The 72,089-nt window shown below is 34.3% G+C and overlaps 3 protein-coding genes across 14 annotated transcripts in view; 2 read left to right on the forward strand and 1 right to left on the reverse strand.

The window, feature by feature from the left end:
* Positions 1-1,044, reverse strand: part of LOC18433729 (zinc finger CCCH domain-containing protein 62) — an 11,306-nt gene extending 10,262 nt beyond the window's left edge. Inside the window, exon 1 of one of the 4 annotated variants that reach the window (XR_016046133.1) lies at positions 750-885. Coding sequence is in view for 1 of the 4 variants with exons in the window: in XM_088854154.1 (XP_088710280.1) it covers positions 750-793 (44 nt within the window). In the remaining 3 variants the exon portion in view is untranslated. The other 3 variants (XM_088854154.1, XM_020666812.2, XM_011624815.3) reach the window with 3 other exon arrangements.
* Positions 1,045-10,788: 9,744 nt separating this feature from the next.
* On the forward strand, positions 10,789-15,747 carry LOC18433727 (WAT1-related protein At5g07050). Its single transcript, XM_020666633.2, has 7 exons — positions 10,789-11,332; positions 11,481-11,543; positions 11,644-11,760; positions 12,738-12,999; positions 14,086-14,241; positions 14,335-14,486; positions 15,541-15,747. The coding sequence occupies exons 1-7, from the start codon at positions 11,160-11,162 to the stop codon at positions 15,725-15,727; spliced, it is 1,110 nt and encodes a 369-aa protein (XP_020522292.2). The 5' UTR covers positions 10,789-11,159; the 3' UTR covers positions 15,728-15,747.
* A 13,880-nt stretch (positions 15,748-29,627) lies between these two features.
* FAB1 (fatty acid biosynthesis 1) lies at positions 29,628-57,014 on the forward strand. Of its 9 annotated transcripts, none has more exons than XM_088854159.1 (15): positions 29,628-29,663; positions 33,483-33,560; positions 40,740-41,723; positions 45,216-45,421; positions 45,552-45,755; positions 46,008-46,118; positions 46,467-46,562; positions 46,658-46,703; positions 47,874-47,953; positions 48,460-48,528; positions 48,665-48,749; positions 49,175-49,329; positions 49,463-49,543; positions 56,259-56,318; positions 56,714-57,014. In XM_088854159.1, exons 3-15 carry the CDS (start codon positions 41,360-41,362, stop codon positions 56,828-56,830), a joined length of 1,674 nt encoding a protein of 557 aa, XP_088710285.1. In that variant the 5' UTR covers positions 29,628-29,663; positions 33,483-33,560; positions 40,740-41,359; the 3' UTR covers positions 56,831-57,014. The 9 variants fall into 9 exon arrangements, with proteins under 9 accessions (XP_088710285.1, XP_088710287.1, XP_088710289.1 ...); XM_088854161.1 differs by having other exon boundaries at positions 40,832-41,723; XM_088854163.1 differs by having other exon boundaries at positions 41,281-41,723.
* The last annotated feature ends 15,075 nt before the right edge of the window (positions 57,015-72,089 follow it).

Consider the following 72,089-nt stretch of genomic DNA (forward strand, 5'->3'; position numbering starts at 1 on the left):
TCAACTTCTTGGGGGATCTTTCTACCCCCTCTTGCCATCTCTACAAGTAAAAGAGCCAATGACCCACCATCAAGAGCAGGTAAAGAAGCAAATTTATTACTATAAGATTAAGATTAAGAATGACTTGAAATTGATAGAAGCCATCTGTGTTTGAGATTGCAACTCTGCTCCTACAACAATAATGGCTATAGGCCCTGAAACCTTGCTCGCATAATGTGAAAATTTGAAAAAATTATGTTTCAAATTATTCAACACATTCATAGAAATACCCTAAAACTCCTTGCTAGCATAGACCGTAACCGCAGTGAGATTCATGGGTTTCAGCTTCGAAACTCTAAAATTAGCTGACAATTGAACCCCAATCCTTTTGATTCCATCTGAGTTAAAATCTAGGGTGACCCCAATTTCCAAAATCTCATCTTTTCTATCTACCTTTATCGCGACGCTCCTACCAGGGCTTTTGTTTTTCATATCAACAACTTCAAAAACAGAGAAAGTGGATTTGGACAAAGAATTACCATTTACATTGAGAATTATATCTCAAGAGCATAATCCTTCAACAAATTCTGATATAACTAGTACCTTATCGATAATTGGTATATTTTTTAACAAATTCTCATCACCAACTGGGATATTACTCTCGGGATCATTGTCTCGAAAACCCACAAAACCACCTAAAGGAAAGGCCCTGATAGAGAACCCCACATTCTTGGAATTGAATTTCCCTAACCCACAGCAAATATACTCACATGGATTCCTTGCAGATATGCAGCCAAGAAATGGCCACTGTCATGGACTATGATAATGGCTGCCAAAACTGCAATTGCTTCAAGAACAAGTTGGGGTTCCTCTAAGCTTCCAAGAGAGAGGCATGCAATGGCGGAAGGCCTCAAATCTCTGTTGCACAACAAGAAGGAATGGGATTTGTGAAGAGGAATTTGGGCTTTTGAGGCCATTCTGGAACTGATTTTGTAGAAGAAAGCTTCACGAATGAGAAGCCAAAACTTGGCTTTGAGAAAGAGGAGAGAGAGACACATTATGCTCTCTCTTAAGAGAGACAGAGAGAAGTTAATAGAGAAAGAGGGACCCAAGGTTTGAGTCTTTGAGAGAAAAATGTGTCATTTTTTTATTTGTTTGGATCAATAATATGTGGGTAATTGGGGTTATTTGAGTACAGAAGGTTAGAAGATATAAAAGATTGGAACCCTATACAATAATGAAGGTTCTAAACCTTAGGTCTTTTGATAAATGGGTTCCAAAAATAAAGGGTATGGAGAAATTTTTCCTATTTTTAATTTATTATAGATAACTACATTGTTTGTGCTGCTACAAACTCGTGAATACCCTTAAAGTCATTTTCAAACCAATTTTGTTTGAAAGTAGATACAAAATTGTAGCACATATGTTTCCACAAGCCTCATATCACTCTATTAAGTAGGTTTGATAAATATAGTTATTTATGTCTCAATGAAGAACACATCAAACTGCTAAACGTAACCTCTCTTCAATAAAAAAAATTTATTCCTCTCTTCCTATAGATATTTCTCTCTTAAATTTTTTTATTAAAAACTAGACTCAAAATAGAAGTCTAGAAAGTTGGTGTGGGCCTTCAAACATTTTGTTAAGAATTAAAATAAAATCATGACTTCCGAGAATTAAAACAATTTTCGTTGCATAAAACAGCACTTGCGCACCCTTCAATAAAATGATCATATCTTTCAAACTATAAATAGTTTCTTCATTAATTTTTATTTGAAAGTATACTCAATTTGATGAGTTACAATCCAATTTTAGCTAAAAATAAAATCAAATGATTGGTGAAAAAATTCATAGAACTCAATGGATAGTTCCTAGGTTTTGTAGGGTCGAAATTTATACCCTTCATTAATGAGTCCATAACTCTCAATTCCCCCAGGATCTTCCACTAAAATTTTGAAAGTAGATCCTACTCTAAAAAACACATAATATCATTGAAGTGTGCAATTTAAAAATAACTATTATCTTCTTCATGTCACTGCTCCATAATATCACAGAATACACATTCTGCAGAGTGCTTTTTTTTGTGTTTGAATATTCCAATAATTATTAATCAAATGTGTATTACTTGACCACAAAGGTCATTAGCTTTCTTATATCTCATTCTTAAGCTAGATCTAGACTCAAATAAAGAGAAAAGATCACTAATGGTAACAAGTATCAACAGCTCTACTACAAATGAAAGAAGGACACGTGTAATCTAGCCGGAGTATATAATATTTTTTTCCTTTAATTTTCAATTATTAATTTTTTTCTTCATAGTCTAGATTACTTGCAAGTAGTCTTTTTACAATATAATAACTTCAAATAAAATAAAAATAAATAAAATACAGTAGGATCTCAAGAATTTGAAGTCATTCAAATCCTTTCTATCAATAACAAAGAAAATAGAACATATATAATAAATAAATATGGAAAAAACAAAACAAGGTGCTAAAGATTATCTCAACCGAGCTTAGTACACCTCACGCCGAGTCTCCTCCTTTCGATGGTACTCGGGATCTTTGATCGATTTCTTAATTCCTCCTTATAGCAAAACCCAAACAATGCACATGGATCCCAATCTAGAAACACCCACCTAAATCCTCAATTCTTAGACCTAATTCAAGCCCTTTGGCTTGATCATTATGAGAGATTAAATCAAGAAAGGTGGAAGAAAACACTAGCTAGAGATGATTCATTTGCTGCCCATAAAATCATAAAACCAAAACCTAGCATGATTTTGGACCCATGAGAGAGATTTAAGCTTAACCTAACTTAGCTTGGGCATGCCCCCTTTAGGATAGTTTGAGAGAGAGAGAGAGAGGCAGACTACCCCTTAGGTTTCTTGGAGAGAGAGAGAGAGAGTAACCTATGTGAGGCATGCTTTTTAGAGAGGCTAGAGAGAGAATAACCTATGTGAGGCATGCTCCTTAGAGAGGCTAGAGAGAGAGAATATATTTTAGAGAGAAAAGAGAGAGTAAGTAAGAAGTGTAGAGACAAGGGAAGAGAATGATTCCTCTTATAGATTTTTTATGCATTAGGGTTTGTCGTAAAATCGTATGAGCAAATCTTGACCGTCAATCAAATGAGGCTTTTAGTGTGAGAGATGTGAGCCACCCATTCCCTAAATCCATCATCAAGATGTTAAGTAATGTACTAGAACCTTATCATCCCCTTCTTAAACATATTCCAATCAAATAAGTTAAATAAAGAAAATATTTTCTTACTTTCTCTAATGGTAATATTCATTCCTTATTTTTCAATTAAACCTTCTTGATTCTCAAGATTTTCTAAAACCACATATTTCATATTGCAAGTAGGTTTTTCTCCACAAAAGGAAAGTCAACTAACACGAGATGCATCTCACAATTTTTAGCAAGAAAAGACATTCCCATATGGGTGGGCCTTGCTACCCTTTGGTGGCCACTCATGGGCCCCGCCCAATTATCCTATGTGATTTAAATGAGCCTCCAATAGTTATGCAGGGTCTCACATATTTTAGAAACAATAAAAATTTAAATTTTTAGATTTTTCAAACCTCTTAGTTTATTTAAAACTTTATAAATAATTTTCTCTTGATTTATAAATTCAAATGATAAAATTAAAATATCAGAAGATTTATAAAAATTCAAATACACATTCTAAAAATTAAAAAGCATAAAATTAATTAAATTAAATTAATTTTGATGGGAATTAGATCCGAATAGGTCTAGGATTGCGTAGGAGCACTCCACCGTCAACTGTGGACCACGATCCACACTAGTTTTCTCAAACTAACCCAGCAATTCTCATGACCCACAGTCTACTGCAGAAGCTCATGATTGGACCGCCAAAGTCAATCAATGTACTAAGGGATGTAATCACTGTCTGTGGATTTCAGGTTTTCCCTTAGAGACAAACCATGATCCGTCAAACCATGATGCAACCATGACTCTATGGTACATAGAGATAATCTCTCGCACATGTTCATGCTTCACCCTCAATGATGAATGACTATCTATTTATGTACATACTGTGTGATGATATAACGATCAGGTTTTAGTCCGGTCTCTATAGACTATTCATCACACACAAGGGTCACACAGTCCCTCGACTCTCATTCGAGCATACTTCGACCTCATCAAGGGCTAACCCATTAGACCCTTCTCGATTTCATATCTATAGGGATTTTTCCAACTCGGCTAGCCTAGCACGTCGAGCTTCGTCCGAGTATCTGCAAATTGCATTTGCCTAGTATTATCCACAAGAAAACCACACTAGCAATGAGTTTATGTTTCACTACATACAATGCTCATACAAGCTCTCATAAGGCCTTTAAAGGCCACATAAACCTAGCAAATTTCTAGTTGTTAAGGCCGTGGATGTAGCCCTACGGGGTGAACCATGTAAATCGTGTGTTGTTATGATGCCTATTTTTTATGTGAGCTTTATATGTTGCACTCCATTTATAGTTATATTCATCTGCTTCTCATTTAATCAATCATATACACGATCTTGAATGCGATCCCGATATTTAGGATTTTCGTTTCCAAAAGCTAGGGGTTTCCGAGAACCCTACAGTTTGTAGGTACTTTTAGTTTCTAATCATCATACTGTTTTCCAAACAAAGTGATAAATGCTGGAAGTTACACGAGGAGCTTTTCCCATGTATAGATGACATATCGTTTTCCAAACAACTTGATAAATGCCGGAAGTTACACGAGGAGGTTTTCCAATGTATAGATGATGGAGATGAACATTCCTTTCTGCTTAACACTATATTTGGTAAACCCAAATTTCTGTTTGCTTTTGTTAGATAATTGTTCTCTATTAGGTGGCTAATTGACCACGATACATGTACACGGTCAAAATATATTGAAAAATATCAAGTTTTTAAAACTCGTTGAACTGTGTCGAAATCGTCGCCTAATTTTGATTGATAAATAGCGGAGCTTTCGCTATGTAGTTTTTACGAGCTTTCGTTATTTAGTTCTTACAAAATATCGAGAACCGGCCTAGACCTTCCGGTTCTGTGACGGAATCGCTAGAGCTTTCGCTATTTAGTTCTTACAAAATATCGAGAACTGGCCTAGACCTTCCGGTTCTGTGACGGAATCGCTAGTTCTGTCAAAAAATCTGTAACGGAATCGCTAGTTCTATCAAAAAATTGGCCCCTACTATTCGATTATAAGGAAATTTGGTTGTAGAACTGGATCCCACGTTTTTGTCAAGTTAAAAAGGACCAAACTTTGGGGTTGGCATCACTGCTCTTTGAGTGATGATAGCATGACTAATGTTATTTAGAGAGGCAGTGCGGGCCTCAAATCTTTGATGTGGGATAAATGGTCCTTCTCCTTCTCTCTATAACCCATTTCTTTTGGGTAAATATCTTTCATATGGAACAAATTGGCCTTCTCCTTCTCCCTACGACTCATTTTTTTTTGGAGTAAATATATTTTGGAGCGAATAAACTTAAGTGAATTACACAAGTTTATGAGATATTTAAAATAATAATAATAATAATAACAATATCTCGTGGAGTATCTTTAGTTAGATTCACCCACTTCAAAATCCATTTTCAAGTTGATTTTTCTATTATTCTTTATTGCAAGCATAAAGTTATTTATTTATTTTTTTAATTTCATTGAAACATGACTACAAATTCATGTTTCCAAATTCTATATTTTTGTTGATGATAATTATTATACCTTAGATCGTTTTATTTGCCAACATATATTTTTGCTTGCTAAATCTCATGTTGTGGGCATTTTAGAGAGATATTTGAAGATGAGAGCAAAGAAGAATATGGTTGAAATACCTGGTAATGGCGTGCTTCCTTGTCTTTGCCAAAAATGAAAAAGTTTTGTTGCTATTTGGGGAAGATTTTTTTTTTTTTTTTTTTGTAATTGCAGCTATATGGCAACACTTTGGAAATGATTTAATTAATTGAGAGTTGATTTTTAATTTTTTTTTATGTGGATGGGGTACTTTTCCTTGATAATAAATGCAAAACATTTCCTAGTTTGTCAACTGGTAACTAAGGGATGAGCTGATCATTTTACTCCCAAAAAAAACATTGAGAGGTGTGGGCTTCCAGCCCCATGGAGAGGTAAGATGAGGTTGAGAATCTCGATCACCATTTTGGACCGGAGCATTGTATTCAAATTTGTTGCCTGAAAATTTTTATTTTAGTTTTATATATAAAACTTAGATCTAAATGATTTGGAGGATTTGTTTGGCTCATTGGGGCTCATTCATAAAAAATATAAAAAAAAATAATTCGATTAAAGTAAAATACCAAAATACCTTTCAAAGTTTCATGGGCATTTTGGGCATTTTAGTTTTTTGAGATATATGTTAACTTGTAGTCGTCTTTAGCTATTAAACGACAAACCAGGTGGCTTGAAATCTAATGGAGGGTGATGGTGACCTTGCTACCAATAATATGGGTATGTGATGCTCTGGTTGGACCTGAATACTATTCGGGTAGAGGACCGGGTCCAACCGAACCTAATCCGTACCCGACACGTTGCCACCCCTACCTTTGACTCAAATCACATGCATTCAACATATGAAACTTTGGAATAATCTTGTATTGTGATAAATATTCATTTTATTTCCTTTTCTATAAGGGAAAGGTTTCTATGCTTCTCATACAACATAGAAGTTCTATCCTCCGCCTACCATCCAGCCATCCAATTTTGATCTAGAGAGTCACCCACCGTTTGATCTTAGATCCGACATTTCAAAGTATTTTAGTTTTAGTTTTTTTTATACAAATTGTATTAATATGAAATTTGGTACGTGCTATCTGCTCATTGGGGTACACCTATAAAAAATATTAAAAATAATTTTTCGATAAAATATAATTACCAAAATAGCGCTTGAATCTTTCAAGGGTATTTTAGTCATTCTATTTTATTGAAAATATTTTTTTATATATATTTTTCGGTACTACGAGTTTAATAGAGGAATGGACATCCAAAATTTAGTGTCAAAATAGTTTATAAAAAAAAAAAAATAGCGTAGAGACGTGACATTGTGATTGGGGCAATCTTAGCCCTCCATTCAGAATGGACAGTTGGATAAAAGGGAGGATAGAACTTCTATACTATAGGGAAAGCATAGAAAGCTTGCCCTTTTTATAATACAAAATCCTTTTAAGCATTTCTCAACGCATAACTTCTAGCTATTTGAGATTTGGTTAGCAAACTATGAGGCTTGGTGAGTACAAGTCGTGCATTGTTGGAGAAAGTATATTGTGGCATTGGAGTAGACTTAAGAGGTATACAAATCAGAATTATTTTTATCAATATATTAGCTTATATATCACTACTCTAAAAAAAACTTAAGGAACCTTAATATTGTTCAAGCACTATAAAAAGATATTGATCCCATGCTAAATCTCTACACCATATCTCTTACACTTAAAATCTCTCTCTTCTCTCTCCCATAGAAAAAGGAAGGGGCACACCCCATTTATTGAGTTTTCTCTCTCATCTCATGGCTTCTCTATTTTGATCTATCATCTCTCTTTGGGGTTTAGACAATATCATTGTGGTAGAAAAGGGAAGCATCTCTCTCAAACTGGGTTGTTAAGGGGATTCACCTAAGGGTTTGAGATTTGTGATTAAGCGGTTCATATTCCATTGGTGTGGCTTGTTCAAAACTTGCTTTTCCAGTTGAGATTGAAGGTTAGCTATTAGATCTTACGACATTGAAAAGTGGTCACTCGGTGTGGGGTGTAAAATGCACATTTGAGGTAATATCCGGCACCCTGTTTTGTTTCTTGTTTATTTATTTATTATGTCTTTTATTCCCAAGCATAGGTTGTGTCTTTTCTTTATTATTGAAAGAAGGTTTTTGAATGACTTCAAGTTCTTGATATCTTATTGTATTTTTTTATTATTATTTTTTTCAAGTTAATATGTTGTAAATGGACTGCTTGTGAGTGATCTAGGCCGTAAAAAGAAGAAAAAAAATTTAAAAAAAAAATTTAATTATATACTCCTGCTAAATCACGCGAGTCCTTGTTTCATATACAAGGAAAGAGGTTTTTATGCTTAGAAAAAAAAAGAAAAATGCTATGATAGATTTTTTTTACTTTTTTTATGTGTTGATTTTTATCATGTAAATGATGAAATAAATACTAGCTTGAAGAAAAAATTGGAATAAGCGACAATTTTTTATTTTTGTTTTTATACTTTCTTTTTCTTATCAGGTAAATATCAAAGTCAAATAGTTGAACTCTGGTGCTTGAACTTTCTTCCCTTCTCCCTGACAGTTTTTTTAGTTTTTCTGGTTGATATTTTTTTTAATTGAAAAATTACTAAAATCCCCCAGGTTGGGTTAAAAAATCTCTCTTACCCATTACCCCTAAAAGACTTTTTTTTTTTTGGTTCCGTCATCCCTTAAGGTACCTTTCAGTTTTATTTATGGAAAAAGTTTATAGGTTGCAACTTTATAATGTAGAGCTACGGATGCATCTCAAAAATCCATCGGAAAATATAGTTTTAATGTTGAAAAACCTTTTGATTGATCATCTCGACATAGAGATGTATGACCAAGAAAAATACAAAGATTTTAAGTCACAGAAATAGTGCATTTGACAATATATTATCTACACCGTCCATTTTCAAGATTTTCATATGTTTATAGATCTAGTTGATTTTAACCATTTTTTAAATTTAAAATTTTATAATTAAATATAAAAATAGATTTGGAGATAATCTTAAAAACATTTTACATCAAAATTATATACCATGATAAAATTTGAAGACGTACCTTACCTTTACAGCTACGGATACATCCGTATGCAAACTGCACCCTTTATTTATTATGAAAATACCCTTAGAAAGTTAAAATAAACATTCATATGTTTTCTCTTTGCACTTTTCTCTCACTCTTACCGTACCTTCCATTCATATTCATCTGTCTTTCTCTCCTTTAAAAACACAAATAGGTTTTTGGTTTCTCTTTCTAAATCGCTTTCTCTAAAAATATGAATAGGTTTATTGGTTACTCTTAACAACTCTCTCTCTCTCTTTCTTTCAACGCATGAATCGATTTGTTGGTTTCTCTCTAAAAATATAGGTTATTGTTTTCTCTCCCTTTTTTTTTCTATTTTTCTTTTTAAATAGGTCCCAAACCCATTATGTCTTTAGAAAGAGAAACAAACCAATCTATTCATATTTTTAGAGAGATATATGAATGTGAATAGAATGTAGGTTTAGAGAGAGAAAAAATGAGAAAAAGAGAGAAATAAGGACATTTTTTTATAAATAAACTTGAAAAACATATGGGGATTATAGAGAAAAAAAAATGTCGATGTAATGAGTGAGAGAAACTTTTCAACATGGGCATTATGAGGAGAACTACAACCCGGGGCTTTAACAATTTCCCTTTTCTATTTCTTTGGGTTTTGATTTGATGTTTAGGACACCATAGCAAACGTGATTAATGAATTCCAATTACTCGTGTCTTTATTATTTATGTTTTTTTTTTTTTTTTTCTCTTTTGATGTTTATGGACACAATGTTAAAGGTGATTGATGAAGATTCCACAATATCACTCCTTAGTTTTTAATTTCATATTGATCTAATATTTGTCAAAAAAAGGTAAGGCTAAAATTTTCTAAATGACCAAATAATCCTTTTTTTTTAGTAGTTCACGTAAAAGGCTATATCGATTGCAACTATCCAGTACTGACCGAACGGTTGAGAGAGCTTATGTATTTGAATTTTATCTTTTTAACATGCGACGGAATGGGCTGAAATTTAGGGCTTCCATTCTTCCGGTCGTAACTCTAGAAATCAATGTTGTCGTATTCATTTTTGTAGTTTTTTTCGGTTTGGTGAGATGTTGTCAGATTCGCTTCGTAGTCTTCTTCGGTTTCGGTTTGGTGAGATGTTGTCAAATTTGCTTCGTAGTTTTTTTCGGTTTCGGTTTAGTGAGATGTTGTCAGATTCGCTTCGTAGTCTTCTTTGGTATGGTGAGAAAAATGAAGTAATTCGGTGCTTCGGAAGATTCAGGGGAAGACTTCAGGATTTTTTTAAATTTTATGTAGATAAATTATATAATTATACATAAAATATATACAAATAATAGAAAAAAAAAAACCTTTTATATAGAAATTTCTTTGCTGACCGAAACAGAACCAAAGAAGACCCAAATCATATCCGAAGCGGCCCGAATTTGGCCGAAACAACTTGAATTTGACCGAACCGGCAACACCCGACTTCGCTTCTCTTCGATTTATGGCCAAAATCCGAAGTCTTCGGCTGAAACGAAGTGATACGATCCTTAATACATCCAAACAAATAGGGCTTGAAGTATTTTATCTTCAACAGTTTACGGGTACGGGTTGGGTCCAAACGAACCCGAACCCAAATAATATTCGGGTCCAAATTTTGGTCCCAAATCCGACCCGCCAGACCGACCCGCCAGGTCCAAATGTTGAACCCATACCCAGACCTATGTTGGGTATACCCAGCGGGTCCCGGGCCGGATCCGGGTCCAGTGCCACCCTTAGTCAAAGGAATACAAAAGGTGTGACGTGTTTATATGCCATATACCTTCCAAGCGTAAACTACATGCACTACATTTTGCAAACCCAACCAAATACAAGCATATTCCAAAGTTTCATATGTTGAAGGCATGTGATTTCAAAAGCATACAACACGTGTGACTTGTTGATTTGCCATATACCTTCAAAGCGTAAAACTACAGGCACTGTATTTTTCGAACCCAACCAAAATCTTAAATATATGTTTTTACTGAAATTTCGGCTTTAAAGTAAAAGGTCTGAGTCAAAGGTCTCTCAGTTTTCTTCTGTTTTGTATGGTGGGGGAGATACAGAAGATACTCTTTAATGTCCCAAGGCAATCTTGGGCTTCCTTTTCATCTAATGCTTTTTCTTGACACTTTTGTTTATGCTCGAGTAAAATGAACTATCTAAATTTCCTTATAAATTTCTACTTTTATTATGTATTTTCATCTCCATTTCCCTCCGTTTAACCAAAAGGTGCACTACCCTTTGAAACAGGGTCCACTACATTTTTTAAGAAGCATCTTGTTAAAATTGCATAAGGGGTAGTAGCCTTAGACAACCCAGTTTCTTAGATTGGTTTTACACCTTAGGGTTGGAGTGGAGATAGAGAGAGATGGCAATCTATGGCCCTGCTGTCTCGCAGGTCATCGTGCGCGTTTCCTTTGCTGGTATGTTCCTCATCACCAAGGCCGCACTCGCTCGAGGGATGAATGCTTACGCTTTTGTTACTTATCGTGCTGCAATGGCCACGATGACTCTTGCCCCAATTGCCTATTTTTATGAGAAGTACCCCAAACTCTCTCTCTTTTGCTCTCTGTGTGTGTCTACGCATGTGTGTACAGTTATCATTCTCTCTCTCTGTGTGTCTGTGTGCGCTCGTGTGTGCGATTAGCATTCTCTCTATTATGAAGGTTAAGTAACATGTTTATTGCAGGGAAAAACGTCCTCCACTAGGATTAAAACAAACATTGCAGATCTTCTTGCTTGGACTATTAGGGTGAGAGCTTTGCTCTCTGTCTTATTATTTTGCTAAATGTTATATGTGGGTATTACTTATTTAAAATGTTGGATTGATTCTACTTTGAAATTGATTGCAGAAACACTATCACGCCAATAAGTTACATCAGTGGACTTGATTACACTTCCTCTACATTTTATGCCACACTCTCCAATCTCATCCCTGTGATTATCTCTGTCCTTGCCATTATTTTCAGGTAAAACTAACTAGTTTCTCCCGCGCTCTTAAAACCCGATCATCTCGACCTTGAGATACATAGACTTAAAAAGAAATGGATTTCAAGTCCTGAAAATCGTACATCATGTAATGCATTATTTAGACCATCAATTTTCAAGACTTTTAAATATTCATGGATCTAATTGATCGAGACAGTGTTTGAAGCTTTGGATTTTATAATAAGATCTTACAATAAATTTTCAGTCCATCAAAAAGATTTTTAATATTAAAACAATATCTTTCGATACTATTTGAAGGTGCGCCTTGTTTTGATTGTTTAGGGCTTCAGCCTTATACAAACTGCACCCTCAGTAGAAAGTGTGCCACAAACTTATGCATGCCTGCTTGGTAAGTCACTACTTGCTTGGCACCTTAAGGAACAAAATCCCACTTATGAGCAAAATGCGGCCACTATGCCCCAGTTTTCGCATTTGGCGAAAACTAGGAATATTTTCCTTCCTTGATCTAGTCCAACAAGTTGTATGTTGTTTCAAAGCCTATAGGTTCAATCCTTTGGTTCCCTCTTTTGCTAAAAATATGAACATGAGGATGTCAAATAGAGAGAACATTACATTCTTCGTTTGGAATTATGTTCATTACGTAATGGAAAATTGTTTCAGCGGGCTGGACCGTATTTCTACATATGCAGTCCAGAAAGTGTAAAGCATTCATCTTAAAGATGGATGCAAGTAGGTGTTCTTTCTAAAAACAATGGAAACTAACGGTCCAAATGTTTTTTAGTAGAATTATTATTTCTAGTTTTAAAACTTATTGATTTTTTCATATTCATAATCTCCATGTTAGAGATTACATATCCTTAAAAATTAAGTCTTAAAATCCATCTGAAAAACTGATTTATTAAGAGGCCGGCACTTCTATATATGCAAGCTTGGCCGCATAGAAACCGGATCCTTATGTAATTCAATAATTCCGCTCTCATTCTCTCTCTCTCTCTAGAATGGAGAAGCTGCAATTAAAGAAGAGGACGGGGCAAGCAAAGGTTGTAGGCATTTTTCTCTGTGTAGGAGGTGCCATGGTGATCACATTATACAAGGGTTATGCCCTTCACACCTCCACATACTTGAAAACACCAAAAGCCATTCTCAAGCTTTTGGGTACACCCCATTCATCATCTGTTCCCTCACAAACTAATTGGATTTTGGGTTCAATTCTGTGTACAGTAAGCATTACAAGTTGGTCGGCATGGATAATGTATCAGGTGATGCATACTGCTATCATCTCATTTTCTTTATTTTGTGCATGGGTATTTTATTTTATTTTATTTTTTTGGGTGGGGGTTAATTAAGTGGGGAATACAGGCCCCTACAACTGAGGTATGGGGTACGACCCCAGCCCCATTCCCATATTTATGTGCATGTTTTAGTAATAGATAATTTCACATTCATTTCTTTGTCTACGTATTCTATGCAATTTTTTTTGTGCCACTCAACTTTTCTTGTGGCTAGGGTTAAGAATTTACTCAATTTGGATCCGAAACTCAAATTTGGATCCTATCTGAATTCGGGTATGCATCAAAGATTGGATTTGGATCCAAAATCTAGATCCAAATACTAATTTGGGTTGGATTTAGGTATAGATGGATCCGATCTGGATCTAACCCGATTTTTTTTATTTCTATGTCCATGTATTGTATGCAATTTCTTTTGTGCTACTTGAATTTTCTTTTGGGTAGGGCCACGTGGGTTAGGGCTAAGAATTTACCCAATCTGGATCCGAAATCCAAATTTTGGATCCTCTACAGATTCGGGTATGGATATAAGATATGGATCTGGATCCAAAATCTAGATCCAAATAGTAATTTGGGTCGGATCTAGTTATAGATGCATCCAATCCAGATCTAGCCCGATTGTTAAATTCATATATATATATATATATATATATATATATATATATATATATATATATATATATATATATATATATATATATATATATATATATATATATATATATATATATATATATATATATATATATATATATATATATATTAATTTATACATTTATGAAATTATATATATAATTATTTTAATTTTTATAATTATATTTTAATTTTATAATACATAAAATTGGAACTGATCCAGATCCGAATTTTCTAGATCTGATTGGATCTGGATCCGATATAGACTTTTTAGATCTCAATCAAATCTTGGTGGATCCGAACCCGATCCAAAAAACACTGATTGTGGCATTTCATTATTATGCGTCCTTTTTTTTAGCAGCTCTCTTTAGCTTGTATGAATGTATATTTATTCTTTTAATTTCTCTTCATTGATTATTACAGGCAGCTGCTTTCAAAGATTATCCTGCAAACATATCGCTCACCGCATTGATGTGCTTCATGGGTACAATCCAATGCTCTGTAATTACATTATTCATGGACAACCCCAAAGATTGGAGATTGGGATGGAACTTGAGCCTCTTTGCCTACGCCTACTCTGTAATAATCAATCTACTTCCCACTTCTTCCTCCTACAAATGGTTGCCTTTAATGTCACTAAATTTCTCCAGATTTTTTGTTACATGCGCGCAGGGAGTAGCATGCACTGCAATAGGAAACTTGGTTCAAACTTGGTGCATCAGAGAGAAAGGCCCCGTTTTTGCAGCGGCATTCAATCCTGTTAGCACGGTGGTAGTGGCCATTCTAGAGCCCCTACTCCTTCACGTAGACACTCATGTGGGAAGGTGGGTTTCACTTGGATTGTTCTGGTGTTGTCTTCCGGTGTTAGAAATCCCAAATGGTATATGTCATTTTCGGTATCTACAAAGATATCATTATCTCTTTTGTACATGGAGGTTACAATTATTTGTGTTTTTTAAATTTCAAAATGGGTGGTTGTAAGAGTGTCATTAAATAGTCATAAAGTTCTAAAAAAAATAAAAAGTTTTCAAACTTCGTGACTCACCCCAAGCCATCCAATTTGACGTCTAATGAGTGAGAATGATTGTAACCTCCTTGTACAAAAGATAAATGATCTCTTTGTAGACCATCACATGTTTCATTACTCTACCCCATCCAGATCACGCAATTCGGATGCAAATCAAGATTTTCTTTAAAACCCTGGTTGTAACTAAGAACCCCTAAAATAGAACTCCTTTGTGGACTAGCTTAATTCCATATTGATACCTTCAATTACCATTTATCATTATAAAGAAAGTACATGAATTCATCAATTAACAAATTCGCCTTTAGGTTTAAAGCAATGTTATCAATTGCAAAGAAAGTACATAAAAGTCCTTTAGTTCGACAAGGATCGAGCCGATTTTGACTTGACCAAAATAGTAACCAATCCCGTTACCGGTTTGATTACGATAGCACTTGTTAAAATAAATAATCCACCAAATAGTATGTGATGTTAATGCATATAAGTTAACTAAGAAAGCTCAAGTTGTATCTCATTTATTTTCCATTAGATAAGTATAATGAACATAGAAATACATTTATAACTAAACTGTACCTTCCATAGCATAAGTGCATAGTTTGTTTGGGCAAATTTTTTCTTAAAAATTAAATTTCTAAATTCATTTTCATCAAACATATTAATGAGTTTCTTTACACTAAAACCAAAACTTTGAATTATTGAAATTCTTGTTTTACTCCATTAAAAGTAAATATCATTTCCTAAAAAAACAAAATAATCTAAATTAGAAACCCCAAGATCACCTATACAACAACTCATGCTTGGTTATACTTTTGATAGCATTATCTAAGCTGACCTTTGTGTTTACCACTATGCAGTATATTAGGAGCAGCTATGGTTATTTTTGGACTCTACTTTGTGTTGTGGGCCAAAGCAAAGGACTACAAGGTGAAAGCAAATGAGACACTACCTGATTGCCCAGTTAAAGAAAATAACACCAATGTCAAGATTAGAGTTGAAAACAAGGCAGAAGAAAATAATGCTAAAGGCATGGTTCAACCATAGCCATAGAAGGACAATCAAAACATGAAGAAGTTTGGTCTCAGTAATTCCCACCCACCATTAACATATCAAAGAAAAAAGCTTCACATCAGTAATTATAGAAAAACAAGTCATACAAGAATAACTTTGACATCTGATTTCATGATGATTTAAATCATGCCAGAAGTACCATATGAAATGAAAGGATTTCCTTCTTTTGTTCTTTTTGCTCTTGATAGTGCTAGTATTTTTGTACAGGAATATAATTTTAGCTATTTTAAAACAATACGAGTTCAAAAGTTTTAAGTTTGTAAATGGATGTGGTTTCTCTGATGCCTAGGCTTTATGAAAACAAAATAAAGCGTCACCTCGAATCCTTGTTCGGAAAGTATTTTGGACATTGAAAATCTTCATGATGGCTCTAAAATAAATTTCCAACACAAACTATAAAATTTGAAGCTCAAAAAGTGGTACAAATCTCGTAGATCTGCAAACGCTAATTTGTAGGGAGAAATGGATGCTCTAGATGGTGTGTTATAATATATGTTATTTTTAGAGCTTGAAATATTTTTCTTTTTTTTTTTTCACAACCATAATAGTGAAGGCTGATATGATTCATTTGAAGGTTTTTTTACTCCAAAATTGGAATTTTCGATGAGTTTCGAGGTGAGGCTTTGCTTACTTTGATAGGGTTGCAGTCCTATCAAAATATCTTCCTTTTGTAATAAATAGAATTTAATCTTATTAGTTTACACTCTAAAATTTAGGGGGAGAAAAAAGTGGATTTTCAGTCGCACATTGACATTTAGGGAGGAGAGAAACAAGAATTTGTGGACAAACCATCTCAAACATCATACTCAGAGACGGCACTTGGACGTGCCTTGAAAATAATAAGATCCTTTTTCATTGTTATCCTTATTTTCTTAACAACTTACACTAACTTCACAGCCTTGTAATTCCCACAATTTGACCCTAGAACTCTCAAATAATATATAATATTGATCCCAGTAGGAAAGAGCAATTTGGAGCTTTAAACAATTTATTCTCCAACATAAACGCCAGATCATCTTTTTGATGGAGGATTGGATCCAAGGGTTTAAGAGATTAAGATTATTCTATTGTGATAATAATAACGAGGTGAGTCAAGTATGCTTGAAAATTTTAACGACCCAAAAGGCCTTGACTAGGTGGTTTACAAAGGAGATGAAATCTACTCTATGGACCCACAATATGATGTTATATTTACATAGACACCCCCTTACAAACTTTGGCCAAAGGAATTTTTAAAAACCCTAGATTTGAAGTCTTAAAGACCACATTAAGTCTAGTAAATCATAATGGACCTAGAGCTATTAAAATTGTGCCAAAACCAGTCGACACCTATCAAGTTATAGTAGACTCCAAGAGCTTTCCAACAATCCAATAATCATCAAACTATATCTCACCGTTAGGGCTTAGAAAAGATTGTTTGCACAAAATGATCAAACAGTCCCTAGGCGTGAGCCTCCGCAGGTCGTGCCCAGGCTGCACAAGTCGTCGTGCCTCACACAGCCTAATGGTCATGCGATATGTTCCTTCTAGAAAGCCTTGGATAAACTCAATATGTCAGTTCTTGGACGGGACCAAAAAATAACTAAAATACCCCTATCCTACTTGGATTGGAACTCTAGAATTAGCCGTAAAAATATCCATCTGACCCTAAGCCAAACCTGTAAATACCCCCTTAAAAATGCTAGAAAACCACCATTAGGTTTTCTAAAATTAGAGCAACAATATTCCCTTGTTGAGCTATACAAAGAAAAGACAAAAGGGGAAACCATCATGGGATAATATCATTTAACTTATGACAACCTCTTACAAAAAGGGGTTAAGAGATTCTTATTGAGATTATTAGATATTAAATTTTCATTTAAATAAAGTACGTCGTTAGGGGAAAAAAAAAATCAGAAATGCTCAAGTTCTTTAATTTAAAATTGGGAACCTTAAACAAACAGAGGCATTTCGTTAATTTAGCGCACCCTAAAGAAGCAAGGGTACTCGATTCATTTGGTTGACCTTTTTTTGGGAACTTTTCGAGACATTTTTTAATGAGGTACTTGAACAAATGAAAAATAAAATCCCTATAAAATCATGAACATGCCAAAACATCCTAGTAGGGTTTATTTTAAAAATTTTATTCCACTCAAGTACCTCATAAATAATATTTTTCATAATTACCCCAATTTATGTCCCAATTAAGGAGGGATATTTCAATAATTTAACCTATTTAAGAGGTTCCAAATAAAGAACTTGAATACCCATCTTGTTTAGAAAAATTAAATTACTAAAATGCCCTTCTTGTTCAAGTTTCTAACTCAAACGCATGGTGCATATTTTTAAGGGAAACGTTTATATAGAGCTGAGGCTCTAAACAATCAAATTCGAGCCCACCTCAAAAATTTCACTAGAAGAGATTATTTTGATGCTTAAATATCCTCAAATTCATCATCTCGACATCAAGATGCATGGACATGAGAAAAAAATAGATTTCAAGTTTTGGAAATAGTGTATTTTGTAATGCACTTACGGACCGTCAATTTTCAAGATTTTCAAGTTTTCATAGATCTCTCGATCTACACTATTTTTTAAGCTCTAAACTTTATAAATAAAGATAAAAGGATATTTTAAGGCTATCAAAAAGATTTTCAGTATTGAAACCATATTTCTCGATACTATTTGAAGGTAGGCTCTAATTTGATTGTTTAAAGCCTAGGCTCTATACAAACCGTACCCTATTTTTAATTCTTTTTAAGAGGTACCTCACTATAATTTGAAGGAAAAGTTTAGCGTGGATCGTGGCAACTCTACATGTGCATCCCCTAACTCACCCAACATCCATCTTAGAGATGGATGTAAAATGACGGTGATCCTATCAAAGCCCACAAATCAACAATCTAAAAAGTACATCAAAATTATTATTTTTATTTTTATTTTTTATTTTATATTTTGGTTCACGATAGTGTACATTGTCAAACTGAAATTGGATCAAAGTCCATCTTGGAGATGAATTTTGGAGGGAGGACTCATATAAATAGATGAACCGGCCACCTCATAGAATCCTTGACTAAATTTGAAGGAAAAGGTTTACTTATGCTATTGAAGTAATTGTAACTCAAAAATCTTCTAGAAGAGAGCTTTTCAGTATTGAAAAACCCTTTAATTGGTCATCTCCACCTCTAAATGTATGGGTATGAAAAAAAAAAAAAAAAGAATTTCAAATCAAAAGAATAATACATCTTATAATGAATTATCTATACTGTCTCTTTTCAAGATTTTAAAATGTTTATATATCTGCTCAATCCGTACTATTTTTAAAATTTAAAATTTTATAAATAAAGATAGGTAGCAATTCTCAAGTTATCATAAGGTTCCCAACATCAAAATTATACCTCTAAACAAAACTTAAAAGCGCACCTTACTTCTGCAATACGAGGAGGGCACCTTATGTAAACCTCACCCAAATTTGAAAGTGAACCCAAAAATAAACCTCTAAAGCAAATCGGACTGTGCTGAGAGTTTCGACCGGTGAATTGGTTTGTTCTCCAGTCCGATTCAGTTAATGAACCGGTTGGTCCACGATGGGGGCAAAAGATATCGGTTTTGCCCCATACTTTTTTGTTTATTAAAGAGAAAGGGTCCTAACAGTGGTTTTTTTTTTCTTTTATAGGAGTAAATTGTAAAAATTATACTTCAGGTGAAGTTTTCTAAAAGAAACTGTCATATCTCTATTAAAATATAAAAAAGCTAATCAATGACACATTAAATAGCTTTCTTGAAAAATAGAAAGTACCATTAGATAAAATTTACGGTTAAAAATTTAAGAATTGCAATTAAATATAAGAAAATTATCTAAAAATGTGCCATTAAATTGCTACCAAAAATATAAGGAAACTATTCAATGGCACATTAAGAAAGCTATTAAATGGCACATTCTAAGAAAGCTATTAAATGGCACATTCTAGAAACTTATTTTAACCGGGCTTTCCGAACACTGTATCTAACCAATACACCAATGGACATTGTATTTAACAATACTCCCGAGTGGAATGAGCCTGAGAGAATGGGTATGAACAAGCATAAAGAGGGACACAAATGTACAAATAGGGGAAGAATTACATGAAAAAAATGATTGAAATACGATTTTGAGCCAGAATATGTGGAGATGGCTTGACCCATCTTGCGAAACGAAGGAAAAAATTAGGCTCATCATCTATGTTACTTAGGCACCTGATTCTTCTACCACATCGCATGTCAATATATGTCAACACTTGAACACCTTGTTGATATTATTGGACACGGTAATATTATAAACATTTTTTATAGCGCATCGTTGGTTGATACATACGTCCAAACATGGGGACATTGGAAAAAGCATATAAAGCACATTTTTTGATGCTCCATTGCAAGTCAACAAGAGTCGAAACTTGGATAATGTATCAAAACTTCTAGAGAATGCTAAAAGCATTTTTGTTGTAGCCTTGTGTTTCTACATGTGTTGACACTTGGACTCTATATTAACAGTTCTCAACACGTAGATATTAAAAAAGAACGTGAAGCACAAGAGCGAGGTTTAAACATTTTGCACCAAGTTAACGTGGTCTGCAACAGCAGCAACTATATGTATATATATTAAGGGTGCAGTTTCTATAGGGTTGCAACCTTAAACAATCCAATTAAAGCACACCTTAAAATTTTATCATAACATGTAATTTTGTTGTAAAAAATTCCTAGTATTATCTTAAAATCTAGTTTCATACCTAATTAGAAAATTTTAAATTTCAAAAATGGTTAAAATCAAGTAGATCTATAAATATATGAAAATCTTGAAAACGGACAGTCTAGATATTTGTTGTAAGATGCACTATTTCTGGGACTCAAAAACTTTTTTTTTTCATATTCATACATCTCGATATCGAGATGGTTGACTAGAGTGTTTTTTCAACATTAAAAAAACATTTTCGATATATTTTTGAGGTGCATCTGTGATTCTACATTTTAAGGTTGCAACCTTAAATAAACTTTTCCCATATATTAAATATGAGCTATTTATTATATAAATATTTAAAGGGTTCTTGATCCTCATAGTAATTTCATGAAAAGAAAGGCTAGAATTCTTGTTTTAATCCCTCCTTAACCATTGCTTTGATTCTTAGAGACATGGCAAACACTTGATTTCTTCTTGTAATTTCAGGACTAAAAGGCTTTAATAGACTCTTTTGGATTTGTTGCAGTCGTACAAAATTGGGGTAAGAGGTCTAGGCTCTTCTACAAGAGATTTGAATATGAAAGTTATTTTTCTACAAGTAGTCTTAGGCGTAAATGGTAAAAATTCAACATTACCCCAGACTATAAAATAATTCAAACATAATTGGTGAAATTTTGAAATAGTTATTTATGTTTTAATATAGAAAATGCAAATTCATTTTCATTAAACAAAAGAGTTGGATAAAAGTTTGATACAACTTTACTTGTCGAGTTAGCATTATCTTAAAAGATGTATCATTTTTTTTGCAGTATCCTGAAAGATATGTTAAATCTACATCATCTAATTAAAATGGATATTATAGAACATCGCAACGTTATTTCTATAAATAAGGCTACAACTTAAATGTATAGAGACATTAAAAACCTGATGTAATTCTTTAAGGAGTAAACATCATGTCCAAGTTTCCTTCTTCGTCCAAAGTTTACTTAAGCACGTGTGGGTGTGTCCATGGGGCTGGGATCGTGGTGGTATCACCCCCACACTATAGTTACCACATTGTGGTTTCCATTTTCACTAATACCACCCCAATAATACAAAAAAACTTACTCTTAAATTATTTGAAAAAACGTGTACGGACATGTCTTCCCCACTAGATTACCAAAAACAAAAATAATACTTACATATATCCATTCAATCAAAACATATACATGCAAATTTTGCCTATAGCTAGGCATGAGACCCTTCTTTTGTTGCTATTTGAATGGATGTTTCAAATTTGAGGATATCCAAATTGGACGGCTATCCTGAAGGGCTAATAAAAAAGAAAAGGATAGCTGGTTAACCTCTTCCTTGCCAACGAAGACAAATACGCACCTCGTTATCATCCTCTAGCGATGAGTATCTCTCCTTTCTTTTTATGAAAGTTTACATAGAGCCGAGGCCCTAAACAATCAAATTTGTGCCTACCTCAAAATTTTCATTAGAAGAGGATGTTTTGATGCTCAAATATCTTCAAATCAACCATCTCGACATCAAGATACATGGACGTGAGAAAAAATGGATTTCAAGTTTTGAAAATAGTGTATTTTGTAACACATTTTTGGACCGTCAATTTTTAAGAATTTCAAGTTTTCATAAATCTGTTGATCTACAATATTTTTGAAGCTTTAAACTTTATAATTAAATATAAAAATATATTTTAAAGCTATCACATAGATTTTCAATAATAAAACCACATTTCTTGGTACTATTTGAAGGTGGGCTCTAACTTGATTGTTTAGAGCCTAGGCTCTATACAAATCGCACCCTTTTATGTGACCCACCCCCACATCTCAGCATTTCGATATGAATAGATGTTTAGGATTGTTTATATCACACTGTTATATCAAATAATATTTGATTTTTGTTTTTTTTTTGTACAAAATGGTTTTGAGTGAAATTTAGGGGTAGTCTGTTATTTTTTATCAAATGAAATATTTTTTTAATTATTTTTACCATGTGTGCCTCTATCATATGTATGCATGCCCCAAACTTTGCTACAAAATGATGTATAAAATAAAGTTTAATAATAAAATACTCTGAACGTTAATATCAAGATATGATAATCAAAAGTCGACATTGTGTCTCGAACCATCCCAACTATCAACTTAGATCTGACGGTTGAGAACATAATCATATATACTTTATTTGTAGGTAGGTCACATATAAAGCTTTTTTGTTTCAAAAATCTTGAATGATTGAAAAAAAAATACAAAAAGAGGTGGGGCGGGGAGGAGCGAAGAGAAAAGTGACTTACCTTTATACTACAACATTGCAAATTTTTTTTTTTTCTCTTTCTTTTTTTTTTTTTCTTTTTTTTATGAATGCTCAAAAAGATGAATTTCTTTTCTAACTTTCAGCTTTCTTTGATTGAGAGAGAAAGTGTGTGTGTTTTAAATATGTCAGACGAAATCACCATGCCACACAATGTTTAGTAAGAAAATTTCCCTTTCATAACACAAAATTAAATTTTGATGGCAGTGTATGGGATCTATTGAAGATCACTATGAGGACACCCTATGGACATACCAGGGCCGTTTACGCCCATGTGAGGTGATTTTGGTGTTCAAAGGCTAAATCTGCACTAAGATCGGTAATGTTTTTTTGAAGCAATGTGGGAATGGAAGACACAACGAATAACTGAGGTATGGGTATGCTATCATCATGGCTTAAACTCATTTTTTTTTGGAAAGGATATTTCCTTCCCATATATAATCGAGTACAAAATTTTGCGGCAGACGAACCAGCCAAAGCCGCATCTTTAATGCCTCACTTTCGGTTTTTTTCTTGTTCTTTTTCTTGATCTTGTGGGACTTTGTATTTATGATATATTTTTTCATTCTCTCAATAAAAGTTAAAAATAAAAATTAAAAATAAAAATACATGATTTTTAATAACAAGTTTGCCAGTATGTTTTTTAAGGGTATAAGGATTTATAGCTTCACTAAGAATACGTCCGTTCATGGAGCAGAATTGTTTCTTAATAGAGCAGAATAACGGACCGCCCCAATCAGGAAAAGGCTTCGCCCCAATCAGGAAAAGGCTTTGACAACGATGATGATGTTTTGTCATGGCTCCTTGCTGCTGTATTTTTTTGTAGTTTTTTAAGTCATTTCACTTTCTCTAACACATTTATTATATATTTTCAAAACTCTTATTATTTGGTATCATATACTCATTGTTCCTCTCTTTTCTTCCTTAATTCGTTCTTTGGAGCTTTCACACTTAAGTCTTTTGTTCCCCTCTTTATTTCCTTTCTAATTTCTTCGGATCATTAACCTCTGAATCTCTAAGTAGTGTTTAATAATAGGGTTGCATTGCGTCTATATATGAAGCCTTAAAAGGTGCAAAAACAGCTTTTAATGGTTTGATTGAACAAGCCTCATCCAAGGGCTAAAAATGAACTTTGTTTTTTATTTTACTTTTTGTTAAAAAATAATATTAATTTAAATTTTAGGTTTTAACTTATTTTTAGTAGTAGAAAAATAAAAAAATTTATTTTGAATAAAAAATATTGATCTTTTTTTTGTTTGAATTATTTTTTAATTATTTTTATTTGGTTCTCTTTAGAAATATAAACCTACACCCAAAATTCTGATAAATATCAAATTTAAATAGAAATAAAAAAATCAAACGTATAATTATTTTTTGGCCATTAGATATGGCTATGGAAAATCTCAACCCCATCCACATGATGTGGATAGGATACCTTTCCTTGATAATAACTCTGTGACCGTTCCTAGTTTGTCAATTAGGAACTTAGGGACAAGCTGAACGTTGATCTTCAAAAAAAAAAAAAAAATGAGCGGTGTGGGATTTATTTGGCTCCTTACATCACATCTATAAAAAGGAAAAAGTGTATATAAGGATGCAACCTTATAACGTAGAACTACGGATGCACATCAAAAATCCATCGGAAAAAAGTAGTTTTAATGTTGAAAAACCATTTGATTGATCATCTCAACAACGAGATGTATGATCATGAAAAATAAAAAGATTTTAAGTCTCAGAAATAGTGCATTTAATACATATTATCTATACCGTCCATTTTCAAGATTTTCATGTGTTTATATATCTACTTGATTTTAAAAAAAATTGAAATTTAAAATTTTATAATTAGATATAATTAAATATAAAAATAGATTGTTTAAAGTTGCAACTTTATAGAAACCGCACCTTTACTAAAATGGATTTTAGATCAAAACAAAGGTTATGGAATCATAGCTGCCTTTCATCCACTCATTTTTCACTTCTTATTAATGCCGATTCAAACGCCTGACTCACCGGATCCTAATATATTATGGGTCCCTGATCGCCATCAACAGATATGTGGTCCAGATCGGGTGATTCCAATTTAGATCGACGATTTTTCAAACCTTACTATTTAGTAATGATTTCATATTTAGCCTCTCTCTTATTGAAATTGTACCATACAGCTCGAAAAAAATGGCGACCCAAATAGGATTGAGTTTTGGTGGGTGGCCAACTGGATTTATAGCTCATGAAATACCCTGATTCTTGTCTTTTTTTTTTGCTACTATTATTTTCTTTTATTAGGGACAGCAATGGGGCGGGTCAGGGCAGGGCAGGGCCGGGCCTAGCCTGTCCAGGAAGGAACCGAAAGGCCCACGCCCTATTAGGGACGGTCCAGGCTAACTACAATCAATGTAAAAACAAAAGACATATATTGCCTGGATCCTAGTTTTTTTTAGGGTCAGGCCCATCAGACCAACTGCCCCTTGCCTGTGCTAATTGCAGGTTCAAACCATTTTCTTCTTTTTAAATTTTTTTTTTTTTTCTTTTCTTGAAAAAGTTTACCACACGTCTAGGACTCATGAGACTAAAGTTTCCCATGGATTTATAATGTAAAACACATCTTATCTAAAATACATCTTAAATCACTAGGAATAAAGTTTCACCAAATATCCATATTTTTACAGCTAAAATAATAGCTTTGTGACTTAAAAATAATATTTAAATTTAAAATTCAATTTATATTTATTTTTCTATATTGACCATCATTATGATTAAAATTACCGACCTTCTAAACCCAAAAAACCATTTTCGAAAGGCAAATCACGCATGCATGTGTACCCGCCGGCCCACGAAAACCTAACCTTTCCTCCTTTAACGAAAAGCTCTCCGTACTCTCATCATCCACACACGTTTCGAAACATGATTCGCATCACATGACACGTTTTCATAATTTTTTACGTAGTTTTTATCTTTAAAATAATCCACACCATTGATAAGCTGCCACGTGTTGAAATCTGACAACTAAAACTAACGTGTGAGCCCGAAATTAAAGGCTACGTGACAAATGGCGTCTTTTTATTGGTCCACGTGATGAAAATCGAGAAGGACGAGGGGGAGCGAAGGGTATCTCCTCTGACGGAATCAGATGCCTTTTCCCCTCACGGCATAATTCTCCTTGTCACATTTTCTGCCAATTAAATAATTAAATGAAAAGTAAAGAAATACTTTACAACATATTGATATTAATAAAATAATGTACACAAAGGATTTAATAGGCGAGTGGTGACAACTATTTTAAAAGGAATAAAGTAATAAAATAAATAATTGAGACAATATGTGGAGGACTTAATCAATTTTATAGTTATTTTATGATCCCGTGGTTTCTAGCATATTCTAACCATTTGACACCCCTTGATCGAAGTTTTATGCTTTTTGACCTTTTTTTTTTTTGAATGTGTTTTTTATTTTATTTTTTTCTCTTTTATAGATTGTTCTTAATAGATCCAAGCAGGCAGACCAGCCAGTAAAGAATCTAGTCCATTCAAAATAAGTTCCACCGCTAGTAGAACGGTTTTGATTGGATCTTAAAAATATTAAAAATATAAATAATAGTTCAAAATATATAATATAGTAAGAAAAATGTTGCCCACTTTCTTTGTAACACCGAACCAATTGAAATAAGACGGTCGAACTAGCGAAAACTATTTAAACATAGGTTTTCACTAGTTTTAGTCAATCCCAGTTTTTACTTTGGGCTAAGATCGGTCAATGCACCAATTAAAAACTATTTAAACATTGGTTTTCACCGGTTTTGGCCATCCCAGTTTTTACTCTCGACTAAGATCGGTCAATGCACCAATCAAAACTATTTAAACACTAGTTTTCACCAGTTTTGGTCAATCTCAATTTTTACTTTGGAATAAGACCAATCAATGCACCAATCAGTGGTTCAATAAGTTGGTCCGGTTCGTTCGAACCTTTATTTTTTTTTATTTCTACCTTTGGGCTTCTCATTTAGTCTTGTATTGACATATTTATGAAATAAATTAGATAAAAGCATGATTTTATATTTCTCAATCAACAGTATAGCATTTTCCCAACTAATTGAGTTGGACTATATAAATCCAAGTTTTGGCAAAGTTTTAGGTCGGCTACCTACCCACCTCCTTTACTTGGGCTTGGGATGGATTAAAAAAAAAATTTAAAGACCTTATCCTTCTTAGATCAACGCAAAAATAAAAGCCCTCGCGGCAAAAACTTGCTACGACATCCCCTCCCCTTTCTTCCTCTTAGCAAATGATTTAGGGCATGATGGCTATACCATCATTCCCCAGACCCTGATATTGATGTAAGAGTTTTCGATCAACATGTTCTCAATATCAATTCCATGTAGTCTAGATTTTTCATTTTTAAATAAAAAAGAATTTGATCTTCAAGAGTTTTGTATTTAGCGACATACTAGATCATGGCCCCTGCAAGCGCTCAATATTTAGATGGAATTTTCTACTTATTTCAAAATGAAACTATCCTCTATTAATTTCATTTTTTTTTTATTTCATCTGCATTTGAATGCCGTTCTAAAAACACATACTAGTTCGTTGAGATTAGAATGAGAGTTTCTATGAATCCCTGAACTCCATAAATTTTGACCCCAAGTTTTAAGGAATATACAATCCCCAACATGGAGATCATTAATGCGTAAAAAAATAAAAATTAAAATTAAAATAATATTTCTTAAAAGGATTTATTTTAACCATTGAATTTACTTTCTTTTTGGAGGGACCATCACTTACATCCATCTTTAGATGGATGGTTTACGCCACGGGGGATGGAAATATAGAAATGCATCCCCTGACACATAAATTACCTGTCCTTCTCATTTTAAAATGAAATTATATTCAATGAAACGTCTAATTTTAGCTTGATGAATTCTATGATGATGACTTTGAACTCCTAATCTACTTGAAAAAACCGGGTAGGGACCTGTCTTCCCCAGACTGAATTATCCAAGAAAGAAAAAAAAAAAAAGAACAAAAAAGAGATTCACTCATAAACACATGAGCACTCACACACACAGACTAAGAGTTGGGGGCTGATGGGTAGTTAAATTTTACTTATTCAGCTTGAATTCATAGGAACTGGTTCACTATTAGAGATAGATGTAGGTCAGTGAATGTGCGCAGATATAGATATTTAGAAGGCAAAAGAAAGATGTTCTAAAGATTTTTAAACTTAATGATTCCCTAGAAAGAAAAATTCAATATAAAAAAAAATGGAATACAGATTCATGGAGCAAAATTCAAAGTTCATATTTATATGTGTTTACCCTTGGCAATATTGATCGCTACATGTATTAAGTCATACTTAAAATGGGTTTCAACTAGATCAGGACGTTAAAATGAGGAAACTACTTAAAAATAGAGTTTAGGGTAGGGTACTTATATAAAGAGCCTTTAGGGGTGCAATGCCTAGGCAAAATTTTCGGGAATTTTTATTCTTAAAAAGCTAATTTACATGAATTTTGATTATTGCATACCTTCCCATTTGTAGGACTTGTATTTACTACTATTTTTTCAGGTTCGTGTTTAGGATAATATCATACAGTGTTATGAGACTCGGCCAAAGATACTAAAAATCGGCTGAGTAACTTGACATCGCCCTAACGGCGAGGTGAGTTTCTGTTGAGTGAAGTGTGCATAAATTTTTTTATGATTTATGTAAAGTATTATGTCAATTAAGTCAAAAGTAGCACGAGTGGCTTTTGAACGGTGCTCATGCATATTCCTAGTGATAGTTGAGGTTTGAATCCCCCATTTTTAACGCTGCCTTGATTTAAGTGTCAAAAAATAAGGGATTGTATGCAATTACGTCATTTACCTTTACCTTATGTGAAAGCTTAGCCAATAGAATAAATGCAGCCACCAAATTTTACATCTAATGGTCAAAATTAGTTGTGACCACCTTGTACTAAAGGTAAATAGTCTCATTGTATACTTTTTTAAAAATAATAATGCTCCCCCCGATTTAGCGTTGCTCTCATTATCATCATTTTTTTAACTGTAAAACAATATTTGAGCGTTAAAATACAGGCGCTAAAAATAAAAAGGTTTATAGGATCCAAACCCAAGATCCCTTGTAAAGGAGGCGCCCAAAGTATGCTGACCTAGCCACTACACCATTCAACAATTAACATTAAAAGAGGCGGGATATACTCTATGTATACTAACTTTTTTCTTTTTTGTTGTTTTGTGTTTTTTAATGGAAAAGTTTATACGAAGCCGACAAAAGTTTTGTTTTTTATCCCTTATGGAGATGACAAAATTACTCTTTGTCTTGTGGTAATATTTACAAAACTACATTTACTTAATGATGAAGATATCACAAAAAGTAACTTTCTTCAAAAAATGTACCACAAAGTTAATAAATCCATCATTCACAACTCATTATATCATTTATCTTTGTAATTTGAAGATTGTGAACTTTAGATTATCTTATATATATATATAAAGCTTGGATTAGCCCACTAGCTCATATGAATATATGAGCCCAATGGTCCAAAATTAATCTGGGCCGATCTGACGATCATGGATGTCCGGTAGTGTTTGAATTTTATTTATTTTTTTATAAATCTAAATGACTTGAAATATATATATATATATTAACTAAATAAATGTATCAACAAGTGAGGTAGTAGCTCCTATTTTAATATTGGTACAGTCATGGTTGGCAGTTAGTTAGGTAGTGAAGCTTCTCAATTTGTTGTGGATAGGAGGGTTGCGTGTGTCCAAGTACTATGTCAACCTCGGCGCGAATTGTGTGTGAAGACTTCACTTTGATACCCCTTTGGTTCTCTTATTTAAGCACAACGTTGGGTCTATCAGCCTTGACTTTGTAGTGACGCACACGGGACACCTAGCTCCTGTAAGTTATCTCTCATTTGTTATGATATATTTGTATATGCATTGATTTTGGTGGTTGAATGATCTTATATGTGATTGGTTTCATGCAATTGTTTCTGAATCGCATAGAATCATTAAGGGAAAATTATGGCCTTACCATTTTATTTGCCATTATTATGTTACAGTCCGAAAATATCTGATATTTTATTTGTCCCTTGCTTTGTTCTCCTTTTTTTTTTTTTTTTTTTTAAGTTTGCCTCTCGGATCGCTTATTAAATTTATTTATTTAGTTTTATGATATCTATAGGCCAATTCAATATAAAAAACATTGAACGCCAATTTCGTAGGGCAGTTCGGGGTTCCAAAATCAAACAGATCGATACTCTTTAGTCGGTCCGTTGTCTGAACATCGGACAGCGTTAAAACTTCAAGAAATGAGGTATAAATGAGGTCTGATGTTAGAAACATCAAACTGCATTTTTAACAACAATCTATGTGTCTCATTGATGTTTATGCATTACTACTAGTAACATGGTTCCTTTTACATATAAATGTATAAATACTTGATAACATGGAGCCCTTAACCTGCATCAATTATTGTAGGCTGATGTTCGAAATATCGAATCGCTTTAAACTTTAAAAAAATAAATTTAATATGCAATCTGATGTTTAAAACATCGAATTTTGGAAAAAAAATTAAAAAAATAGGAGAGCAAGGACCTTTGTATGAATATTGCATATTTTGGGACCATACCGTAATAACAATAAAAAAAATAACAGTACGGACATAAATTTCCCAATCTCTAATGGAAAAAGGTTTCTATACTTCCCCGACAGCATAGAAGATTTATGCTTCTCCTACCATCCAGCCGTCCAATTTTGATCAAGAGAGCCACTCACCGTTTGATCTTAAATCTGACGTCTCAAAATATTTTATTTTTAGTTTTTTTTATACAAATTGTATGAATATGAAATTTTGTACGTACCATCTTCACATTGAGGCGCACCTATAAAATATATTAAAAATAATTTTCAATAGAATATAATGATCAAAATACCCTTTGAAACTTTCAAGGGTATTTTGATCATTTTATTTTATTAGAAATATTTTTTTTATATTTTTCGCTAGTGTGAGTTTAATAGAGGATTGGACATACAAGATTTAGTGTAAAAAAAATTTATAAAATTTTTTTTAATAATAAAATAATATAAAAACTTGACGTTATGATTGAGATAATCTTAACCCTCCATTTAGAATGGACGGCTGGATAAGGGGAAGCACATAAGTTTTACGCTGGAGAAAAGCATTGAAAGCTTGCCCATCACTAATAGGAGGCAAGCATTGAAAGCTTGCCCTTCACTAATTGCTCGAAATGTTTCATAAGAAATTGTACGTTAGCTTGGTTTAATTTATGGGACTAAATTCAAAGTTTGAAGTTGAACCCTGTCACTCCCTCGTTTATTGCACTTTACGCAATCATTTAAACGAGTCGTAGCTTTTAGATATTTATTTCATCCGTGATCTTTTTTTCAATTTATATAATAAATAAAGGCCAAAATAAATATAGATATAAATGTCAAGAGTGTGAGTAAATGCTTTTGGATATTTATTTCATCCGTGATCTTTTTTTTAATTTATATAAATAAATAAGAGTAAAACATACGAAACACTTAGCAATTATAATGAATAGTAATATAGATAGAATCACAGTCGTGAAATTTTCATCATGTGGTTCAAAATGCATAACACTATATGAGTTTTAATATTTTTTCTAAAAATCAGATTATAATGAAATTTTAGACGTGTGTACTAAAAAATAGGGTGCAAAATTTTAAAATATATAAAAAAAATTTCTCAAAATATAAAATGACTGAAATACCCTTGAAAAATATCCGGGGTATATGGTGCGCAATAGTGTTAGATATATATACCCAAAATTTCATCTTAATCAGATTTATAAAAAAAATTAAAATTTAAATAGTGATATACATTTTGAACCACTCGATGAAAACCTGACGATTAGGATTTTACCTATATTACTATTCATTATAACTGCAAGCGTTTGTTAGCTTTTTCCAATAAATCAGAATACCTAAATAAATATCAATATAAATATCAAGAGTGTGGGTAAAAGCCCTACGACGGATGACTTGTATCTAATGTTTAGAGATTCACTTTTGAATTACTAGGCGAGTATTTTTTAAAATAAAAATATCTTTTCATTTTTAGCTCTCCTACACTTATATTTAATTTCTTCAATAAAGATCATATAATTTTTACTTTTTAAGGTTTCTTCTAGGTTGAACAGGTCCCCAAATTTTGAGGTCCAAAAAAATACTCATATAAAGCTTTACTCAAAGGAATGATATACAAAGTGCTGCCCTGGGAGAATACAATCAATAGTTTAGCAAATATGGGATCAACAAAGTAAGATGCACCTTCAAATAGTGTCGAAATATGTCATTTCAGTATTGAAATTCTTTATGGTAGCCTAAAAAATTATTTTCATTTCTAATTATAAAATTTAAAGCTTAAAAAATAATATAGATCAAGTAGATTTATGAATACTTGAAAATCAAAATCGATGGTCTAGATAATACATTACAAGATGCACTATTTCCAAGAATTGAAGTTTTTTTTTACATCCATGCATCTCAAGGACAAGATGATTGGATGTGAGGGTTTTTTGACATCGAAACAACTTTTTCTAGTGAATTTTGGAGGTGATCCTTAATTTGGTTGTTTAGGGCCTCAATCGTATATAAACTTTTTCCTAAACAAACACACGCTCTATATTTTTATTTATTGAAGGGTTTTTTGTTTTATGAAAAGGGATTTATATTGGAAGTAGTGATATATTTTAGAAAACAATAGGTATAAACTAATATTTTTGTTTGAAATTTTGAAAACTGATATATAGGCATTTAGATGGTGTTATATATGAGCTAATATTTTATTTATAGATATCGCGTAACCTGAGGGTACGACTTTTAATAGAAAGAAATAACATAATAGGATTTATGTAGCCGATTCCATATAGCTAGAATAAGGTTTGAATGATGATGATGATATACCACATGACTCAAGCTTGCATGCAATATTCCATTTAAAGCACTTTCTTTTTTTTTATCTCAATTTTTTTCATATAATATCCTTTTGTCAATAAATGTTTTCAAAAGCATGTTGTCAAAATAATTGTAAAAGACCTCCTTTTCCAATAAATAAAAAAATAGCCTTATTATACCATTATTACCTTTCTAGTTTAACATTGATCGATTTTAGTTTACGAAAATTGTTTTATACGGGCTGGACCACATTTCTACATATGCGGTCCAGGGAGTGTAAAGCAACCATCTTAAAGATGGATGCAAGTAGGTGTTCAATCTAAAAAAATAGAAACTAACAGTCAAAATGTAAAAAAATTATTATTTTTAGTTTTTAAAATTTATTTATATTTTCAAATCCATGATCTTCATTTTAGAGATTACATGTCCTTAAAAATTAAATCTTAAAATCCATCTAAAAAATATAATTATTTAGAGGCCCACATTTCTACAAGAGATTACATCTCCTTAAAAATTAAATCTTAAAATCCATCTAAAAAGTAGAATTATTTAGAGGCTCACATTTCTACATATGCAGGCTTGGCCGCATAGAAACCGGGTCATTTTGTTTATGAAATGAGTTTTAATTTTACCATGCAAGAACGTAACCCTGATCTAGTATGTGATTATTTCCATTTTTAAAAAAATGTTTCTTCAATTTTACTCTTAACATTTATAGCAAATTCACTCAAAATATAAACACAAATACCTCATTTTTTTCCTTATTTTTTTACAGGTTAGTGATGGGAATGAAGGGTGGGACATTATACACATCGGTTCCCTAACCCATTCCCAACACAAACACCCATTTCAAGTCAGTTTTTGCGTAAATTTTGAATAATCACATTTATTTATTAACTTATGCGTATATTCTCATAAAGTCTCGTTATTTAAAAAAATTTCATGTCATTATGTCTGTACCCTATCTATTTGCAATATTTCTAAAGCAAAGATATTGCCCCTATTTTGGAATTTGAGGCGCCAAATTTTAGCATTTATATTGTAAAAAGGCTTAAGAACACTTTGGAATTTGAAATTCTGAAGTATTCTAGTAGAGCAAATACTTCGGAACTTGAAATACACATGTATTTTAATCAGGCAAACACTTTGGAATTTTTTTAAGTTTGAAAAACAAAACTTCATAATTTCAAATTTTGAAGTATTTGCTCAACTAAAGTACTTTAGATTCCAAATTCCAAAATCCCTTAAAGGTATTACTGGTTGGATATATATATATATATATATGTTAAATTTTGTATTCTCAAAATCCAAAGTAGTGGCAATATCGTTATTTTTGAAAAATTGTCAAACAAATTAGGTATAAACGTGATAACATGAAGATTTTAAGAATTTTTTAAATAGGATATAGGCATAAAATAATTTTATTTATTTTGCACCACCACACATTTTTTTTTCACTGCTCGATTTATTTGGACCAAACACAAATTGATGCCAATTTTATTTGCCACCAATTTAATATCATTTTGCCTTTTGGTTACGCTTGTTTCCACTTCGTTTCAAAGCAGCCCCCATGCAAAATGTGTAGAAACCTAAAAGCATTGCTCATTGTATATCTTATACTCCCTCATATAAAAAGGAAAAGTTTATGTAGTGCTGAGGCTCTAAACAATCAAATTAGATTTTATATTAAAAATTTCATTAGAAGATGTTGTTTTGATGCTCAAATATCTTCAAATTGATCATCTCGACATCAAGATACATGGACATGAGAAAAATAAATAAATTATAAATTTTGAAAATAGTGCATCTTGTAATGCATTTTTTGATCGTCAATTATCAAGATTTTTAAGGTTTTATAGATTTGTTAGATCTACACTATTTTTGAAGCTTTGTATTTTATAATTAAAAATAAAAATATATTTTAAGGCCATATCTAAAATTTTCAATATTGAAACCACATTTCTCGATATTATTTGAATGTGTGCTTCACTTTAATTATTTAGAGTCTAGGCTCTATACATACCCCACCCCAAATAAAATATTTAATATTTATTAAATATACTCTTATAGAAGGTCTCCGGACATTCGATAAAAAAAATAAGGATTTATAGATCCTTTTCCCGAGGAAGTAATGATACAATTTGCTCCCCACAAGAGCATACATATCACATTTGCAATGCATTATTTTGGTACGGTCCTAGGGTCCTACAATCAACTATTGGCCTTGTTTAAAAATACCATTATTTTAAGACCAATTGACAACATAGTCCTTTATCAATTCAAACAATATATCACTAATTTCATAATTTCTTAAAAATAAGCATACTATGAAAATAATTTGAATTGTAAAATAATAAAAAAAAAACTCAGACTAGATATATTTTATTTATTTATCAATGTTTATTTTAAAGGCTGAAAATTTATCTAAAAGGTTAATTCTTGAAAACTCTAAAAGGTCCCATTTTTTAAATTTTGATTAATAAATCAAAATTTAACTATTATAAAATTATATATGAGAAATATTATCAATTGATATATGAAAACAAATTCAAATATATAAGTAACTTTAGTTACAAATAATGTCAACAGTGTCAATCATGTTTTCAATTATCTATCTAGCACTATAGGTGATCAAATTACTTGTTAAGCTTGAAATCAATGTTTTATAGTAACAGGGGCCATCCCGATCCGTTTCAACCCCATAGAAATTATATTGGAATCGTGTTTTTAGAAATTTGAAATATTAACATATATTTATTATTTATTTATTACATATATAATGAGATATATTATATGATAATTATTATTGTTTTCATATAATAACAATATTTATAATATACAAAATAACAACATATTATTTATGTATATTAATATTTGTATCATATATATTTGTGTCATATATCTTACTTTATTATAACTATTAATCATGGATTACTTTGATTCCTTATTATTGTGAGTAGTATTGTTATAACTTTTTTCCAACTAATTGGGATCATCTACACGAATCATAGTCTATTGTTTTGTTTTATTAAAGGTCATACTCCCAATAGACCATAAAGTCCTCATATCTTTTTTCACTACTTCTAATCATATCTTTTTGGGACTATCTTTTACCTTTTTTTAACCTTCCACTTGAACTAATTCGTACATATTAATAAATACTATACTAGGTCTGCACAGCATGCGGCCAATCCATCCAAGTCTATTTTATCTCATCTTATCACCTATTAGTCATCCACTTAAAATTCTACCGAATGTATTCCTTTCGAATTCCATCAATTCTTATACTATCCCTTACAATAAGCAGCTCAAAACTATTAATTATGGATTGCTTTGATTGCTCACAACAAGTGGTTCAAAATTATATTCTATAAAGTGCTTATTTCAAATAAATTATAAGATTAGTGAAATATTTTATTAATAATATAGATTTTATAGGCTCAAAGGATTCTATGGTCATTTAGTTTAAATATATGAGTAAGATGGATAAAATGATATAGTGTGATGATATTTGGTCACATCATCCTTATTTAATGCTTATCTTCAACAAGTGAGAAGGGGTAAATCTTGATTTCTTAATATGGTACCGATAGATTATATTGTATATTTATGATTTGAGGTAAACTACTTGTTACGTAATATTTTAAATTTAAAATTGACAAATCTTTTTTATGCTAAGCCCAGAGGGTTAGATCTTCAAAATTATAGTTCTTTAATATATCTTACATAATGTTTTACCCTAAACAGCATGTACCTGTGGGAGCGTTTAATTTGTTCCATATATGCTAATAATAATTAACAGTAACTATATAATATACATATGATTATTACCCGATGCGTTTCTTACATTTCATATGGCATACAAGCCATGTGGTGTTTTATATATAATAGATGGATTATGCCTTTTGCTCATTGTTCTTGACAAATACAACATTAAATCATCATGGGCTGGTCCCGAAGGTGTAATATCAGATGTTATATCGGGTATGGCCATGTTTTTTTGTTTCATAGTAACCCCCATGCAACCTGTGTAAAATGGCCATGTTTTTTTGTTTACTTTGTTTCATTGTAGCCCCATGCAACATGTGTAAAATGCTAAACTTATTGCTCATTGTATATAATATTATATAGATCATAAGGATTTTAAGACCAATGATTTCATGCATCCTTCATGCATCCGTTGTAGAGTAATAAGAGGTAATAACATTAAAAAAACTATTTTATGGTCATTTGTTTGATCGAAATTTTGAAATATACACTTTTTTTATTTTAATGAACAATTACAAAAAAAAATAATTTGAAAACACAACTTAGAAGTATTTTTTTAGCCCAATTAACATAGGTTGTTCATTTTGGTGAGATTCTTAGGACTAGACCTTAGAAGGATTTTTTCATTTTTAATGTTTTTGGATGGCTTTATTATCATTAGATGAACAATGTTAAAAAGAAAAAAATGATTTTGAGTTTATAAAGACTAAGATCTTAAAATTCACAAAATGAATGGTCTAGATTCGTTTTTGGAGGAAACTCATTTTGACCATAGGATTGAAATTGATTTTTTTTTTTTTTTGGGACTGATTATTGAGATGAAGAGAGTATTTGTGCAAAATTTGAGGTCATACAAATACCCCAAACATGGTTTTCTAGAAGTATCGTTGCATTATACTATGATACAACTGTTGCATTAAATCATTGCTCGAATTTTAAAAGAAAAAGGAATTTTGTTAATTTACAATTTCAGTCATTTAAAAGATCACACTTTATTATCAAGTTTATCCGGTTGTTATGGGGAACTAATAAAGATTACATAATGATCATACAACTTTTTCGTTTTATGTGCATAAGAAAATATGATCAATTACTTGAAACTACTTTGAAGGGGAAGTTTACTTAATACCTCCTTATCTTTTAGAATTTATATAATACCTCCTTATCTTTTAGAATTTATATATTTCTCTTATATTTTACGCTTATATCCTAGTTTTTAAGAACATATTTAGTTCTTTTATTTTATCTTTTTTAATACAACAGATTGAGCTCAAATTTATGTGTCCATACTTATTATCAGCATGCTTCAATAAAAATATTCTAGGACCATTTTAGTTATTTTTATTTAAAATTATTGCTGTATTTTTTATTTTTTTGGCAAGTGCATAATGGTGAGAAGTATAGACGCCTCAAATTTAGCGTAATTGATATACAAAAAATATTAAAATTAAAATATAATACTAGTGGACATAAGTATAAAATATAAAATATCGAGAATAATTTTTACATTCAGCAAAATAGAAAGGAAATTTATATAAATTTCCCCAATTTTTTAAATTTTGGTGCACGTCAGAACTCGACATAAGTCTCTACTCTCTGAGTTTTGATTTCTTGAGACCTCTTTTACCGCAAAATTGTCAATATGTTATTCACTTTAACCATATTCGAACTTGAGGAACCTTCACCAGGATATGAATTACTTCCAAACCAGTCATTGGTTTTGTGAAAACTCCTAAGTTTTGCATGGCAGTAATAAATGGGTTGGAACTGATTGACATGCAGACTCTATAACTCGGGTCGGATCCCCTTGATCTGGACCATACCGGATATACATATACCCGATCTTGCTTGAGTTGATAGTTTGCTCCGGGCTTGATTGATCCGGAGAATTTCACCCAAAATGACTATGTAACTTAGGTTAGGATCCACTTGACTTGGACTATACTGAGCATACACATACTATCCCACATGACTAGACAATTTTGTCTAATTTTGATTGACCCTGAATTTCACCTAAAACATGGGATCGACATCCACCATGGTGATAGACGAAGGAGATTAACCATAGGCCAGTTAGAGCATAAGCAGCATTGTAAAGTGGTACATCAAATCTCATTAGGTTTTAGAAAATCAATAGGGAGTTCAACGTCGACAATTATGAATCTTAAATAAAAATTATTCCAGGATCTACAAATTAATATATATCTCGTAATATATTTCTTAACAAGTGTGCACCATTTTCGAATCTACAAACTCCATAGCAAGAGATGTAGATATATCTACATACTTTCACATGGATGTTTGGTGTTGAAGCTCTATTTCTTATAAGATTATTCACTTTGGTATAAGGATGTCATAATTATTATTGCACATAAGATGTCAAATCGGGATGTATTATTGATTAAGCAAAAAGTCCAAAAGGATACGGTTTTTATGAGTCCATGTAGAAACGAGTTGAATTGTGTCGAGTATGATAATACAATTCAATCAGTTGAATTTCACATCCAATAGTTAAGAATGATTGTGATCTTTTTGTATCAAAAGTAAATGGTCTCATAATACATCAACCTTTTTGCAAAAGGACACGGTTTTTATGAGTCCATAAAGAAATGAGTCACTTCTTAAAAATCTATTTTTGAGATGGATTTTTGGACTTAAAATTTTTAAGGACATGTAATATATAACATGGAGATCATGAATATGAAAATAAATAAATTTTAAAAATTAAAAATATTAATTTTATTAAAAAAACATTTGGACAGTTAGTCTCAATTGGTTTTAAATGGACCTCCTATTTGCATCCATCTTCAAGATGGATGCTTTATACATTGGGATCACATATTGTAGAAATACCATCCAGCCCCATATGAAATGATTTTCTTTTATAAAATATCATAAAGTTGTAGTCTCGAAAACTACACCCGTAACATCCACCATCTATCTTTGGAATCGAATGGGCGATAAGATCATGTTTTTCATAGCACCGTACATGAGATTCCACTTATGGGATATGCCTCCCACTATTTCCATAATCAAATTTGAAGTCTACTGCCCTTCAATAGCTTGTATATGCCTAGACTACAGTTTGGGCATACCAACCTTCATATAACCTTCACATTTACACTAATAATATTTCCACCCTGTTATTTATTTCCTTTAGTAGAAAACTAAAAAAATATTTATTCCTTCAATAAACTACCCAAAGAAAACAACTCCCCTCAATTTAGGTGTCATATTCCAAATATACTTATTTATTGATGCACAATGTGACATAAGGAGCCTATACTATGCTCCCATTGGAGCAAAGGTGTGTGCCTATACCTTTAGGCCGAGCACCAACTTGAGAGATTGTTCTGAATATAGAATTGCTAAAAAATTAGTAAATAGTTATTTTCAAAATAAAAAAAATAAATTTTCAGTTCTTTAACACTTATATCTCACTTTTTAAAAATTGGATAGTTTTGATATTTTTCCAAGTACATAGAGAATGTGATTAAAACAATTTTTTTTTTTTTTTGAGGTCGGTCTATGGAAGAGGCTGCATCACCAAACTTTGAGTACTAAAATACAACTACATTGGATTTATATGAGGGAGTTAACAGAATATTCCTACAACAAAATGAGATCTTTTTTTGTTATATGGAAAGGATGAGGTTTTTATAAGGCCTAGGCTTTATAGCAACAAAATAAAGCCTCATGTGAAATTTTTGGAAAGTATTTTTAGCAACAAAAAACTCCATGATATCTCTAAAATCAATTTTCAACACTAAAAATAAAACCTGAAACTAAAAAAAAAGATACAGATCTTGTGTATATATCAACACTTATTTTTAGGGCGCAATGAACCGTCTAGATTATTTTTTATAACATATACTATTTTTAGAGCTTTAAATTAACATTCACTATTTTTAAAGCTTTAAATCTTTTTTTTCATAAATATAATGTTCAAGCCAAGATGAGTTTTGATGCTTGAATTGCAATTTTCAATGAGTTATGAGGTAAAGTTTTTAGTTATTTTGATACTGCGTAAGGCTGGAGCCCTACCAAATTATTTTTCTTAAAAAAATACGTCACAACTAAACTGAGAAAAGCATAGAAAAATAAACAATTTAAAACCAAAAGGTCCAAGGCTTTGAAAAAGATGAAATGGATAAAAAAACAAAAAAGACTCTGATAAATGAAGCATATTACAAATGTATTTTATATGTGTTTGTTTTTGTGTGTGGTAAAAAAGGAAATTAAGGCTGATATTTGTGAATTCCAGTGCAAATCCTACTTCCATTTGTATTTGTATTAAAGAGAGGAGAGGAGAACATCGCAGCATAGCACTTGTCGTTTGACGGCTTCTTTTCACAGGCTTCAGATTCGCGGAAACTCAGTGGTCTCCATTGCTCACCATCGTAGAGAGAGAAAACAAAGAGTTAGAGAGAGAAACAAAGAGTTTTCAGTCCCTCTCTCTCTTGATTTGGATGAACAGACGCTGTATCTCCATCCTTCCAAAAAACCCATCTCTCTCTCTCTATCGATTTGGATGAAAAGACCGCTGTGTATCTTCCACTGAAGAAAACCCAACTGTTTAACTCTATCAAGAAACTGAACACACACACTCTCTCTCGCTCTAGAAGTACAGAGTACAGCTGCATATCATATTTGGAAAAAACCCATTTGTTCTCGAGTTGAGAGGGTGGCTTTTACTTAGTCTCTCTATCTTGTTCTCTCTCTAGATTTAGATGAGAAGTTTGCTGTATTTCCATTTTAGCGAAAAACCCATCTGTTGTTTCATGGTGGGTTCGGCTTCTTGCTAGTTTCTTGGAGCTTATTGGGACGGAGAAAGGACGGGAGAGAAGGGAAATAGAAGAGTGGGTTCTTGCGGGTTTCTCTGTAATGGCAGTTGCTTCTCCTCTGTGTACATGGCTTGTAGCGGCATGCATGTCAAGAACGGTAATGGCGGTTTCGGGGGACCAGCCCCAACAACCTGGTTTGAGGTCGGGTCGATGGGCGAGGAAGAGAATGGCTCGTGCTAAGGCCATGTGTGAGAGCCTTAGCGTGATGCCTGGTTATGGCTCGAGCTTGGTATCTTTCTGTGGATCCAGCCTTCAAGGATTGAGTTCTTGCCTTGCATTTGAGCCATGCCAGGAATATTACAGTTGTAAGGACCCTCCACTGTTTGGGGAGAATTGTTTCTCTCTCTTTGGTTCGAAAGGATTGAAGGTCGGGCGAAGGCAGCGCAGGGTGAATCACGCCTCTGGTGCATCTCTCTCTCCCTCTCACTCTAGAATAATAATATTGTGATCTCTCTCTATACATATGCATATCTAGAGGAGTCATATTGTGTTGTTATGTCGTGATTTGGTTTTTAATTCTTAATTGTGGGAATTTCATTTTCTTGTTATTTAATTTAGGTATGGCTAGTTGAAATTGTTTAACCCAAATCTCACTAGAACTAATTTTCTTTTAAGTTTTTTTAGAAAATGAATTAGGGATTATTTTGGATTAAATATTTGTGGACTTAATTTAGTGATTTAGTTCATATTTCTTAATTTCCAATTCAATGATTTAATTCATATCTTGTTTTATATGCTGTTTTCTGAGATGTTTTGGAGTGTGGTATGGCGCACTCTAATATGTCTTAAAATGTTTGGCTTAGAGCGATGTTCATGAAACATGGGTTTAATTTATTAATTCTATGATTTGCATTCAGTAATTGTGCTTAATTTGATATGCAACTAATGATAGCCCATGATAGCTTGATTCTGTGTTTGTTTCTGATTTTTTTTCTTTAATTTCCACTCTGACGATAGTCTACTTATGAATAATAATTATTGTTGATTTCCTGTAAAACTTTGATATATGTGGTTTGACGGTATATGCTGCATGGTTTGATATTGGGTTTTTGTGGGTTTTTATCTCTTGATCATGGCATCCGATCAGGAAATGGGTTCATGCCTAATTGATTTCATGTGTAATTTTATTTTCTTACGTTTGTTTTAGTTTAGTAGACTTTTGTGCATGCCCTTGATTTTGTTTTGAAATTTCAAACACTCGTGAAAAATCAATAAATCTTGGTTTGTTTGTGAGGGCTCGTTTTCCCCTTTTCTCTTTTCCTGCTGTGTAACTGTTGAAAGTTTATTTTGGTTTGCTTTTGTTTTTATTATAGTGCAGTCTACAACAAATTGATGCATCCTTTTTATTCTTTATCTTTCTTTTGCTTTTCTGTTTATGAAACACTGAAATTTTATCAGCGAGCTGTGTATAATGCAAGCCATTTTCTTGTTTAATGTTTCATTTTCTTATGTTTGATTTTAATTTCTGTGTTCGCATCTCATTTTCTCCTCTTGTTCCATATCTAAAGGTGCATAGTTTATGGTCCCGCACTCAAAGTTGGTGGTTTTGGTCTTTACCTTTTGAGTAACTGACTTTTATTAGCATAAGAACACCTTTTAGCATGTCGACTTAGATTTTACTTTTGTTAAATGTATTGTTTCTTTGCATTTTTGGTATACAACATTTGCCTAGTTATAATCCTTGGCCTGCCACTTAGTCATTCAACTTTGGTCTCATTTTTTAATGCTTTGTTCTATTGTGCTACTGATTCCTATTCTGATCTAGGAGGTGGAAATTCAATTTTTCCTTTATTTCCGACAAGATTGAGAGGAAACTTGAGATTGGGATGGTTGTCTCATCTAATCAAATAATCTGAATAAGAATTTCTATGCGTATGTGTGTCAGAAAGCAAATGATGTGGCTGGGTTAGATTCGTGTTCTTAAAACAGTTTATGTGGATGGCTGTTAACTGACCCAATTGATGAAGTGGTGCAGGTGGTTCCATGTGAATTAGAAATACTGAAATAGAGCATTTAACTTGTGCTGGGTGATGATCTAGAGTGAGGCAGAAGTTAATGCTTGGTTGATTGGAAGATCGTAAAGGAGATGTAACTTGAGTGCCTGGAGAAATTGCTTCACAAAGCAGGGGATATTTTTCTAAAAGAAACAAACCATTTGAATGAGATCATTTACCGTCTGCATCCCATTTCTAATGGTGTGTAATCGATATACTTTTTACTTGTTTCTCTTGACAAGGAAAGAGTGGAAAAAGGATATCCAAAAGCTCAATTTATATATTAATTGGTGAATATATTTGTTTGTATCTAAACTCGAGATCCTTGGTGGCACATTATGGTGTATGATTAACTAGGTGGTGAATTGTAAGAAAAATATTGAGTAAAACAATGACAGAAGCATGCATGGATCAAAAGAATGGCCATTGTTTCAGCAAGATGCTGATATGCAAATTCCGTTATACTGATTATGATCATAGAATTTGAGCTCTTCTATATGTAGGTGGATGAAATGGTGAGGGTAGAATAAAAAAACGAAAGGCTTTGGGACAAGCAGTTGGGTTTATCAAGAGGGAAGGATGAGATGGCAAAATGGATGTTTGTGATGTTTACCAGAGGGAGTTAAAAAGGGAGATTAAAACTTTTTAAGCAGAGGATGTAAATAACATGGATTGAGACAGTAGTGCAAGGTTTCTTGAGGCACATACTCGTGAGCAAGACAAAAGTTGGATTGTTAGAACGAGCGCAGATATTTGCTATTTTAGAAGTATAAAAGCTTACTGTATTAATCTAATTCCTTTGTGGCTTTGGTCCGGCATTGCCCGGTGTGGGGAGGGAATAGGGGGGGTCTGTTGCCTGCAATTTAGGTGAAATTTAAGTGATCAGTCAAGAAAAAGAAAAAAGATGGACTTAATGGATATAGGTAATAGAGGAGATGGAATATTTTGTTTGGGATGCCTAAAGGAGGTTTTCACCCTGCGGAGGGGCCTTCATAGTAAAAGATTTTGGAAGTAAGGCAGTGCAGGTCAGCTCTCATCAAATCCTTCTATATAGTCTTTGAAGTCTTTGGGTCATCTTGTTTGGGGCATCTCACCAATGTATTCCATACCACTGTCCTTCTTATCTATCTTGAAGATATTTGTCTTCTCCTGGCACGGAAACAAATGTCATAACATGATAGTTAGGAACTAAGAAGGTTCTCAATTTCTGAAAGGGAAAATGCCCTCACAATAGATAAGATCCTTTGTGGATATCTGATACAACCGCCAAGAATGTCAGAAACAATAGGTTTATTTTTTGCGCTTTTCTCAGTGAATTTTCTGTTGGGCCAATATAAAAAAAAAAATAAAAAAAGAAGAGAAAAATTTGGTGTTTGAGCTTGAAAGCAATTTTGTTAGTTAAGTGTTAACTGGAGCTTGAAAGCAATGTTTATGGTCCGGCTTGGTTAATTGATTGGGAATTCAATGGAAAGTTGAACCTTATGCCTGCTGTAAGTTTGGATCCACATGAGCTCTAGATATTGTATCTTCATTAGCTTAACTAGGTCAATTGATTCACATGTAGGATGACCCCTAAAGCAGGTTATGATTTGGGGGAGTGTCCATGCACACAAATAGCTATTAGGATTATCTGTTTCAAACTGCTTGGTTGGTTTGGTTCTCTTCATGTATTTGTCTTAACTTTTAATTAAGCTCATCGTCATTATTCTCTAAATGGAAGGCGAAAAACGATGACTTTCTAAAATAAAACAGACAAGGAGCTCAAGTTTCCTCCACTAGGAGTGTAGTTGTTTGTTGTTTGCATTAGATAACTACTCAACTTGGACTCAGATTTTACTTAGGACAAGCATTTGGACTTAAGGAAGTTGACTCAATGTTACTTTTTTAACTTATAACCTGCAGGGAAAGCCATGGCTGTTGCTGTTCAACCTGCCAAAGATGTTGGATTAAAGAAGAAAACTCTCAAAAAGCAAAGAAGGGTTGTTGTCACAGGGATGGGTGTGGTCACTTCTCTAGGCCATGAATTGGATCCCTTCTATAACAATCTACTTGAGGGTGTCAGTGGGGTTACTGAGATTGAAACATTCGACTGCACTGATTTTCCTACTGTAATTCTCTCTCTACCTCATATTTTCTTGTGATATGTCATCCTTTCTCTACTTCATTGCTATCTCCTTTGCTGCCACAATTAAGATTTCAGTGACGTTGATGTCATAAGTAAGGTTTGTTTCTATGCAGAGAATTGCTGGAGAAATCAAGTCTTTCTCAACAGATGGATGGGTTGCACCAAAATTCTCTAAGCGAATGGACAAGTTCATGCTTTACTTGCTTACTGCTGGGAAAAAGGCCTTGGCTGATGGTGGAATGAGTGATGAGGTCCAGAGGGAGTTAGATAAAGCAAAGTGTGGTGTGTTGATTGGCTCTGCGATGGGTGGGATGAAGGTATTGCGTGCAAAATATATGTATAGGCATTCTCTATATCACAAATCTTTGCCCCCTCTTCCCCCGGGGAACCTCACACATGGATGTCATTTTTGTCCTTCCATATCATTTCATTTTTGTGTTTCTGTTGCTTTGATTAGTTTTCTTGCATTGGGATCGTTTATTGGTTTACAGTGTTCAATTTAGTTTTTATGTACAGGCACACCTCTATCTGGCACAATTCATGCTTGAAAATTGAAATATTGTTGGCAGGTTTTCAATGATGCCATAGAGGCTCTTAGGGTTTCATACAAAAAGATGAATCCCTTCTGTGTACCATTTGCAACTACTAATATGGGGTCTGCAATGCTTGCAATTAATCTGGTGAGTTTGTTATGACCATTAAGAGTTTGGCAGTCCCTTGATAATGCATATCAAACTTAAATTATCAGCAAATTGTACTATAATTCAATGGCTATGGTATGCTCATAGGGTCATCATCATCTATAATGATGAATGTTGATGGAAAGAGAGTGGAACCTAGAAGAGGACATGATATGTCTTATTCTATATCCACTGTGCTCCATCATTTCATTGAAGTTTCATGACCCCAACTATGATTTTCGATAATTCATTTAACTACAGCATTTTTTTTCCTGTAATTTTTGGATGTAAACTGCAAATTGCAAAATGCAGAAGTCTGATAATATATACTACTTGTTTGAACTGCAGGGATGGATGGGTCCAAATTACTCAATTTCAACAGCTTGTGCAACAAGTAACTTCTGTATATTAAATGCTGCCAATCATATTATCAGGGGTGAAGCTGTAAGTTGCGAATATAAGTTTTACTAATATTATAAGGAGTCATTGAAAAAAATTGCAATTTTTAAATTCATTTTCGGTGATGCTTTTTGCTACAGGATGTTATGCTTTCTGGTGGCTCTGATGCAGCAATTATACCTATTGGTATGCAGATATTCCTTTTTCATCGTGGGATGAAACCACTTAGTTTGAACATTTGTTACGTGCATATCTTTATAAGGGAACCACATGATTTTCTTTATACTTTAATCCAATTTCCACAATCCATTGTGATCATCACCATCCAACGAAAAGTGATGGTGAAAGTGGGACCTACCAATAGTGGACATATCCCCCCTCCTTTCTCTTTTTTTTTTGTGTTTGGTTCACTCTGATGGGGTTTTCAGGGTCAAAGGTCCCTTGAGTTTTACACTGAAACACCATTGTAATCTATATTCTAAGACACTAGAAATATCAATATTGTGCCTTCTTCACAGACACATCCAAAGTTAATTAAGCTCCCTAGAGCCATGGTCATTAACATATTGTTCATAGCTGTGTTAAAAATGCACTATCTGGCTTGGGAATCTCCCTTTCTTGATGGGTAATTGGTAGGTAGCGCACCAGTTCCTTGTATGATCGGGAGATTTGATATCTATATAATATGAACATGTATATGTTAGAGCATGAAGCTGGTATGAGCGTTTTGGTTAGCGTGTATGTTGGGGCATCCTTAATCGAAGGTTTGAATGCCCACTGAGTGTTCTGAATTCTTTCTTTTAATGTCCAACGTGCAAATACATGATGTAATATATAATATGTAACCATTGTAACATAGGGTTGGTATTGATGTTTTGGTTAGCATGTGCATTTATGAGTTGTTAAGTCTTAAGGTTTGGCTCAACTGTGTAGCATTTTTTTTTTTCTTTTTTTTCTTTTCTTTTTTTAAGTTCAATGTTGGAAAAGAAAAGATTTGCATAGAGCAAGAGTGGGTCTTCAAATACCATTTGGTATTTTAAAGTTCGATGTTGGAAAAGAAAATTGCGTAGAGCAAGTGTGGGGGTTCGAACCTAGAGCCATTTGATAAGGAGCATGCCTTCCAGCCAAAAGAGCTAGCAATGGTTATTTGTTATAGAATAAATTTATGTAATTTATATGCCTTTTTCCTTGTTTCTTGATTTTGCCGGATTGCCGATCTGGCCGATCTCGATTGGGATCGGTTGTTGGGCGATCCATTTCTTAAAAGTTAAGACTCTGATTTGTACTAGTTGGACACTTATGGTTGTAGTTTAACATCTATGGAATTTTGACTTATATTGCTTCTGTTTTCTGTAGGGTTGGGAGGTTTTGTAGCATGCAGAGCTCTTTCACAGAGAAACAATGATCCCACCAAAGCGTCGCGACCATGGGATACTGTATGTTTTGATACATTTAATTTTAGTTTGTAGTTTTTAGAAGTATTCCATACAGTCCTGCAAAAGGCATCCACCTACTCTTCTGTTATAACAGTGAATGGTATTTGTCATACTGCTCCCACCCCACTAGGACATTCATCGAAGTATAGTTAGTTTCCACCACCTGTGTTTATGTGCATAGAGTGGATGCTCATTTGACTTTAATTAAATCAATATTCGGAAGTGTTTCTTGGTCTAATGGGGATTTCAGAATGTAGCCGATTTGACCTTCAAAATGCCTTGTCAGCTGGGACGACAACCATCTGATGCTCTGATGAATGGTGGAAGGTGATGGGGAGAGAGAGGGAGGACCCTCCAGGCTGGACAATATAGTCCGGCTCTTTCTCCTCTGTCGGCCTGGGGGATTACGGTTTTTTGTTGTCCATTGGACGGGCTATACTTTCCTATTGTATTATGCATGTCAGTGTGATATTTCAACATCGTATGCCCTTGATGTGTTTTGATAGAATCGGGATGGATTTGTTATGGGAGAAGGTGCCGGTGTGCTGCTACTGGAAGAGTTGGAGCATGCCAAGGTCTGCTTCTCATTTCTCTCCCAGGAAATAAATGATTTCCTTGGTGGTTGGGGATATATTTATGGTAGTTAATCTCATGTACTTATCTAGTGTCATGTTCTCTTTTCTTGTTCTTTTTCCTTATCTAAATACACAGCAAAGAGGAGCAAAGATCTATGCGGAATTTCTAGGTGGAAGCATCACTTGTGACGCTTACCACATGACAGAGCCTCACCCTGAAGGTATCGGTTTGATAGACTTCTTTATAGAAATACGTTCTGTAATCCTAAGGACTATGGAAAAGCACAGCTGATCGGGGTCCATCATCATCCAGTAAAATGGACAGTGATGGTGAGGGGGACCATAAGAGGATTTAACTGTTAGTGCATCCCACACGCGGTCATTGCTCATTACTTGCTTGGACAGTGATGATCCCAGTGGGGTTATGGATTCATGGTCCCTTAGATCATAGCATACTTTCCACTTGTTTTTTTGAACTGCCAGTGGTGTCTTATTTCTTATTCTCTAAATGGCATATGCACCCTCAAATTTCTACATGCGTCCTTTGCTTACCAATATATGAAAAAATGGTTTCTAATTTTACGCTAAAGTTGCTAATAATGGTTACAAAAATTATGGGTTCTTAAGTTATGCATTTGAATTTCAGGTACAGGCATTGTTCTTTGCATAGAGAAGGCTCTTTCTCAATCTGGGGTTGCCAGGGAAGATGTTAACTATGTAAATGCTCATGCTACTTCTACACAGTCTGGTGACTTGAAAGAATACAAAGCTCTTCTACACTGTTTCGGTCAGAATCCTGAGGTGCTTACTTCATAAATTTTTTTTTCAAATTCCACTTCCCTTTTATATTCTTGTATTGCTTGCATATGTTATTTTATCATTCAATATATTTTCCTTTTCTGTGGGTCAAAGCTAAAACATATAATATTTGCAGCTAAGAGTTAACTCTACAAAATCAATGATTGGTCATTTATTGGGAGCAGCCGGTGCTGTTGAAGCCGTGGCCGTCATTCAGGTAAACCATTTGCTTGAATGCAGTATACACAATGAATGCGCTACCAAGTGGTTCCTATTTAGTGTGACGGGAAAGTATTCCATAATTCGATGAAGTATGGTACACCAATACTTCATTGGACCATTTGCCATCCATTCCCAATGATGGATGGTGGGGACCAACTGTATGTGTTTCCTGCTGCAGCCCACTATGGTTTATCTCTATTGTGTCCATTCAGGAATGGATGGTAAATGCACTACAATGTATTGCAACATATTCTAATGGTTTCTGATACACACTGTGATGTATTACGTCTATAAGGGCATGATGATCATGAACAGATATTGCCAGTTGTCATTAAGCACTTAAGGTTAATTTTCTTTCCCGTCAATTTAAATTCTTTGTGGATACAATCTCTTGCTGTACCCATGAACTCCAGTACACCGATCTTTTCCCTTAAAGAGGCAAGCAGAATCACCAAGGGAAAATTCTAAGGCTCATCAAAAGAGGTGTACTCCAAGATCCTCTCTATTGCAAACCAAAAGATAACACCAGCTCTGAAAAAGCATGGATTTCCAAGAGCTACCATCAAAGGTAAGCTTATGAACCTCCGTTGGCTTGCCTGAATTGAGAAACAGCTTTAGGTTTAGAAATTTTGCTGAGTGCTACTCTCCTCAATATTCGAATTAAGTTATCCACCTTGGTCTCATGGTACCCCTTAAAGAACAAGATGAAATAATAGAATCCATTCTCTTACCATTTCATTGTTTATGTGTATACCCATGATGGTATTACTTATCCTCTCTTTCTAAGTTCTCTTGAACTAAATGGTGAATCTTCCCGAGAGTACAAACTCTTGGAAGGCATGGATCAGTTGATGAGCATCCTATGAGCATGCCTTCATCAATGGCACCACCCAATATGCATAAATTGATAATCTCCAGAAAACTTCTGATTCCCCTTTTGAATGCATAGTATGTAATGTGTTGGATGATGTGATCCATTGTCACCTTCACATTTCTTCAATATGACACAAAATAGGATACTGGAATTCAAAATTTGGGGATGATATAATAGTTTGTTGATTGTGGCCCTCTGTTTGAAAGCAAAACACTCTAGGTGTGGCACTACATTTGAAAGCAAAAACTCCAGTTGTTTTCGTAGGAATTCTGATTGAAAAGTAAAGAGATGAGACCTAGATGTGTGATGACTCATATTATGTACTACTTCTCGATCCACTGTAACTGAAATCATCCCTGGACAGGGCTGCCACATCAGCTTTTTTGTTTTGCATTTGTTTCCAAAGTATGCAAGACTGATATGATAAGTATTTTGAGATGTCTTATCTAGTCTGTCACAAAATAGCGAGCCCCTTCCTGTGGAGGACTGGATTATGTTTAATTTTCATGCTTATAAGCATGAAGTTGGGTTACATCTAGGGCGAGTTGAGTTTGACAAAACCTATGGAAGGTGGCATCCTGATTTTATGAGGTATGGAGGTGTAACTCCCCCTCAAACTTGCTAGCTATCTCATTTTCATGTCCACACAAATTCTAATTGTCTAAATGGCCATGACTGTTGTCCACCCTGGCCTTATTACAAATAATGTCCATATGTATTTCAACATCGTCTAAGATCTTAATGCTTTCCTTCCAGCCATCTCCCCTGGAAAAGGACAGAATAGTTTCTCTAATCCAGCACTAACATCCTCACTGTCCAGGCTCCTATGATTCCCAATGTGTGGAATGCTAATTCAATTGGAACGATGTCAGGAAGTAGCCTAAACTCTTACTGGGAAACTTGCAAAGAATGTAAAGCACATAAATGTAGGGGGCACATAACCTGTGAGAAAATATTGTGAATTCTTATCATGCTACCCTGTGTGGCAAAGGATATAAGTGACCATTCATAATTCAGAGCGCTATGCAGTTGATCAGTCGTCATCTCTGGTTGTGTTCTTGCCTTCTTTTCTTGCAATTGTGGTTGCCATTCTAGGTAGCAATGTGATGTAGAGACTTGAGAAGAAAACCAAGAATTAACAATTCTAAGCAAAGCACAAGCACAAATTCGCAAAACCCTAACTAGGGACAGAAGCTTGCCTTTTCTTTTTCTCTTGTTTCAAAATCAAGTGAATGGCCCCGTTAGACCTCCACGCACCTCTTTTATAATAACTTAATGGCAGTGATTCAAAACGTGGAACGCCCAGCGCCTAGGCGGTACGAAACCCGCCTAGGAGGGCACCCAGCGCCTACGGCCCGCCTAGAGGCGGTATTTTTTTTTTTGTATTTATTTATTTTTAAAATATAAAAGGTTAGAAGGATGGTTTTAAGTTCATTTGAAACCTAAAACTTATTGGAGCCCATTTTAAAGAGAGAGAGCCTCCAAAAAACTAGTTTTTGGTGATTTCTTTAGGGTCGAAGGGTTTTTCAAAGGGTTTTTATATATCTATTGGGGGTTTTTTGAAGATTTTGAGTCCTTAGAAGCATATTTGAAGTGGAAGTTTGAAGATTGAGCAATCAAACCCAAAGTAAGTGCCCAAAATACCTAATTTTTATTTTTTATACTATATATCTTTTTTTTATTCAAATGGGCATCTTTTTTGGATTCGACTGGGCCGTCCAGGTTCTGGGCGCCCGCCTAGGCTTTGGGCGGCTTGGATCCCCCAGGCCGCCTAGGACCCGCCTAAAGCCTTTTGAAACACTGCTTAATGGGGTGCAGAGGTCCATTTTGCCCTTCGCAAAAACAAGATTGACTAAATAATAGAACTTAAAAATAAAATACGCCAAAGTAAATACCTATAATGTCCCTCCCTTAACTAGGAAACAAAAGAAATTAAACCTAAGACAAATAAAGATAAGATGTTATGCACTAAGCAAATGTCCCGATTAGTGCTTATTCTTTCTGTTCTTCTTGGTGGCTTATATGGTACTTGTATCCTTGAAATAGATATATGTGTCGGGAAGGATCTGCTGCTCCCATAGATGATCGTCTTCACTAGGCATACTTTGCACATCATCATTCTGCCCCACTTGAGCAGTACTCGGCCTCGAGTTAGGATCACTAACTTCTGTTCCATGGTACTTGGACAAATCACCAAATTAAAAACATCAGAAAACATCAATATGTAAAGGCAAAGCAATCTTATACACGTTCGTACCCATCTTCTCTAAGGTTTAGAGTGGTCCTGCCTTCCAGTCATTCAATTTGTTGTACATGCCTGTTGTATGCCTCTTCTTGCTGAGATACACCATTACCAAATCACCCACATTGATCTCCTTGAAATGACAATAGCTGTATTAGCTTCTAAATTAGCTCGCTCCTGCTGATGGACTTCTTTCATCTGCTCAACCAACTCCCTTGTAGTAGTATGACCTTATCCACTAGTCTTGTTAGGAAAACAGAAATTTATGTTGATTTTTTGAGGAAGAAAACAGAAAATTAAGAAATTCCAAGCAAGCACAAATTGATGGAAACTACGGTTTCCTTCCCAAAACCCTAGTTAGGGAACAAAAGCTTCCTTATTGTTTTCGTTTCGTTTCAAATTCATGTCAAGGACCCCTGCAGACCTCCATGCACCTCTTTTATAACTTAATTGGGGTACAAAGGTCCATAATGCCCTTCACAAAAATATGATTTACTAAATAGTATGACTAAAAATTAAAATACCCTAACTTAAATATTTTTCAAATATAATGTCTAGGGGACCCTAACCCCCACTGATTCACCCCACAAAAAGAAAAAGAAAAAGAAAAAGAAAACGAAAAAGAAAAAGAAATAAACTGGAATAAGATGAATTCAATTAAGAAATGTCCCGATCAGTGCATGTTCTTTTTGTTCTTCTTGATAGCTCGTCGAGGACTGGTATCCTCCAAAGATGCATGCATTAGGAGGAATCTGCTGCTTCTATAGTTGACAGCCTTCGCTAGTCATACATTGCACGTCATCACAATGGAATCAGGTTCTCTAGCTTAGTTCACTCAGCAACTCGTGAGGCAGCATTTTCTACATGAATTACTGCACTTCACATGTCCTCTTTTTGGGGAGTTGTGCCTGTGAGAAAGACACTGTTTTTCATGAATGAGTTTACCATGCAACCTTGACCCTTGGAATATATTTTGGGTGGTTTTTGTTTGGTTGCTAAGAAAATCTGTGGGCATCAAGTTCTTGTGTTGGGCTTGGCTTGAATGATTAAGGTGTTAATGGTTGCAACATTATGTCGCACTTTCAAATCATACTGCTAAATTACCCAAAGAGAAAACAGTTGGCCTGGTACAATATATGTAGTTGGTTCAACATTTGTGTGTGAGGTTTTCATGATGTACACAATCTTACAGTTGACTTGAAATAAATGGAACCATTGGAAAAGCCATCATGTCATTATCATTGAGCTATTGGGTTTCACTTAGCATGTTTAACTATTTCGTGTGTAAAATCAATAAACTTTAAAGTACAAGAAAAGGGTTATCTTATGCATGGATTCATGTTTTTTAGTCTGTTAAGCTGTTGGATAGCCATGGTGGACGAGGTAGCGCATTTTTCCTGTAGCATACTTCTTTTGCTTATCATCTAGTCCTAGGAAACTTGGGAAACTTGAGCAGATGATGGCTGAGGCATATTAATGGAAATTTATGGTGCTATGAGGATGCCATTCCCTTGCAGCTAGTCAAGAAACCTATTACAATCTGTGGCTATCTATAGCAGTAGTATTGTTGTTAAATAGTTTGAATAGACTGGTCTTTGAGTAGTCTCTCTCTCTCTCTCTCACATAATATAACATGAATATGTCAAGCATTGTCAAAAAGATGATTGGGCGACATAAGAGAGGAAATAGATGTCCTATCATTTAACATGAAAGTTTCTTCCATGATGTTTGCCAGTCACCATGGATATACCATCTCTCGAAATGCATCTTCTAACATTTAGCAGCTAACTTTGAACTATAAGTGGGCCCAGAAGTGGGTTAAAACCTTAGGACACATCATAAGGATCATTGCTTCTGTTTCAGTTGAAACACAAAATCCTTGAGCCTAGCAAATACCCGAAGAACTCCCTACATGGGATGTCTCTAACTATGCCTCCCACCCTTGCTGGTCCTGGCCCCTGCAATCCTGAATGAGCTACCATTGAAGCTAAGCTTGGAGGCAATCTCTGATGACTACAGCGAGTTCTACATCTTGAGTTTGGTATTTATTGCTAATAGTCTTCCATTCTTGGAATAGGTCATCTGTTGTGAGGCCTCCTTTTGGACTAGAGCCCATGGTAATAGCGCTCTTGATCTGCTTTTATGAGACTGAGCCTTTATAAATTCTGCTCTATGATTAACAGTAATCTAACTTTGCATTTAAGAGCCTTCTACTGTCCCAAGTTAAATGTTTATTTTCAGATTCAATAGCATTGACACTACACAGTAGTAACTTTTTAGCTTGTTAGCGACATATCTGGGAGACACAACATCTGAGAAGTGGAGGTAGTTGTCCAAAAACCGACTTGTGTGATTATTGCTCTATACGTTCCTGTCTAGTTTATAGATGCATAGTTAGTGGTAGAGACTTAATCTTGATAAATCAAAGTTATGTGCATGAGATACTTTCTGTATGTAGGAATGGCCTGTAGACCTGGGTGGTCAGGGTGGTGTCTCATCATGACGTCTAGAGTTCAATTCCTACTAAGGTTATTCAAAAAAAAGAAGCCATTCTACCTGGATGCCATAACAGTCTAGGTTCCCTAGTATGATTCTGTGCACACCAATAAGGCAGTTGTGGAGTTCACAATGAAGTTCCATTGAACCATCACTTCAAGGCTTCTGAAATGGTGATATAAAAGAACAGTCTTTTGGCAAACTGGGATTATTTTAGTTTTTGTTGAGGCCATGATGAAGTCTTGAGGTATCTGTTTAGTTATTAATGGAGTTACCTCAGTAGTGCATTTGTAGGGTCATTACAAATTGCAGATGAAGTAAAGACAACTTGCATTCCATGTCTTTTAAATATGGAATATATAGCGTGGTTGATTGTATTGGACTAGCCTTGGGATGAAGGTAACTTTTGTTTCTTTTATATATATTGCTGATTAGAAAGTATGATCCACTGGCTTGGTTATTTCTCTCTGAGAAAGGCCCTCCTAAGCCATCTTATTTTATGTTTGTGGCATTATATGGTTCATCAGTCTAGTGTTCTGTTCACAAGCTATTTTTCCTTACTATTTGAGGGTTTTAATCTTCTAGTCTTAATTGTTTTGTGCAATACAAACAGCTTCTATCATGAGTTAAATTGCAGCTCCTCCTGAGTGGTTCAATCTTCTAGTCTAATTCAGGCATGAACATATATTGGTTAACATAGATGAAGCTTTGTAATAAAAAACAAGGAGAGTGTTTTTTATCACCATATTTTTAATCTAGAACTAGGAAAAGTAAACATTTGTTTTGAAATTCATATGGTTAATAGAGTTTCTCTATTTTTTCACTCATGTATACAGTGACACATGGGTGTGTAGTAGACCACATACATTGCTAGTATCTGAAGTGTTTGGAGTTGAAATTCTTTGCTATTGTCTTTATTGAGCGCCAGATGAGTTGATTTTCTTTTGCCTGTTTGATACTATCTTTTCTGAGGGAATGTTTTGTTCACTTGCATGTTGTGGAAGCTATACGTGTATGAAATTGGTTGTTGCATTGTTATTCTCTTTAAGTATAAATTGCTTCCTAAACCTGAGGGGTGAGCTCTTACTGGTTTGCTAGGCTATTCGAACAGGGTGGATTCATCCAAATGTCAATCTTGAAGAGCCTGACAAAGATGTGGTGAGCGTCTCTCTCTCTCTCTCTCTCTCCATAACCCAGTAGTTGCATCTCTCTGATTCTGAATGGTTAATAGCATCTTTCCATAATTGCTGATAGCAGTCCATTAGTTTCATCCTTCACTATTTGAATTGAACCAGACTGGTAGTCCAACTAGTTGGACCACCAACATAACCTGGAACTGGTTTTGTTTGCTAAAAACTCGGATCTCTTTGAAAATTTTTTAAATAGATTTTCGGGTCTTGGCTGATTTTTATTGATCCAACTGGTGGTTGAATCATTAATCAAACCGGACCAGTCACTTTCTGGTTCTCTGTCCGGTATGGTTTTGATAACACTGGTTGCCACTCCCTCATTGCAATAACAGTAAACATAACGTGCAAAACATTGTGCGACAGGATTTGAGAGTGCTTGTGGGGCCTACCAAGGAGCGACTGGACATCAAGGTTGCGCTCTCGAACTCATTCGGCTTTGGGGGCCACAACTCCTCTATCCTCTTTGTCCCTTACAAGTAACTTTGCTTTATGCACCACCTATAAGTCCCAGATTTGTGAAAGTACATGTAAGAGAAGAAAGCCTTGTGGTCAATGGCCCTCAGCTGTAGTTGGATCCTGCCATTCACACATTTTTCTTTGCTTAGCAGAAAGAAAGAAAAAATATAGTTGTATTAGTGGGTTAATGGAAAAAAAATATTCAAAATATTTCATGAGTTCTCCCTTGTTTATGCCTTGTTTGCTGCTGAGAAAATATTGAGATACATGCTACACCATGCAGATGAGCCTTTGTCCCGAGATGGGATCCAACCGCCCTTGGTAGAGGCAATAGAAACACCTTGCCAATGTCGAAATTCCTTTTGCTTGTGTAACTCTTCGGTAATTCTGTCAAAAAGTACTGAAATCTGGGTTTGTAGCCTTGAACAAGTGATGTCATTATGGTAATTTGACCTGCTTCAATCACTCGAGCCAAATGATCTAAATTTAGTTGTTCTAGGTTATAAACCCAAAAAACGTATTTTTGGTAAGAAATCCATTTCCCGAGCTTGAAATTGAAATGGGTGAGAGTATTCTGGTATATTTAGCCTAACCTAAGTCACTTGAGCAAGAAGATGCAAATCCTAATGTCTGAACTTAGAAAACAAAATTTCTTTTAAAAAACAAGAATATGCATCAGGTGTAGAATTTGGAACAAATTGGTGTTTGTAGTTCGTTTGGTTTGAGTAGTGTAATTGACCAAAGTAACAAAATGTTCTTGTTTGTTTGGGCGCCAAACTCAAAATAATAGTAGTTTGGACAGTTTTTAACAAAATAATGGAGTTACTGAAGTGAAATATGTATTAAAAAGTGACCACATTGTTGGAAAATAAGTTATTTAATCATGTGACAAATTTTTGAAGAGATTTGGATGCTTTTTTCAATGCTTTCCCATAAAAAAAAGGGGGATAAAATCCCAGCTTGAGATGGGAGCATTTGGGACAATGGTCCTTTTCGTTTCCGATCAGCCAAGGAAGAGAATTGGTACTTACCCATGATTAGTTTAGCTGGTACATACCAAGTGTCCTTTTTGTTGATTCAAATATTTAGTTGAGTGAAGTGAGAATATCCTAAGTGTTTTGTCACATGAATTTCCATTCAATTTTTATTTTTTTGGTGGATAAATTAGTGAGGATGATGGGCGTCTACCTGTTGTATTAAAAAATAAATAGAAGTTAATTCATGAGCCATCATTTTATAACCCTAACCAGGGGCACATTAGCAACATCATAGTAAAGGATCTAAGATATCCGAGGGGTGAGCACACCATACTGTTGCTATCGACATGATACCACTCCTTAGCCAAGCAATTGGCAACCATGTTAGCCTCGCTATAGATGTATAAAATTTGCCATTGTTGATCCGCAAAGGATGAGAGATTGGCCTTGCAGTTGGATGAGATTCTTTGTATTTACCAAGGTAGCTTACATCGTTAACTCAAAGACTGGACGAGTAGTTTGGAGTCGCTTTCAATGATGAGGGGTCATGTTGAAACTTAAGAAAATATTAGTAATAGACTAATAGTTCATGAGAAATTCAAAGAGACAGGCAGAGAACACTGAGTCTTGTTGGAAATCCAATGCGAAGATTTAGAAGGCAGATGTAACAATCAGATGTTTGACACAACTAATTTTCCATAAGAACAAATGTATTAAAACAAATGTTTTTGAAGATATAAGGGCTCAATGATGACCTTGGAGTCTTGGTCCCATTAGAATAGTTCATCTTATTTGCAAACAGAGTGCGTGTGATCATAATCAAAGGCATCCCTTTACATGCATGGACTAACAAAATTTTTAAGTAGTTGGTGATAGTTTGGTGAAGGTCTAATAAGTGTGAGGATCTTAAAATTTCTCTTAACTTATCTCAAGCCCGGGTAAAGGAGGTGGGTTGTGTTAGGTAGACAGTCAGTGTAAAACTTTGCCGTATCTTATAATAAATCCTGAACCTATGGTGTTATTGAGGGTCTGGCCCTTGATAGACAAGAATAGAAGAACATGATTAATGTAGCCGACTCCAATTAATTGAAAATAGATAGATTTGGATGATGATGATGGTAGAGTTTTAGTGAATTGATGGAAGTAGATTCCAAAATGTCTGCTGGGTATCACCTTGATTGTGTTTGGATGAAAATCAGAAAAGAAATTCCAAAAATTTTGATCCTTAACGTATATAGAGATGACTTTCAGGTTGGCTGCAACTATAGATTGAATCAGGCAAAAAATCATTTATGAAGTTGCCATCTTAAAGGAGAAGTCTGAGCCTCTTAATGAGACTTCAAATTGTTATAAAGGCCGAGCAATGGAAGAGAATGAAGGTTAAGCATAAAACTTTGACTTCAAGGAAAGATTATTCTCAAATGGCTTGCAGAGAAGGAAACCTAGAAAAGAAAATTACAATTCTAGACATATGCAAGCTCCAGCAAGGAGGTCGCATCGGAAACAGGAGCAAAAGTGGATGATGCCACATCAACCCAACTTAGCAAATTCAAACTAAAACATGAACGCATTTAACGCTCCCTGCAACTTCCCTCCCTCGAATTCAATCCTGCGATAGAAGGGGACTATAGTTATTGCTCGATAAAGAGAATGTAAGTGTGATAAGTGAACTCCTTGGCCCCTTCCAAACTCACCTCCATAGCGGTAGGTAGAGAAGGCATCGATTCAACTACGAAATATTTCTCGCTAATTTGTCACCACAATCTCCCTGCGCTTCTACTGTGGAGACCAAGAGCATTGCTCATCGGATGGGGATAAAGTATTTGGTGACCCCTAAGCCATCAACATGCAGTGGATTTGATTTATCAATTAAGACATGTTGCTTCAATTGCCTTCCCAACCCCCTATGGAAGAAGGTTGCTATTTCATGCCCTATTGTCTTCCTCTTAACCTCTATGTGAACTTCCTGGTTCCATATCTGGCAATGACTCATCTTCTCCTATTGAGAGGAAAGGTAGCAAAACAAGGCTACTTGCTGTCTCAGAGGCCTCTTTGCACAAGAAGGAAAAAGTGATGGAGTTTGTTATTGGAATGCCAGATGTGTTGGAGGAGGACAACAAGTTAGAAATTTTACCATCGGTTTGTCCAGAAAATGCAACAAGGGTTTGCATGGCTGCATGGGAGGAGGCTGTCAGGAGTAGAGAACTTACTGTCAAAATTCTAGAGATGTTGATGCATGATAAATATCATCTTCTATCCTGCTATATAACTAAGATCAACGAGATTCACCCAATGGTGGGGATTTCAGAAAATTAGGAGTTTGAAGTGGGGGAACCTTAAATTCCCGATACGTTGAAAGGCGAAGTAACTTATATCTCGGAGGAAGAACAAGTGGAGCAATAACGAAAGGTAGTTCGAGTCATAAGAAAGAAACAAGAGCCAGCGGAGACGGGGATAGAGAGCTGTGAGAGGGTGGAAGAAGTGAGAGAAGACATCCCAAATATGCTAGAAGCAGCGATGGGTGTCACTACAAATGATTCTGTAGCTGAAGAGGTGTTATCAAAGAAGAGGAGGTTGAGGACTTGAAAGCCAAGTCCCTTTACCCTGCAGACAAATTCAGTATCACCTGGGGGTGGAGGGCTATTAATTCCATTCCAAACGAGGATTTTGTCATGGAATATTCGAGGTCTCCGAAGTGAAAGGAAAGAAGATCCATGGCAAGGCTAGTTGGGAAAGAAAAACTGTTGGTATTCTTCTTCTCTAGGAAACAAAGTCGGATCATTTTGAGAGACCACTTGTCAAGTTTGCTGTCCTTCCATCTTGTGGTCTTTTTGGTGGTAGTATAGGATCCAAATGTTTTTAAAGGATCACATATAATTGTCAAAAAATATTGTTTTTTATTTTTTTATTTGTACTTTTGTTGGACCCTCTAGCTAGCGGTTCACATCGTTATGACCCCAACAAAAATATCTCTCACATACTCTTAATAACATAAACATGCTCTTGTATGGAATGGAAGATTATAATTTAGTCCAATGGCCTAATGAAACTAATTCAAAGGAGTGAATGTTATCAATAATATAATTTAATGAATTTATTCAAACCTAAAATTTGATGGAGTACCGATTCATCGTCAAAGTCTTTTTCCAATTTATTGGTGTTTGCTACATAAATCTTGGTCTGTCATTCTACTCTATTAAGGGTCATATCTTTAGTGAGGTTATAAGTCTTCATATATTTTCTCACTACTTCCCATCATGTCCCTTTGGGCTCACCCTTTACTCTTTATGAGCCTTCTACTTGAACTAACTCACACCTCCTAATAGGTGTTGTTTTGGGTTTGCGCCATAAATAACCAACCCGCCTAAGTATACTCTATCTCATCTTATCGCTTAGTGCCACACTCAAATTTTCTTGAATGTATTCATTTCGAATTTTATCCCTTCTTGTGTTGCAACTCATTTTCATTCTCATCTCAATATCCTCATCTCTGCTACACTCATTCTATGAAGTACCGATTATATGCACAAAATACATGTGGTCAAATAACTTAGCACTACGTCTAAAAATGTCAAGAGTTGATAGAGCATTGACAACAATTACATGCAATCAGGGTTTCTAAAAGTAATTGTGAAAGCGATGCTATTAATTCTGGATACTTAAGGAGATAAATTTGGGCCCAATCTAATCTGCGTTGAATGAGCTTGGCTGGAAGGAAAAAATAACTGTTGTAAAATGTAGAAGTGAATGGTTGGGAAGGATACAAGTTACATATGAAATTACTAAATGTCAAATAAAAATTGGAAGAATAGAAGACTAAAAATTTCAAGGGTGTAATCGTGGGCTTTCTCCATGCCCTTAGGAGCAGTTTTGAAATTAAGATAATTATTTTATTTAATTATCAAAATAACCTAATTTTCGCTTAGCCCATATTTTTCCACGTTTCCAAAAGAGCCCTTCCACTATTTTTTTTTTTTTGTTTTTAGCCGTTGAAGCAAAGGGGGCCAAATACATTGAGGAAGGGTTTGGGGAGTTTGGTATGATGCACTTCTCATTCTCTCTCAACATCTTTATTCCTTTTCTCTCTCACTAAGCATTTAGATGTGCCTTGTGCCCAAGGGTGTATCTATAACATTGTAAATGATACCATAATCATCTATTGTGAAGCTATTTTGCTCCATCATATTTTTATCGTTTTTCTCTGTCTATAAAGCTATTAATATCTTCATGATACAGATTTTCAACAATGTTAGGGTTGCTTGTGATGCTTTTAAATATGGATATACTTGTTCTTTACAAGCCCTAACTTGAGCACCTTGGTGAGTTCGTTCCATATGTTATATTTGCTCAACTTGATATAATTCTTGATTAAAATAGAGTACGAAATTGATGATAATAGATTGAGGATTTAAGTTGATGATTTGAGCAACCCTTATTGAAAATACATGCTTATGCTTATTATGTGATTGAAGATATATGCATGTAAAGTGTTTGACTACATATTCAAGTGATGTTTAAAGTGTGATCTTGATCTAAATTTGATTGCATATTAATCTATATTAGTAGCATACTTTAATCGATCCTAACAAAGGGTTGCCAATTAAAATCCAATCAAATAACAAACTAGTTACACTCTCTCGACTTGAAGTAGCAAGAATCTAATGGCCCGAATGAAAGGGAAATATAACCGAGAACGGCCTGAAGATTGACATGGATGATTGGTTGAAAGCGAACATTCTTTGGTTCCAGAGATCCAGATCAAAATGGATAAAGGGCATAAAGACACTAAATACTACCATGCTATAGCGAATTCGAAGCGGAGAGGGAACAACTTGGGAGGGTTAAAGATGGCAAGCATTAAATGAGAATATCGCGAGGAGATGAAGATAGCAATAGTCAACCATTTTGAAGAAGCCTTTCGGTTTTTTGAGAGACCAAATTCTTTTATAGAACATATTTCCTATAAAAGGCTAAATGATAAGAACAACACAGACTTAGAAAGCCTATTTACATGAGGTGAGATAAAGAAGCGGGTTCTCATTTACTGAGAAAAAGTCATGCGTAATGGAGTTAGTTACGCCCAAAGGAGCTTACTGGAAAATTTGGTGAAAAACAGGCTCTGCGTCTGGGGTGCTCATAAGACTTTCCCGAGCCGAATGTGTCTACACTATTATTTTAGAGGTGTCAAAATGAAATTTGGGGCAAATAAATTTGTTCGGGTCATAGCTTCCAAATCATAAATTGAATTTGAGAGATTCTTAGACCATTAAAGAGTTTACGACCTTCTATATAATTTGGAATCAAGCTTGGTGCAATTTGATAGAGTTTTAAGGGTCTTGGACTTCAGGCTATTAATTTTCAGGGCGATGGGTGTTGGAATTGTATACATATCGATTTCCTATGTTTTTTAGATTTACAAATGTCCGGGATGACTAACTTGAGGTACTACGTAGATATAAAGTTTAGGTTTCTAAGGGAAAGGGATATCTACAATTCTTGTAGGAGAACCTTGAGTAGACTTTTCGTAGGCTCTTTTATTATCCTCATGTGAGTGGTGTCATAAAACATACCCAAATAGATCTCACTCCTGAGCATTTTAATTTTCAATTTCCACTAATTTTCGACTTCACTTTTAAAACCTTTAAATTTTGGAAAATTATCGCTATTATACCTATATTTTACTATAATCGGAAAAAAAAACTTTAATGTTTCAAAACCTCACCTACATCATTTTTCACAATTTTTGGTTTTTTTTGGACCAAAATAACCTTTATGGTAGTCTTTTTACCGTAAACAACATTACGGTAATTTAAATACCATAATAAGTTGAAGGAGTATCACGACAATTAAAATGCCATAATATCTTAAAGTAGTATTACTATAATTTAATTACCGTAATAACATTACGGTAATTTAAATACCGTAATAAATTGAAGGAGTATTAAGATAATTAAAATATCGTGATACGTTAAAGTAGTATTATGGTAATTTAATTACTTCAATATTGCCAAGCCTCAAGATGAAAGATTTTTTATTCTCTCAGTAGTCTACTATCTATTTACTCCCTTGACAAAAATCTATGTTAGCTGTATTTTTTAAATCATAAATTTGTGGGACATAATCTTTATTTAATTTGTATATGGTTATCAAAATTTTAAAATAAAAATATCGTGTTTTTGAACGATGGAGTAGATCTGAATCGTGCTTTTACGGGAACATGGAGATTTTGAAACATACAGCTCCGAAGAAGCTTGCTGAAGGCTTAAGTAATAGTGGGGCTGGTTCTCTAGACTCTTGGAGTCTCAGAGGCACAAGTACATGTTGAAAGAGAGGGGAGAGGTCTCGCTGCTACTGGCTGTTGCAAAAGCCATTCTATCTCAGATGGGTTTCTTTGGCGATGAATGGATGTCTGTATTTCTCATTCACTTTCTCTCTCTTGACTTTCAAACAAGAAGACTACTCAAGAACATCAAAATTTAGTTGGTCGCTTAAAGCTGGTCTGTAGGTGGGGGTGAGAGATTAAACAGATGGGGTGTGTTTCTCTCTCTAAATTCAGCAGAGGAGGAAATCCAGCGAGCTAAAAACCAGAGGGAGAGAGAGAAACGCCATACATAGAGAGAGAGAATCCATGAAAATCATAGAAAAAACAACCAAAATTAACAAAAGAAAACGCAATAGCACATCACATATCGATAAGGGCCAGTTTGAATGTCAAAGAAAAAAATATTCATAAATGCAAGTTTTTCCACCTCACTTGAAAAACATTCCAGTCCTATTTTATTATGTTGGTAAATTGTTTGGATATCTAATTTCATTGATTTGTCAAAAAAAACCCTCTACCCCATCTTGGTCCCCTAAAAGTGTTGTCAACCATGCCCCATCTTCGCCACTTTGCCGGACCAGAAAAGGACTTAATTCCATTATCATAACTTTCGGCCAAATCTCGATATTTTCAGGCAAAAAATCACCGAAATTCACAGATCATGAGAGAGAGAACCTGCAACATAGAAGCGAGTTCGCCATTTCAAGTAAAATCATTCACATCAAAGTTCAAGGACTGAATTCCCATGCTTCGGAAAGCATTCATCATTGGAGACCCAGAGAAGGACAATATAGAGAGAAAGAAATTGTGATTAAAGCCACGGGGATAACACCGAGGTGAAGAGACACCACCGAGGTTATGGTCCATGGGCGCTAATGGAGGAGTGAAAAACTTGGGTGAAGAGAGAGGGGTCTCAAATCGGGTTTCAACAGAGGCCAAAATCTCACTCAAGCTCTTGTTCCGAGACCCTTTTCTGCTCCTTCCAGCCCCAGATTTGCCATCCTCTGACTCCAAATCTTTTCTGGACTCCTCCTTAATGGTGAATAGAAACCTTGGGGGTTCTGAAAGGTTGTAGATCCTCATAATCTCGGTCTCAATACCATCTTCTGCATATGGTTTTAGCAACACATCCTTCCTCAAACCAACCATGGCAGACTGTAACTGAATCTGGGTATCTGGTTTAGCCCCAAGGTTCCTATTTTCTCTCACTACAGTGTAAGTTTCAGGGGTATTTGAGCTCCGCAAAAAGGGCAAGTAAGAAGAACCCAAAAACCAGGCTCAGCCCAATGCCTAAACCACTTAGAGGGCTTTGTCATTGAGAGCAGAGAGGCTAGAGAGGAGAGAGAGAGGGCTTTGTCACTGAGAGAGAGAGAGAGGGCTTTGTCACTGAGAGAGAGAGAGAGGGCTCTGTCATTGAGAGCAGAGAGGTGAGAGGGGAGAGAGAACAGAGAGACCATTGGGAGTTAGAGAGCAGAGAGGGTTGAGAGAGAGCGAGGCAAGAGAGAGCAGAAGTCTACTTCGATTTTTTTTTATGGTATTTTTTTTTCTTTTAATCTAAAAATCTGGCAAAATTATCTAAACGGTCAAAGTCTGTTTCACATGAATTTTGGATTGTAATAAAAAAATATTTTAATTTTAGGTACATCCAAACTTACTCTAAATTATCTTTTGAACTCAGCTTTTCCTCTGTTTCATAGAGCGTGGTAGGAGAGAGGTAGCCCTGATATTAGTTTCGGTTTGAGCTTTTCAATCTTACGGCAATAAGAATACCGTAAATACTTCCCCACACATTACAGTAATTAAATTACCGTAATAATTATTCAAACTATTACCATATTTAAATTACCGTAATACTCTTTGAATTTTTTATGGTGTTTTAATTACCTTGAAGCTTAAAATGTATTACAGTAAAAAGACTACCGTGAATGTCATTTTGGTCCAAAAAAAGTCGAAATTTGTGAGAAAGAGTGAAGGCGAAGTTTTGAAAAGTTAGGGTTTTTTTTTTTTTTTTTTCCGATTTTACTAAAATAAAGGTATATTAACGATAATTTCCCTTAAATTTTTCAAATGCTTAATATTTGTTTTTTCATGAGTTATATATATATATATATATATATATATATATATATATATATATATATATATATATATATATATATATATATATATATATATATATATATATATATATATATATATATATATATATATATGCATGAAACAATTGTATCATAGTATAACAATAATAAAAATCATGTTAGGGCCATTTGTTCCAAATTTGAAATATACACTCTTTCCATTCTAATGACCAATCACAAAAAATAAAAATTTGAAAACAGAACCTAGAAAATATTTTTTTAGCCCAATTAACATAGGCCGTCCATTTTGATAAAATGCTTAGATCTAGACCTTGGAAGGATTTTTGTTTCTTTTATAATTTTTAGATGCTTTTTTTATCATCAAATAAACAATGTTAAAAAAGGAAAAAATGATTTTGAGCTTGTAGATGTTAAGATATTAAACTTCACCAAATGAATGATTTACATTCACGGTCGGAGGGGACTCATTTTGACCATATCTAGGGTTCAAATTGAACTTTTTTTTTTTGGAAGATTGATTACAGAGATGAAGAGAACGTGTGTGCAAAATTTTGGGTCATACAAATACCACAAACATGATTTTCTAGAAGTGTGGTTGCATTATACTATGATACAATTGTTGCATGAGGTCGCTTCCCATACACACACACACACCTATGGGCAAAAATGAACAGTATTTTCGCCCATAGGCTTGGGACCGTCCAATTTTTTCAGATGACGAGGATTAAAGACCGCCACATACCTAGCATGGCTGTGGCAATACCCGGTCACGGACATAAAATGTCTGTGGCGATACCCCGTCACAGATATAGCACGCCCATGGCGATACCTCGTAACAGATGTCTATGGCGGTAAAAAAACACGCAAAAAACACCAAGGACCACGCACCGTTCGTTGCGGCTCCTTTCAATAAACCAACACAGATATAGCAAGTCCGTGGCAGGGCGAAACATTATTCAAAATCACCTATGGGCGAAACATGCTATGTCCGTGGAGGTCTTTAATCCTTGTCGTCTGAAAAAATCATACGGCACCGAGCCTATGGGCAAAAACACTGGTCATTTTCGCCCATAGGCGTTGTGTAGGAGCTGCTCAATCTGAGTCATAGATCTTCTACGACAAAAGGTTAGACATGTGCGACAAAAGGTTAGTCACATGATACAAAAGGTTAGTTGTAGAACGTGGGTGGCCTACACCATAAATACAAGAATTTTCAGGAGTTCTCGAAGCATTTCGGGTGGCTTGCACCATAAAATGGAAAGATCGAGGAAGATATCGCACACAGAATTAGAGCTGGGGGGACACAGTGGAAATGTACAACTAGAACTTTATGTGATCGCCGCATACCAATGAGGCTGAAAGGAAAATTCTATAGGACAACGGCGCTATGGGATGGAATGTGGGATGGACAAAAAACAATGTACCCATAGAATGAGTGTAGCGGAGATGCCGATGTTGAGATGGATGAGTGGGAAGATAAGAAGGAATAGAATTCGAAATGAATCTATTCGAGAGAATTTAGGCGTACCACCAATAGACAATAAAATAAGAGAGAGTAGACTTAGGTGGGCTGGCCATGCGTGGCGATGACCCAGTACAACACACGTTAGGAGTTGGGAGCTAATTCAAGTGGAAAGACTGAAAAGAGCAAGGGGTAAGCCCAAAAGGACGTGGTAAAAGTAGTCTGAAAAGATATAGCCTCACTGAGGATATGGCATTTAATAGAGCAGAATGGAGAATCATGATTCATGTGGACGACCCCAATTAATTGAGAAAAGGCTAAAATGATGATGATGATGAAATTATAAACTTTAAAGCTTCAAAATTAATGTAGATTAAGTAGATATATGAATACTTGAAAATTAACTGTCCAAAAAATACATAACAAGATTTCTAAGACGTGAAATCTATTTTTATTCATTTCCATACATCTTGAGGTCGAGATAATCGATTTAACGATTTTTGGGCATTGAAACAACCTCTTTTAATGAAGTTTTGAGGTGCTCCTTGATTTGATTGTTTAGGGCCTCCCCTTTATATAAACCTTTTCGATTTCTAATATCCCCTTAGTAACTATTTTCATAGAGTAGGAATATAGAGAACAAATCCATCCAAACGCCATAGCGTATACCAACCAATCTCATCAAATAAAATATTTATTGTCACCATGCATTTTTCTTAGACATGTTGGCATGTCTTAGTAGCTTCTTTTGAAGTTCGAGAATTTCTACTAGAAATGGGGGCTTGAGAATGATATGGGGTGGACTTTGGGTTTCTTCTGTCTCTTTCTCTTCTCTATAGTTTTTACAAACTTTGATATGAAAATGGCAGCTAAACAACCTCCAACCATATCTTAGATTTTATGAAAAAGTGTATACAATAAGACCCTTTATTTCTAGTATTTCTAGTATAAGGAGATTGCCATCATCATTGAGCATTAAATGAGAAAGCAAGTGGCATTGGCTAGGCAATGGCCAAAATAAAATTTGTTGAATATAGTAACATACTTCAAATTCATCAGATTTTACATCCAATAGCTAATAGTGATTGTAATCTCATTGTACCAAAAGTGAACGGTCTTGTAGTATAAGAAAAAGTTTGTATAAAGCCTAGGCTCTAAACAATCAAATCGGACCTAACTCCAAAATTTCACTAGAAGAGGTTGTTTTGATGTCCAAATATCCTCAAATTGATCATCTTGACATCAATATGCATGGACAGTTAAAAAAAAATGGATTCAAGTTTTTGAAATGGTGCATCTTACAATGCATTTATGGACAGTCAATTTTTAAGATTTTCAAGTTTTCATAGATCTACTCGATCTACACTACTTTTGTTTAAATTTTATAATTAGACATGAAAAAATATTTTAAGGCCATCATAAAGATTTTCGGTATTAAAACCACATTTCTCGACATTATTTGAAGGTAGGCTCTACTTTGATTGTTTAAATCTTTGGCTTTATACAAACCACACCCTGTAGTATGGGATTCGTAATTTTTATGCAACGTGTGAAAATTTTAGCAAATGACCATCCACATTTTAAAAAATATATATATTCTTTTAAACATGCACAAATATAAAGGACCCAAAATCCCCATATTTCTCTCTTGAGCCCCACACATTTAGCAATGAGCAACCTCTGTCATAGTTGTGAGCAATGTTTGCAAAGCTGGCTGCTTAGAACTGGAACCAGCTGATTAGATCGGAACCATTAGGGTTCTGATTCCGGTTAGGGCCGGTTTTGGTGTTCAAGTATGTATATGAAATACCTCAAAAAAGATCCGGTCCAAAATTGGCTGATATCTAGTCAAACCGGCCATTTTTATATTAAACTGGTTGGTTTTTTGGCAAACCGGGCCGGTTAGTTAAAAAAACAGTCTGTAACATAATATAATGGAGAAATAATGTATAACTCCTGTTATTTTTTGCAGGGGTCGTTATTTGATGCAGAAGTCACATGTCTCTCTTGATTGAACATTTGATTCTATTTTACATGCATTTTTAGCCTTATGCAGGCTTTTGTAGCTAATAATTGATCAATTTTTTTTCTTTTCTTCTATAGATCAAGCGATTTTAGATCAAAATGGCACCAAATCTCCATTTTCTTGGCTGTTATTTGGGTATGCTTCAAAGTTTCGTGAGAAATTTGTCAATCTAAAGATTTTGGCTTCTTTTTTAAGTTTTCTCCATCAAAATGGAGGGATTTTGTTGATGACAGAGATATCAATACTACTACACTCCTTATTTGATCGAAATCTACAGATTTCGGGCTCGATTTTCACATTAGGGCTTTATTTGAGTTAGAAGAAAACAATGTAAGTTTTATCCCAAATTTTTTTGAATTTTTTACTACTTTTTCTTCCTCTTTTAGGATTTTTCAGATAATATTTGACTGAAATTATTGATTGCATTCAACAAAAGAACATATTTGAGAACAAAAACTCAACGAAAACCAATTTTTCTTACCCCCATTTTTTTTTTATGTTCTTCAATGTTTCGGGAAAAATCCGCCAAACTACAGATTATGGCATCGTTTTTTATTTTTCTTGATCAAAATGAGGGGCTTTTTTAGATGATAGAGAAGTTCAGACTATTGAACTCCTAAGTTTATTGAAAATTCGACATTTGGAGCTCGATTTAGGGGTTTTTGAGAAATCGATATTTCTAAAAAAAAAAATATTTCGCATATAAAATTATGTTTTACGATGAATATGAGAAGTATTTTTCTATTTTGTTTAATAAAATTATGTTTTTTGATAAAATTACATTTTTTTGATAGGAATATATTTTTGGATGAATATGATCATTTGCTCGATATATTTTTTTTCTCAATTTTTTGCTTGATAATGGTTTTTTGGTTTTGCTTAAGTGCAAGATATATCAAAAAATATGCATGTTGACTGTGGGATGGTAAATGAACTAAGAGGATGTGAAGCTCCTGATCTCTAAGATGTTAATATTATGAAGAATGCAGTCACATTAAAAATCCTTTTGTATCTCTACTTGAAACCTCTTTCTCTCTATAATTGTATGCCCACACTCTCATATTAGAATAATACCATGTCTTGAAGTTTTGTAAAACATGAAATTGAAGTGCGTAAACATATATGTGTGCTTATATTTTTCAGTAACAAGCATATGATTTTTTCAATTTAAAAGTTAAAAGTCAAAGCTTTTTCGCCTTACTCGGATTTTTCGCCAAGTGAACCCTGATAGCGAGACACAACGGTACCCTGACCCCCCTTGCCACTCTCATTACTACTTACCATTGTTATTTGGACTTTGTAATCCCTCCAACGATTTGATGTGAATCGTAGATCCCTCCAACGATTTGATATGAATCGTAGATCCCTCCAATGATTAGGTGTCGTGACTATGGCAGGTAGATCTCTTTTTGGGAGACAATTAAATCGACCTATCTATAGAAGGGGCAATAATCTCTCGTGGAACATTTAGTTGGCCTAGAGCCGACTGAAAAATGTCCTTCTCTCCCAATGGTGCTCTCTTATGGAAATGCTAGATATGGTCTATGTTTCACAGAATGCCAAGGATGAGTTGGTTTGGGTGATTGAAAGTGATGGTGTTTTAACTTTCAAATCCTGTTATAGTCTATTCTTTCATGATCAATAGAGATGGTCATGCCCTCATATTTGGAAGCGGCCACTACCCCACAAGGTACAAGCATTCATCTGGTTGGCTACTATGAATAAAGTTTTGACCATTGATAATCTGTCTAAAAGGGAAATTTTTTTACCTAATATATGCCTTCTTTGCAAAGCTGATGGTGAATCTGGTGCTCACATTTTCATCAATTATTCTTTTACGGTGAGAATCTGGTATCATCAATTATTCTTTTACGGTGAGAATCTGGTATTGGTTGTTCGGTGTTTTAGGTATCAGCTTAGCACTTCCTCAATTGGTGGAAGGGACAGTTTCACAATTATCTCTTCCTCATTTACCCAATGTAGGTAAGGCCTTATGGAAGATTGCTAAAGGTGTGATCCTAAGGGAGGTTTGAAAAGAAAGAAATACGAGGACATGTGAATAAATTTCTATGGGTTTTGACAGACTAATTTATACTATCAAATGCTTAATATGGTCGTAGCTTTCTGTGTTAAAGGAGGGATGTGATATCTTGAAATTAGATGTTATGGTAAACTTACACAATTTCTTTATTCTTGGTTGGGTTAGTTATAGACTGAAAAATATATGGATTGCGCCTAAAACAGGTTTTTTGAAATTCAACTTTGATGGCAGTTCTCTCGGCAATCTTGGTTTAGCTGGAATCAAGGGAGTGGTGCGTGTTCATATGGGTAACATTATTTTTTCCTATGTTGGACTAATTGATGTTGCAACAGCTAATTATGTGGAATTAAGAGCGT

This window comes from Amborella trichopoda, chromosome 12 (assembly GCF_054954075.1).
Source record: "Amborella trichopoda isolate Santa Cruz 75 chromosome 12, AtrichopodaSantaCruz75HAP2 v2.0, whole genome shotgun sequence".
Classification (NCBI taxonomy): domain Eukaryota; kingdom Viridiplantae; phylum Streptophyta; class Magnoliopsida; order Amborellales; family Amborellaceae; genus Amborella; species Amborella trichopoda.

Excerpts from the sequence above, each read along its gene's own strand:
- LOC18433727 (XM_020666633.2), top strand. The coding sequence starts at position 11,160 with ATGGCAATCTATGGCCCTGCTGTCTCGCAGGTCATCGTGCGCGTTTCC. Across the intron at positions 11,761-12,737 it reads GTCCTTGCCATTATTTTCAG|AATGGAGAAGCTGCAATTAA; the intron begins GTAAAACTAACT and ends CTCTCTCTCTAG. Across the intron at positions 14,242-14,334 it reads TCTTTGCCTACGCCTACTCT|GGAGTAGCATGCACTGCAAT; the intron begins GTAATAATCAAT and ends ACATGCGCGCAG.
- FAB1 (XM_088854159.1), top strand. The coding sequence starts at position 41,360 with ATGGCAGTTGCTTCTCCTCTGTGTACATGGCTTGTAGCGGCATGCATG. Across the intron at positions 48,529-48,664 it reads AAGAGTTGGAGCATGCCAAG|CAAAGAGGAGCAAAGATCTA; the intron begins GTCTGCTTCTCA and ends CTAAATACACAG. Across the intron at positions 48,750-49,174 it reads GACAGAGCCTCACCCTGAAG|GTACAGGCATTGTTCTTTGC; the intron begins GTATCGGTTTGA and ends TTTGAATTTCAG.